Source organism: Mesoplodon mirus, assembly GCF_964341445.2.
Source record: "Mesoplodon mirus genome assembly, chromosome: X".
NCBI lineage: Eukaryota > Metazoa > Chordata > Mammalia > Artiodactyla > Ziphiidae > Mesoplodon > Mesoplodon mirus.
Window position 1 is genome coordinate 65,585,297 of NC_138981.1, and position 72,089 is coordinate 65,657,385.

Genomic DNA, 72,089 nt, shown 5'->3' on the forward strand with positions numbered 1-72,089 from the left:
CAAAGTGTTCCCTCCTATTTAACTTTCTCAAAGAGTTTGTGAAGAATTTTATTTTTAAACTAATATCTCCTTTTATTTTTTTAAACACATCTATTGGAGTATAACTGCTTTAAAATGTTGTGTTAGTTGCTGCTGTATAACAAAGTGAATCAGCTATACATATACATACATCCCCATATCTCCTCCCTCTTATGTCTCCTTCCCACCCTCCCTACTAACAAATGTAATATAGATAGTTAGTGGGAAACAGCCGCATATCACGGAGATCAGTTCAGTGATTCATGTATCTTTTTTTTTTTTTTTTTTCCTTGCGGTTTGCAGGCCTCTCACTGTTTTGGCCTCTCCCGTTGCAGAGCACAGACTCTGGATGTGCAGGCTCAGCAGCCATGGCTCACGGGCCTAGCCACTCCTTGGCATGTGGGATCTTCCCGGACCAGGGCACGAACCCGTGTCCCCTGCATCGGCAGGTGGACTCTCAACCACTGCGTCACCAGGGAAGCCCCATGTATCTTTTTGATTTATGGTTTTCTCTGGATATATGCCCAGGGGTGGGATTGTTGGATCATATGGTAGCTCTATTTTTAGTTTTTTAAAGAACCTCCATACTGTTCTCCATAGTGGCTTTATCAATTTACATTCCCACCAACAGTGTTCCCTTTTCTCCATACCCTCTCCAGCATTTATTGTTTGTAGATTTTTTGATTATGGCCATTCTGACTGATGTGAGGTGATACCTCATTGTAGTTTTGATTTGCATTTATCCCTATTCTCTCTCTCTCTCTCTCTCTCTCTCTCTCTCTCTCTCTCGCCAGCTGTTAACCTTCTGGGGGTTCCCTTGTATGTTATTTGTTGTTTTTCCCCTGCTGCTTTTAATATGTTTTCTTTGTATTTAATTTTTGATAGGCTGATTAATGTGTGTCTTTGCATGTTTATTCTTATATTTATCCTGTATGGGACTCTCTGAGTTTCCTGGACTTGATTGACTATTTCCTTTCCCATGTTAGGGAAGTTTTCAACTATAATCTGTTCAAATATTTTCTCAGGCCCTTTCTTTTTCTCTTCTTCTGGGACCCCTATAATTCGAATGCTGGTGCATTTAATGTTGTCCCAGAAGTCTCTGAGTTTGTCTCCTCAATTCTTTTCATTCTTTTTTTTTTTTTTAAAATTCTGCTCTGTGGTAGTTACTTCCAGTGTTTTATCTTCCAGGGCACTTATCTGTTTTTCTGTGTCACTTATTCTGCTATTGTTTCTTCTAGAGAATTTTTATTTCATTTATTTTGTTGTTCATCATTGTTTGTTTGCTCTTTATTTCTTCTAGGTCCTTGTTAAACATTTCTTGTATTTTCTCCATTCTATTTCCAAGATTTTGGATCATCTTTACTATCATTACTCTGAATTCTTTTTCAGGTAGACTGTCTATTTTCTCTTCATTTTCTTGGTCTGGTGAGTTTTTACCTTGCTCCTTCATCTGCTGCATATTTCTCTGTCTTCTCTTTTGATTTAACTTACTTTGTATGGGGTCCCCTTTTCGCAGGCTGCAGTTTCATAGTTCCCGTTGTTTTTGGTGTCTGTCTTCAATGGGTGTGCTGGTTCAGTGGGTTGGGTAGGCTTCCTAGTGGAGTGGAATGGTGCCTGTGTTCTGGTGGGTGGGGTTAGATCTTGTCCTTCTGGTGGGCAAGGCTGCATATGGTAGTATGTTTTGGGGTGCCTGTGACCTTATTATGATTTTAGGCAGCCTCTCTGCTAATGGGTGGGATTGTCTTCCTGCCTTGCTAGTTGTTTGGCATGGGTCAGCCAGCACTGGAGCTTGCTGGCTGTTGGGTGGAGCTGAGTCTTAGCATTGAAACTGAGATCTCTTGGAGAGCTCTAGCTGATTTATATTAAGTGGGGCCAGGAGGTCTCTGGTGGTCTAATGTCCTGAACTCAGTTCTCCCACATCAGAGGCTCAGGCCTGACACCCAGCCAGAGCACCAAGACTCTGTCAGCCACACAACTCAGAAGAAAAGGGAAAAATAAAAAAGAAAATATATATTAAATTAACAAAATAATAATAATAAAAAATAAGAGGGCAACAAAACCAATAAACAAACCCACCAATGATAACAAGTTAAAAACTATACTAAAATAAACATAAAAATCAGAAACAAATCAGTTGCAGACAGCATTCCCCAAGTCTACAGTTTCTCCCATAGTCCACTGCCTCAATTTTGCGAGGATTTGTTGTCTATTCAGGTATTCCACAGATGCAATGTACATCAAGTTGATTGTGGGGATTTAATCTGATGCTTCTGAGGCTGCACACAGAATTTCCCTTTCTCTCCTTTGTTCACACAACTCCTGGGGTTCATCTTTGGTTTTCGCCCCACCTCTGCATGTAGGTCGCCCTCAAGCATCTGTTCCTGCCCAGACAGGTCGGGGTTAAATCAGCAGCTGACTAAGGGGCTCTTTGCTCACTCATGCTGGGGGGAGGGAGTGGCACAGTAGTTTAATTAGAATGCAGGGTGAACCTGCTTTTGAAGAGGTCAGCATGACATTTCAACAGCCTGGGGTGCACCATGTGTTCTCCTGGGGAACTTATCCCTAGATCACAGGACCCTGGCAGTGGCATACAGCACAGGCTCCCAGCGGGGTGTGGATAGTGACCTGTGCTTAGACACAGGATTCTTGGTGGCTGCAGCAACAACGTTAGCATTTCATGCCCGTCTCTGGGGTCTGAGCTGATAGCCGTGGCTTGTGCCCATCACTGGAGCTCATTTAGGTGGTGGTCTGTCTTTTGTGGCCAGAGAGGGAAGGAATCCCCTCTCCTCATGCACCCCCCAAAAAATTGTCTCTTGCCTCTTAGGCAGGGCCAGCCTTTTTCCCAGACTCCCTCTCAGTTAGCTGTGGCACACTAGTCCCCTTCAGGCTGTGTTCACGAAGCCAACCCCAGTCCTCTCCCTGGGATATGACTTCTGAAGCCCAAGCCTCAGCTCCCAGCTCCCACCCACTCCAGCAGGTGAGCAGGCAAGCCTCTCAGGGTGGTGAGTGCTGGTCAGCACTGATCCTCTGTGAGGAAATCTCTCCGCTTTGCCCTCTGCACCCTTATTGCTACACTCTCCTCCATGGCTCCAAAGCTTCCCCCCACCCACCTCCTGTCTTCACCAGTGAAGGGTCTTCCTAGTGTATGGAAACTTTTCCGCCTTCACAGCTCCCTCCCAGAGATGCAGGTCCCATCCCTATTCTTTTGTCTCTGTTTTTTTTCTTTTTTCTTTTGCCCTACCCAGGTATGTGGGGAGATTTTTGCCTTTTGGGAAATCTGAGGTCTTCTGTCAGTGTTCCGTAGGTGTTCTGTAGGAGTTGTTCCACATGTAGATGTATTTTTGATGTATTTTTAACATATTTGTGGGGAGGAAGGTGATCTCCACATCTTACTCCTCTGCCATCTTGAAGGTTCCTCTAAAACCGAGTATCTTTAATCAGCCATAATCATAGGACAAATGTAAAGGCCTTATGTTGAAGCTCTACTTCTCTCCTTAGTTATCTTGTTTATATTAACTCAGGGACATAAGTTTAACTTTGGGCCCTCCTTTCTCAGCTGCAATGTGATTAGCTCTCAAGCTCTCGCAATGAAGGACCTACTAAAGCAACTTGTTTAGCCATAGAACCAGGTAAAGGAGGTAGGTGAAGTACTTGTTTTAGTCTTTCTATTTATATATCTCTTTAAATAGCTATAATCAGACCACACTAGGTAGAGTTTTCTTGAAGGAAAAGATCTGGGTTTCCTGAAGCCAGCAGTGTAGAACTATACTGCCACAACCTTTATGGCTGAACTTTATGTTGTCTCTTGTGTAATACTGTTGTCTGACACAGTTAAAGAAAGTTTACAAAATGAGATTGTAGGCTTTGGCCCCACAGACTGAAATTCCTTCCATTCAGTATTCTACTACATTAACTTGATGTTTGGTTTATTAAGATGCTTCTTGGGGAGTGACATAACCAAGATTTTGACACAGGTTATTTCTGAATTTATTCCCTCTCACAAGAAGAACAACTAATAACTCCTCATAAATAAGACAACACTGAGAAAATTCTACAACATGGGAGTAAGCCTGAAGAACCCACACACACACTGAAACACAGAGACTGAGACAGACTACATGAGAAAATTAAGAGGGTTCATCAACAGATAAATGGGTAAAGAGGATGTGGTATATATATACACACACACATATATGTGTGTATATATACACACATATACATACAGTGGAATATTACTCAGCCATTAAAAAGAATGAAATAATGCCTTTTGCAGCAACTTAGATGGACCTAGAGATGATCATACTAAGAGAAGTAAGTCAGAAAGAGAAAAACAAATACCATATGATATCACTTATGTGTAGAATCTAAAATACAACACAAATGAACATATCTATGAAACAAAAACAGGCTCACAGATATAGAGAACCAACTCGTAGTTGCCAAGAGAGGGGGATGGGGATGGAAGAATTAGGAATTTGGGATTAGCAGATGCAAACTATTATATATAGGATGGATAAATAACAAGGTCCTACTGTATAGTAAAGGGAACTATATTCAGTATCCTGTGACAAACCGTAATGGAAAAGAATGTGAGAAAGAATACATATATGTATAACTGAGTCATTTGCTGCACAGTAGAAATTAAACATAACATTGTAAATCAACTATATTTCAATAAAATTAAAAAGAAAAGTAAGATGAGTGGCTACTCACTGACCACACTGCTCCTCTCCTATGCTGGCACAGCACCACACCTAGGGGTCTCTTCTGAGCCTATGGTTTCCCCAGTGGGAAAAGAGAGCCCAGGGTGGATATCCAGCTCCACAATTATTTTTGTGGGTCAATCATTGGGAGCCCTACTAAGGTCTAGCCTCACGGGGATCATTGTGGAATCTTCGTGGCCTGAACAGTGGGAATCAGATGCAACAGAGAAGGAGGTAGAGACTTGCAACAACCAGTGCTTGGATCTCAGCAGTCAAAATATTTAATTAGCATGCAAGCATTAGTCCCAACCAGTGGCATTGCTCATCTGCAGAGCCAAGATGGTGGCATGGTCCAACCAGGAAACTTAGCAGGACACAGTTCTACCTCATTTGATAACTTGGACAAAGAGCCTTAGTGACCATGGAGCCTGGTCTGCTCCTCCTCCTAAGCAGGGAAACTAAGTCATAACCCTGCTCAGTGCTGAGTGTAAGTCCCAGGTTTGCCCAACTAAAAACCCTTGCTTAAACACTGGGAAGCTGCATAGCTCAGAAATACTTGAGTGGAGGACCTGACAGGCAGAGCTGACCATCTGTAGATCAAAGACAGTGGCCCCATTTGGCTAGGGAACATAGGACATGGGTTGGCTTGAGTCAAGACCACAAACTAAGAGCCTTGTCAGCCTTGCATCCAGTTTTCCACTCCACTCAGTCATGAGAGCTAATTTATAGGCCCACCCACTGCTGATTATAGCTCCTGGCCCCACCTAACCAGAAAGCCCTGCCATCTGCTATTTGCAGCAGCATGGATGAAATTAGAGAATATTATGCTTAGTAAAATAAATCAGACAGAGAAAGACAAATACTGTATGATATCTCTTATATGTGGAATCTAAAAAATAATACAAATGAATGTATATGCAAAACAGAAGCAGATTCACACATATGGAAAACAAAGTAGTCATTACCAAAGAAGAGAGGGAAGTGGGAGGAGCAAGATAGGGGTATGGGAGTAAAAAAACTATTATGCATAAAATAGACAAGCAACCAGGATATATTGTATAGCACAGGGAATTATAGCCACTAACTTATAATAACTTTTAATGGAGCATAAGGTGTAAAAATACTGAATCACTTGCTGTATACATGAAACTAATATAATATTGTGAATCAACTATGGTTAAATTTAAAAAAATGAAGAAAGCCTTGCCATAACACCTGTTAAGCTGCTTACAGCTGACTCTCCTCTTCCACCCAGGCAGGGGAGGTAATTCATAGCCCTGACCACTGCTGAGTGCAGCTCCTGGCACTGTCCAACCACGAAGCCTTCCCTGAGCGTGTAGGAAGGTGCGTAGCACAGCAACACATGAGTGGAGGCCTTGGCTGGCAGCACTGCCCATTTATAGAGCAAAACTGGTGGCTCTGTCTGGCCAAAAAATTCAGTGCACAGTCTTGCAATATTTGGGTCAGCAGATAATGAACAGTGCAGACTTTGGGGTACTTTCTGCTGCCCTGCCAGGGAAGGAAAGTTAATCCTCAGAACCAAACTACTTCTGAGTACAGTACCTAGTCCCAACAATATAGGAAGCCTAACCAGAAAACCCAGTACCTTTGAGGCCCATCCTCTGCCTTTCTTGGGCAGAGAACTTAGCCAGCATTCATTTACAGCTGTTCTCAGGAAGTGGCAACAACCACCTCCAACCTCAGAGTGCAGACAGTGGACTTGCCCCAAAATAGACCCCGTAAAAAGCCCCATCTGCCCAAGAACACTACCAGCTGACACATTGAGAACTCCAAGGCGGGTTGACTGGTGAAGAACGGTCTTTGCCAAAGTGAACCTGTAAAGGCTGGAAAAGGAGACTACGTACTCAATGCACACATACCAATGTAAGGAATCAAGAATCATAAAAATTCAGTTAGACATGATGCACACCACCAAAGGAAACTAATAAAGCTCCAAAAGATCCTAGAGAAATGGAGATCTATGAACTGTTAGACAAAGAATTCAGAATAATCTTCTTCAAGGAGTAACTATAAAAACACACAGGCACATAAATCAAATTAGAAAACAATGCATAAACAAAACAAGAAGTTCAACAAAGAAATAAAAATCATCAAAAAAACTCACAATGAAAACACCTAGAGCTGGAAAATGAAATGATTGAACTGAAGAATTCAATAAAGAGCTTTAACAGCAGGCACAACCATGTAGAAGAAAGAGTCAGTGACCTAGAACACAGGACATTTGAAATTATCCAATCAGAGGAGTAAAAATAAGAAATAATAATAATAAAAAACTGAAGAAAGCTTAAGGGACTTATAGGATACAATCACAAGAAACAATAGCCACATTACAGGAATCCAACAAAGAGAGAAAAAGTAGGACATAAAGTATATTTAAAACAATAATGGCTGAAAACTTCCCAAACTTGGGGAGAGAAATGGATAACCAAATCTGAGGCCTAAAACACCCAAAATAGGTTGAAACCAAATAGGGCTATACTAAGACATATTATAGCTAATTTTTCAAAAGTTAAATAAAAAGAAAGAACTTTGAAAGTGGGAAGAGAAAAGAATAAAAAAGTTACTTGCAAGGGAACCACCATAGACTATAGGCAGATTTCTCAAAAGAAACTCTTCAGTCCAAGAGATAATGGGATATTATATTTTAAATATTGAAACAAACAAATAAACCTGTCTATCATGAATTCTATACCTGGAAAAGCTGTCCTTCAGAAAGGAAGGGAATATATAGACTTTCCCAGACAAACAAAAGCTAAGGAAGTTCATCATCATTAGACTTGCTTCACAAGAAATGCTAAGGGGAGTTCTTTGAAAATAAAAGGATTCTGATTTTTATTATAAAAACATATGAAGGTAGCATAAAACTCCCTGGTAATGGTAAATATATAGTCAAAATTAGATTATGTAATATGAAAATGGTGGTATGTAATATACTTACTACTATAATTTAAAAGTTAAAAAATTATTAAAAGTTATCATAACTACAATAATCAGTTATTGGATATACCACATAAAAATATATAAACCGTAACATCAGTTACATAAAATGTGAGGAAGAGGAAAAGTATAAAAGTTTAGTAATGCTATCAAAGTTAAGTTGTTATAAGTTTAAAATAGAATGCTATACTTTTAATATAGTTATCTAAGCCTCATAGAAACCAAAGGGAAAAACGTATAGTAATTACACAAAAGAGCATGATAAAGAAATCAAAGCATACTGATACCAAAATACATTAAAGGGAGCATGATTCCTCCAGCTTCGTTTTTCTTTTTCAGTATTGCTTTGGCTATCTCGTGTTTCCATACTAAATTTAAAATAATTTTCTCTAATTCTGTGAAAAATGCCTTTGTCATTTTGACAGGGATTGCACTGAATCTGTAGATTGCCTTGGGTAGTACGTTCATTTTAACAATATTGATTCTTCCAAGAGAAGAACATGGTATCTCTTTGTGTTGTCTTCAATTTCTTTTATCAGCATCTTATAGTTTTTGGAGCACAGTTCTTTTGCCTCCTTAGTTAGGTTTACTCCTAGGTATTTTATCTTTGTTGAGGCAATGGTAAATGGGATCATTTCCTTAATTTCTCTTTCTGATATTTTGTTGTTAGTGTTGTTAGTGTGTAGAGATGCAACAGATTTCTGTTTAATAATTTTGTATCCTGCACCTTTACTGAATTTCTTGATGAACTCTAGTAGTTTTATGGTGGTGTTTTTAGGATTTTCTATGTATAGTATCACATCATCTGCAAACAGTGACAGTTTTACTTCTTTTCCAGTTTGGATTCACTTTATTTCATTTTCTTCTCTGATTTCTGTGGCTAGAACATTCAAAACTATTTTAAATAAAAGTGGAAGACGTGAGCATCCTTGTCTTGTTCTTGACTGTAGAGGAAATGCTTTCAGCTTTTCAGCCTTGAGTACAATCTTAGCTGTAGGTTTGTCATATAGGCCTTTATTATGTTGAGGTAGTTTTCCTCTATGCCCACTTTCTGGAGAGATTTTATCACAAATGGATGTAGAATTTTATCAAAAGCTTTTTCTGCATCTATTTATATGATCATATGGTTTTTATTCTTCAATTTGTTAATGTGGTGTATCTCTTTGGTTGATTTGTGGATATTGAAAAATCCTTGCAAGCCTGAGATAAATTCCACTTGATCATGGTGTATGATCTTTTTAATGTGTTGTTAGCTTTGGTTTGCTAGTATTTTGTTGAGGATTTTTGCATCGATATTCAACAGTGATATTGGCCTGTGATTTCTTTTTTGGTGTAATATCTTTGTCTGGTTTTGGTATCAGGGTGATGGTGGCTTCATAGAATAAGTTTGGAAGCATTCCTTCCTCTGCAATGTTTTTGGAATAGCTTGAGAAGGATAGGTGCTAACTCTTTAAGTGTTTGGTAAAATTCACCTGTGAAGCCATCTGGCCTGGACTTTTGTTTGTTAGGAGTTTTAAAATTACTAATTCAATTTCATTTCTGGTAATTTTTCATATTTCTTATTTCTTTTTGATTCAATTTTGGGATATTTTGTCTTTCTAAGAATTCATCAATTTCTTCTAGGCTGTCTATTTTATTAGCACATGGGTTTTCATACAGCTCAACATCAAGAAAACAACTTGATTTAAACATGTGCAGAATAACTGAATAAACATATTTCCAAAGAAGAAATGCAGATGGCCAAAAGGCACATGCAAACATGCTCAACGTCACTAATCATCAGGAAATGCAAATTAAAACCACAATGAGATGTCACTTCACACCTGTCAGAATGTCTGTCATCAAAAAGAACACAAATAATAAATGCTGGCAAGAATGTGGAAAAAAAAGGGAACACTGTACATTATTGGTGGGAATGTAAATTGGTGCATCCACTTTGGAAAACAGTATGGAGGTTTCTCAAAAAACTAAAAATATAACTACCATATGACATAATAATTCCACTCCTGGGTATATATCTGAAAAAAAAAGTAATTCAAAAACATATGTGCACCCTAATGCTCATTGCCACATTATTTACAATTGCCAAGATATAGAAGAAACCTAAGTGTCCTTTGACAGATGAATGGATAAAGAAGTTGTCACATGTGTATACAATGGAATACTACTCAGCTATAAAAAAGAATGAAATTTGCAACAATATCGATGAAATTGGAGGGCATTATGCTATGTGAAGTAGGCAAGAAACAGAAAGCCAAATGCTGTATAATATCACTGATATATGGAATCTAAAAAACACAATAAGCTAGTGAATATGACAAAAAAATAGCCAACTCACAAATATAGAGAACAAACTAGTGGTTACCAGTGAGAAGAGACAAGGAGGAGAGGAGTAAGGGATACGAACTATTAGGTATAAAATAAGTTACAAGGATATATTGTACAGCATGGGGAATATATTGAATATTCAGAAATAACTATATATGGAGCATAATTGTTAAAATTTGCAAATCACTATATTGGCCATATGTAGCATACAATATTGCACATTGACTATCCTTAAATTTAAAAAAAACCAGCTTACCTTAAGAAACCAGAAATATGTTGAATAAAGAATCTAACTCTTCACCACAGGAACTAGAAAAAGAAGAAAAAAATAAGCCCACAGTTAGCAAAAGAAATAAAATAATAAAGACTAGAGCAGAAATAAATGATATAGAGAACAGGTGAGCAATAGAAAAGACTTTTTAATAAAAAGTAAGAGTTGGTGTTTTGTAAACATAAACAAAATGTACAGACTTTAGCTAGACTAACCAAGGAAAAGGGAGCGTGATCCCAATGGAATAAATATAAATTAAAGAAGAGACATTACAACTGATACCACAGAAATACAAAAGATCATAAGAGGCTACTATGAATGATTATATGCCAACAGAGTGGATGACTTAGAAGAAATGGAAAAATTCTTAGAAACATACAACCTACCAAGCCTGAATCAAGAAAAATAGAAAATACAGATAAACTACTAATAAGGAGATAGAATCAATAATCAAAAATCTCACAGTGCAGAAAAGCACTGGACCAGAAATCTTCACTAGTGAATTTTACCAAATATTTAAAGAAATTTATCTGCAATCCTTCTCAAACACTTCCAAAAAATAGAAGCAGAGGGAACACTCCCAAACACACTTTACAAGGCTAGCATTACCCTGATATCAAAACTGGAAAAGGACACTACAAGAAAATAAAACTACAGAGCAATATTCTTGATGAATATAGATGGAAATTTTCTCAATAACATACTAGCAAACCCATTTCAGCAGTACATTAAAGTACCATTCACCATTATCAAGTGAGATTTATCCCAGATGGTTCAACATATGCAAATAAGTAAATGTGATACATTACATTAATTGAATGAATTAAAAATCATATGATCATCTCAGTAGATGCAGAAAATGAATTTAAGAAAATTGAGCACACTTTCATCATAAAATCTCTTAACAAATTAAATACAGAAGGAATGTATTTCAACACAATAAAGGCCTTATTAGCCAAGCCCACAGCTAACAATACTCATTGGTGAAACTTTGAAAGTTTTTCCCTTCGAGATTGGGAACAAGACAAGGGGACCCATTCTCACTACTCCTATTCAATATATTACTGGTAATCTTAGCTAGAGCAATCAGACAAGAAAAAAGAAATAAAAGGTATCAGAATTGGAAAGGAAGAAGTAAAATTTTCTCTATTTACTGATGACACGATTTTATATATAGAAAATCCTAAAGACTTCACCAAAAACTGATCTAATCCACAAATTCAATATAGTTGCAGGATACAATATTAACATAAAAAATCAGTATTGCTTCTATACAGTAACAAGAAATTATGTGAAAAACAAATAAAGAAAATGATCTAATTTACAATAGCATCAAATAAAATAAAATAAATAGGAATAAATTTAACTAAGGAGGTGAAAGATTTCTGCACTGCTAACTACAAAACATTGGTGAAAGAAAGCAAAAGGACACAAATAAATAGAAAGGCATCCTGTGTTCATAGGTTGGAAAATTAATATTGTTAAAATAGTAAATATTAAATAGTAAATTAGTAATAAAAACTGCATAGTACTGGCATAAAAACAGACACATAGACCAATGTAAGAGAATCCAGAGCCCAAAAATAAAGCAATGCATATATGGTAAACTAACATTTGGCAAGGGATCCAAGAATAGTCAATGGGGAAAATATAGTCTCAATAAATGGAGCTGAGATAATTCTATATTCACATTAGAAGTATGAAACTAGATCCCTATCTTATATCAGTCACAAAAATTAACTTGAAATGGATTAAAGACTTAAATGTAAGATGTGAAACCAGAAAATTCTTAAAAAAAATAGGACGCCCCCCCTTGACATGTGTCTTGGCAAAGATTTTTTGGATTTGGTGTGTAAAGCAAAAGCAACAAAATTAAATAGAACCACATGAGACTATATCAAACTAAAAAGCTTCTGCACAGCATCAAAAACACTCAACAAAATGAAAAGGCAAACTGCAAAATGAAAGAAAATATTTGTAAATCATATACATGATAAGGGATGACCATCCAAAACATATATGGAAATCATATAACTGAATAGCGAAAAACAGAATAATCCAATTAAAAATGGTGAAAGGACCTGAATAGACTTTTTCCAAAGATGATACACAAATAGAAAAGAGTTACATGAAAAGGTTTTCAGTATCTCTGATCATTAGGGAAATACAACTTGAAACCATAATGAGATATCACCTCACAACTGTTAGAATGGCTATCATCAAAACGACAAGAGATAACAAATGCTGGTGAGAATGTGGAGACAAGGGAATCCTTTTGCACTGTTAGTGGGATTCTAAATTGGTATAGCCACATGGAAAACAGTATAGAGTTTCCTCAAAAATTTATAGAAAATTCCTTGGTGGTCCAGTGGTTAGGACTTGGCGCTTTCACTGCCGAGGCCCAGGTTCGATCCCTGGTCAGGGAACTAAGATCCTACAAGCTGCATGGCCAAAAAAATTTATTTATTTATTGTGTTGTTCATCACTGCTTGTTACATCTTTAGTTCTTCTGGGTCCTTGTTAAATGTTTCTTGTATTTTCTGTATTCTATTTCTAAGATTTTGGATCATCTTTACTATCATTATTCTGAACTCTTTTTTAGGTAGACTGCCTACTTCCTCTTCATTTGTTAGGTCTAGTGGGTTTTTATCTTGCTCCTTCATCTGCTGTGTGTTTTTCTGTCTTCTTTTTTTGCTTATGTTACTGTGTTTGGGGTCTCCTTTTTGCAGGCTGCAGGTTCGTAGTTCCCATTGTTTTTGGTGTCTGTCCCCAGTGGCTAAATTTGGTTCAATGGGTTGTGTATGCTTCCTGTTGGAGGGGACTAGTGCCTGTGTTCTGTTGGATGAGCCTGGATCTTGTCATTTTGGTGGGCAAGTCCACGTCTGGTGGTGTGTTTTGGGGTGTCTGTGGACGTATTATGATTTTAGGCAGCCTCTCTGCTAATGGGTGGGGTTGTGTTTCTGTCTTGCTAGTTGTTTAGCATAGGGTGTCCAGCACTGTAGCTTGCTGGTCATTGAGTGAAGCTGGGTTCTGTTGTTGAGATGGAGATCTCTGGGAGATTTTTGCCATTTGATATTATGTGGAGCTGGGAGGTGTCTTCTGGACCAGTGTCCTGAAGTTAGCTCTCCCACCTCAGAGGCACAGCATTGACTCCTGGCTGCTGCACCAAGAACCTTTCATCCACATGGTTCAGAATCAAGCGGAGAAAAAGTAGAAAAAAGAAAGGATGAAAGAAAGAAAGAAAGAAAGAAAGAAAGAAAGAGGGTAAAATAAAATAAAATAAAGATAAAATAAAAAAGTTATTAAAATAAAAAAAATTATTAAGCAGAAATTTTTTTAAAAAAGTAAAACAAAACAAAACAAAACAATAAACAACAACAAAAACAAAAAAAAACCCGGACAGATAGAACCCTAGGACAAATGGTGAAAGCAAAGCAATACAGACAATATCTCATACAGAAACATACACATACACACTCACAAAAAGAGGGAAAGGGGAAAAATAATAAATCTTGCTCTCAAAGTCCACCTCCTCAATTTGGGATGATTCATTGTGTATTCATGTATTCCACAGATGCAGGGTACATCAAGTTGATTGTGGAGATTGAATCCACTGATCCTGAATCTGCTGGGAGAGATTTCCCTTTCTCTTATTTGTTCGCACAGCTCCCGGGTTTCAGCTTTGGATTTGGCCCTGCCTCTGCGTGTATGTCGGCAGAGGGTGTCTGTTCTTCGCTCAGACAGGACGGGGTTAAAGGAGCAGCTGATTCGGGGGCTCTTGCTCTCTCAGGCCTGGGGGAGGGAGGGGTGCGGATGCGGGGCAAGCCTGTGGCGGCAGAGGCCGGCGTGACGTTGCACCAGCCTTAGGCGTGCCATGCATTACCCTGCGGAAGTTGTCCCTGGATCACGGGACCCTGGCAGGGGCGGGCTGCACATGCTCCCAAGAAGGGAGGTGTGGATAGTGACCTGTGCTCGCACACAGGCTTCTTGGTGCCGGCAGCAGCAGCCTTAGCGTGTCATATCCGTCTCTGTGGTCTGTGCTGTTAGCCGCAGCTCACGCCTGTCTCTGGAGCTCCTTTAAGCAGCACTCTTAATCCCTTCTCCTCACGCACCAGGAAACAAAGAGGGAAGAAAAAGTCTCTTGCCTCTTCGGCAGATCCAGACTTTTTCCCGGACTCCCTCCCGGCTAGCTGTGGCACGCTAATCCCCTGCAGGCTGTGTACACGCTGCTAACCCCAGTTCTCTCCCTGCGCTCCGACCAAACCCTGAGCCTCAGCTCCCAGCCCTGCCCTCCATGGCGGGTGAGTAGACATGCCTCTCGGGCTGGTGAGTGCTGGTCAGCACCGATCCTCTGTGCGGGAATCTCTCCGCTTTTCTCTCCGCACCCGTGTTGCTACGCTGTCCTCCACGGCTCTGAAGCTTCCCCCCTCCTCCACCTGGAGTCTCCGCCCACGAAGGGGTTTCCTAGTGTGTGGAAACCTTTCCTCCTTTACAACTCCCTTCCACTGGTGCAGGTCCCGTCCCTATTCTTTTGTCTCTGTTTATTCTTGTTTCTTTTCCCTACCCAGGTATGTGGGGAGTTTCTTGCCTTTTGGGAGGTCTGAGGTCTTCTGCCAGCGTTCAGTATGTGTTCTGTAGGAGTTGTTCCACGTGTAGATGTATTTCTGGTGTATCTTTGGGGAGGAAGGTGATCTCCGCATCTTACTCTTCTGCCATCTTCCTCCTCTCGTCAATAATACTTTTTAATTAATTAATTTATTTATTTGGCAAAAGCTACATCTATAAAGCCCCTGGTAAAGTTAAAAGTTTGAAGGGAAAACAGAAATAAAAATCTCTGCTCAACTGGTTTTAGGAGGAATTGGTTCTATACCTTTCAAGACAGATGAAATGCATTCTGTCATCCTACCTGGATGACTGTCTAAAGATGTTCCTCTACTGTTGGAAGGCCCACATCTGAACTGAAAGTGACTTCTCTTTAGAGATCTATAGCTTAATGTTGACCAAAGATTAGAGAAGCTTCCCTGAAAGAAATGGGATTATGAGGAAATGGTAGAAATATAGGGCACCTAGGGGAGAGACAGATTGCCTTATTCTGATAGAGAAATATTCTCCTCTGGCACAGCCAGTTCAGAAAGAAATGCACAAAATCCCTTTGGCCTGAATCAAGGGGAAGGAAGAGGCAGTTTGAATCTATCTGCCATAAATTTGCCAGTTGATCACTCAAAATTAACAGTTTCTTTTGTGCCTATATGCATTTTTAAATAAGTTTTTCCACCCTTAAACAGTTATACCCACAATTCATGCCTGCTAGATCAAAAGCAAAGGTGGGTAGAGGATATCCTTTTATTCTGAGATTTTTTTTTTTGAGGAGATGATGAATAAATGCATTTTTTTGGCCTTGAACTGGAAATCTATCAGCTTTACATTAGGTTCTGACTCCATAAATTGAAGTTAATTTATTCATTAATTCAACAACTATTTATCAAGTGTCCATTATGTATCAGACTGGGTGCTGGGGATATCAAGACTGATATGGTTCTTCCTCTTATGCAGCTGCATATTCTACTGGGAAACATAGAGCAGTGAACAGATATTGGCAAAATAGTAGCATAAGTGCTGTGCTAGGGAAGATTCAAGCTGACAGAGGGGCATAGAGATACATGCAATACAACTTAAGAGCTGGAAATAGAGGCTCTATTATAGCTGGAGATGAGTATATGAGATGAGAATTCATAAGAGATGAAACTGAACAGGTAAGATGGGTCTAAGTCATGTAGAACCTTACAAGGAAGGAAATATGGATTTATCCTAAAAACAACTGGAAAACATTGAATGGTCAGAAGCAGGGGAGGGAGTGAAAGAATAAGACTTCTGTGTTGGACTCTCTCTGGAGACAGTTAAGATTGCTGTAATCCAGGCTGAATGATGGTGACCTGCAGTAGAGTAGTGTTAGCTGGGATGGAGAAAAGTAGATGAATTTAAAAGACTTTTGGAGATATAATTATTAAAAAAAATGATTATTAATCGGACACTGTGGACAAAAGAGAGAGAATAATCAAGGTTCAGGTTTCTGGTTTAAATAACCATGGTAGTGCCATTGATCACAGGGAGAAAAGAGGGTTTGGGTGATAAAATATATATGTTAGTGTTCTCAGCACAGTCAGAGTGCATTGTGGAAAGTGGGGAGAGAAGTTAACCAAGTCTTTCATGAATTCACATGGACAAATTACAACTCTCTGGGTATCTGTTTCTTTATCAGTAAAATAGGAAAGCATAAAAGAAAAGGCAGCTATTTCTACTTGATCTTCCCACACGATCTGGTAGCTTCTAGGCTCATATGTATTAATAGATGTAAAGAGCTTCAACAGTTGCAGGTGCTATGCCTCTAGTTTTGTTAAATTACAGTCCCCTTAGTTTACATTCTGCCATAATTTAAAGTGGCAGCAGTTGTCACAGAATTGTTTTGCAACAATGAAGGACCATCTTATTGGATATCTTCTCGTTCCTATACTCATGAACACTTGAGTGAGCATTTTCTAAAAGTGGAATTGTTGAGTCAATGGGTTTATGCATTTAAAATGTTACTTGATGTTGCCAAACTGCCTCCCAAAACACTGTTTGACTATAGCTGATTCCCTATATCTTCACCAACACTGGGTATTAACAAGATGATCTTTGATAATCTTCTGTTTTCCCTATATATTAAAATTTTCATTAAATTCACCAATTTTGTAAAATAGATAGCTAGTGGGAAGCAGACACATAGCACAGGGAGATCAGCTCAGTGCTTTGTGTACACCTAGAAGGGTGGGATAGGGAGGGTGGGAGGGAGATGCAAGACGGAGGAGATATGGGGATATATGTATATGTATATTTGATTCACATTGTTATACATCAGAAACTAACACACCATTGTAAAGCAATTGTACTCCAATAAAGATGTTAAAAAAATTCACCAATTTCTCTGAGAATGAGAATAAAATTCTGTTGAAGACTTCGGAAGACAGTAGGCAGTGATGATCCTTTTTTAAGAATGTGACTGGATAAATCTTCCATTCTGGAACATGAGTAGACCATATATTTGAAGTGGCTGCTGTGGGATATATTGAATATTTTAGTGTTAGCAAACTCCTATCCTGAATAACACTTAAGTACCTTGAAATAACTTCCACATATAATCAATATGAACTGGCAGCATCCTTGCCTTCTCTGTGACTTTCAAAGGTTCTAAATAAATGTGAAATCTCTACATTTGGTGCACCAAGCCTAATTCACATAAGGGTGATGAGATAATGATTGAATTACTGGAAAACAATCGAAGCTGCCAGATTCAACAGTAATTTCTTGAGTCAGTAAGCATTTTTTCCCCATGAGAATCTGGTACAAGTTACCCCACAGCTGTAAGAGATCTGATCAAGGAAACGAACCAAAGATGACCTCAGCATAAACATTACTGGCTTCCTGTTTCAGTGTACTCTAAAATATTATTAGACTGAAATTCAAAGAACTAGAGAATATACTTGGAAAAAACTGGATTTAGCTTTACAAGCTAGACTGATTTTTGGCAGGTTAATCACTTTGTAATTGAATTGTTTATTCTTGTTTATTTTTTGGTTGCTAAGATCACTTGATCAGATCAACTGTTCTGGGAGCTATACATTCTTCTTCAACCAAGGCAGAAAATAACAATTTTATATTACTTAATCTAAGTATGCCCTTTAATGGATTTTAATGATCTAATATTTTCATTGAAGATCAGTGTTTAGCAATAGCTGATTTCAATGTCTTGTTTTGTTGTATTTCAAAACCATTTTTTCACATGTGTTCCTTCCTTTGATTCTTACAACAATTCTCTGAGGCAGGGATTATTTTTTATTTTTAATTTTTTAAATAAATTCATTTATTTTATTTATTTTTATTTTTGGCTGCATTGTGTCTTTCTTGCTGTGTGCAGGCTTTCTCTAGTTGTGGCGAGTGGGGGCTACTCTTGGTTGCAGTGTGCGGGCTTCTCATTGCAGTGGCTTCTCTTATTGGGGAGCACAGGCTCTAGGCACACGGGCTTCAGTAGTTGTGGCACGCAGGCTCAGTAGTTGTGGCTCGCGGACTCTAGAGTGCAGGCTCAGTAGTTGTGGTGCATGGGCTTAGTTGCTGTGTGGCATGTGGGATCTTCCCAGAACAGGGCTTGAACCCGTGTCCTCTGCATTGGCAGGCAGATTCTTAACCACTGGGCCACCAAGGAAGCCCTGAGGCAAAGATTATTATCTGCATTTTACCACAGAGCCAGAACTAGAGCCCAGTTCACTTATCTCATGTCCTTTCCCCTAGACAGATAGGAGAAAACTTTGGTGAATACACTTATGGCAGTCACTTTATAAATATAAAAATAGGCTTTGTATAATTTGACTACAAAATAGGAAAGTATCACAGGATATGTAGAAAACAGTAACTCAGAACATTTACCTTCAGACTCCAATTGACACCAAAAGTGTTTTCTAAGTTTTGAATAATACAATAAAATAGTGAGTATTTACTTCTATAAGTAAATGTACCCTTAATAGAGACAAAGATTCCAGATGTTTTGTGTTTACATCTTCTTATATAATAGTGAAATGAATATAGAACTTTCCCAGTGCCACACATATATGGATCCTGACTTGATGGTCACCAGATTCAATTCAATTCAATAAAAATATTGAGCACTTATCATATATATATGACAGAAAATTGAAATCTAGTGGGAGGTACAGTAGTTAAGTCAAGTACACCCAAAACTAAAATGTCAAACATAATATAAATGCCTAAATGTAGGCAAAGTTCTGAGAATGGAAAGTCCTATCCAATAAGATAAGTAAAAGAGAATAGAGAGGGTGTCATGAGAGAGATGGAGGTCATGAAAGAGGTGGAGTTTGGGCAAAGCCTCGACAGATGGGTAGAATATTAACTGGAAGAAGAGAGGACAAAGGGCTCCAGGAAGATGGATTGATTCATATGAAGGCTTGGAGATAAGAAAGTCTAACACGTGTTTAGGGAATAGTGATAATCCAGTTTGTTTGAGACAGAGTGTACCTTTAAGAGTGTAAGGAGAGAGGAGAATAGAAGAGTAGAGTGAAGTCATATTCAGAGGGCTTTGAGATCCAAGTAAAGGAGTTTAAAAAGGAATTGGTAAACAGTGATAAATCATTAAAGGTTTCTGAGCAAGGAAAAAGACATGATTAGGGATGAACTTGAAGCAAATGAAACTGATAACTCTGGGTAAGACATATGGCAGAATGCAGTGTGAAAAATTGGGAGACAATTGAAGTAGATGAGCTGAGAGATGAAAAGGGTCATTAGGTGAGATAGTGGCACAGAACAGATATAAGAATGTAGAAAACTTGGCAACTGGTCAGGTGGAAGTTGCAGAGGTTAAGATTTGGAGAATGGTAAATATACAAAGCTGATGACAATATTTTCAGCCTTAAATATTGTGAAACCAGTAGCAAAAATAGAGAAGCTTGGTAAAAGATCAGGTTTTGAGAGAAAGGTGATCAGTTTGAAGGCAACTTTGGGAATCTTATACTTTGGCTAGATCTGAGAGAAAATTACTCCAAAGAATAGACAAATTTTATTCTAACAGAGGAATAAGCACTGTAATACTGGTGATAGTAGTGATGCTATCATTGAAATAAAAGTCCCCACTTTGGTAACTTACAACGGTTGTAGGGATAATGCTTCTATCTGGGAACACTGAACTAATGCTACAGAGACAAGGTAGAAATAGCAGGTCAAAACATCAGAGTCTAAAAGAGTTTAGAGAAGGAAAAATGAGTCAGGAAGAACATTTCCAAACAGAAGCATAAAGATGCATTCTGAGAACTGAGACCCCCATCCTCCTTATTTGGGTCAGTTAGGCATTGCATAGAGTTTAATGAATGGTTTTGCTATTTAGTAACTTATACTTTAAAAAAGGAGTTAGCAAACTATGGCCTGTAAACCAAATATGGCCCATGACCTGTTTTTGTACGGCTTACAAGATAAGAATGTTCTTTACATTTTTAAATGGTTGGGAAAAAAATCAAAAGAAGAAAATTTCATGGTACATAAAAATGATAAGAAATGCAAATTTCAGTGTCCACACATAAAGTTTAATTGGAACACAGCTATATGCCTAGTTTTAGGTACTGACTATGGTTGCTTTTGTGCTACAGAGGCAGAGCTGAGGAGCTGTGACAGAGACCATGTGACCTACAAAGTCCAAAATATTTACTACCTGGATCATTAAGAAAACTTTGTTGACCTGATATTGAAGGAACACACTTATATTACTGTCATAGGTCGTAATCAATAAAGGTTTCACTGAATGTTTGTTTGGGGACTGTCTTTACTCCTTACATTTTCCTTCCCACAAGCTCACATTGCTTTGTGGGCTGGAGAGTGATGTGTGAATAATTGATAATCAAGTTCTTGTTCTCCCTTCCTCAGCCTCAAGCTGTTGCCTTTACTTATGACCAGACTAATGAACAGAAATTTTATTCATATATTCTCATCTATCACAGTAAAAAGCATCAATTTTAATCAGGTCTACTCTGGAATTAGCAAATACTTGAACATCAAGTCATAGTAACCTGAACTGACAAAGAGGTTAGAGTAGGCATGATTTTCAGAAAGAGAAAAGCATCCCCTGACATCCTGGAGTTGGCCTGATACTATCTGCTAGGCTTTAATGTTGCTAGTTGGTGATCTGATACCTCCAGCTAGGCCATATCTTCCTGTTGAATATAAACAATGTCAGAGAACCCAAACACAGATAAGGCCACTCTGTGACCATAATGGATCAAGTAAAAAACAAGGTCACTCCATAATGATGTCTGTATGCAGACAAAACATGAACATTGTCCAAGCCACAAAATACCAAACATTCCCTTCTCCCAGTGAATGTCAGTGATTGCTGCTTCTTTACCTATTTTAGCTTTAGCTTCATCCTTGTCTCCTCTCACTCCAGATGATATTTAAGATACTCAATCATAGAAATAATTGAGCCCCCCTTCCTGACAGCATCTAATCCAAAATAAGCACTGTTGTCTTAAAATTTCACCAAAATCTTCTAACACAATCCCAAATCCTATATGTCATTTCTAATAGCCTCTTACTGAGATGCCATGCAGTTCTCCATGATGTGTGTTTTCCTTTGCTTTATGTAGTAATAAACCCAGCTTTTCAACTACAGGTGTGTTCCTAGGGTGTTTGACTGGAGGACATTTACAGAAATGGAAGATGTACTGAGTTTCAGTTAAAACCCTCACTGACTTAGACTAGGACCCTCAAATCAGTAATAGTGCACACATCTGAAACCCATTGTGTCTCTACCTATTCAAGATACAACCAGCCCTTAGCTGAGACATAAGTTCACACTGAATCAGGTTCTGATATTTCCTGGAGTTCTTTCAGCATTTGGTTTACATTATTTTCTTAAGAATAAGGTCCCTTGAAGTGTTTTTGGTTTTCTGATCATATTTGTATTGTTTCTTAGTGAAATTATTTTCTAGCTTTCTGGCATCTGCTTCCATGATCTGTATAGTTGTCTCATGCCTTGAGAGTTGTCTCTAAGTGGAAAAGTCTATATAGAAAGTATAAGCATAGGCCCTGTAAGTTCATCCTCGAGCTGGCCACAGGAACTAAAGAGTTCAGAATGTCTCCTCAAACTGATAATCTTTGGACTAATTTTGACTCAAGTCTCTGTGTTAGTTTTTTATGCTATGTAACAAACTATGACAAACTTAGCAGATTAAAACAATGCTCCTTTTTTATCTCTCAGTTTCTATAGGCCAGAAGTGTGGAAACATCTTAGCTGAGTTCTGTGCTTCAAAGTTTCATCAGGCTGCAATTCAGGTGTCAGCTGTATCTGTGGTCTCATCAGAGGCTCATCTGGGGAAAGACTGCTTCCAACATTGCTCAGGTTGTTGGCAGAATTCATCTCCTCACAGTTGGAGAACTGATGTCCTTGTTTTCTTTCTGGCTGTTGACTCAAAGTTCTTAGAATCAACTTGCAGAGACCACCTTGTTATGTGTTTTTTTTCCAACATGGTTTCTTAATTCATCTAGTCTGAAAGGTGAGGCCCTCCCTTGAGGGAGGGCCCAGATGGTCTTTTAAGGTCTTTTATCTAATTAAGTCAAGCCTAGCCAGAGTAATCTTTTGGTTTAATGCAAAACCAACTGATTGGGGACTTTAAGAACATCTTTAAAATCCCTTTAGTTTTACCACATTCTGCTGACTAGTAACAGGAGGAAGTTCCACTAACACTCAAGAGGAGAACATTGGGTATCATCTTAGGTTCTGTGCACTATAGTCACCATTTAAAAAACCTTATATGGGCTTCTTTGTCAGTCTTGTCTTTGTGTCCCTAAGAACCACTTTGCTGAGTTTCATCAGTTCAGAATCAGGAAGATTTGTCTGGTCATTTAGCAAAGCTTTGGAGACATGCAATTACCCAAGCACCATCTTTATAGACCATCCAGTTCTCATGGGGTCCTGTTAATCTACAACTTTGCCTCTTGCAGACTAAATACCTGAATCCATTATGTTTTCTAACAATAATGGTAATGTGCTAATGTGTAAGTTTACCTCTCTACTTTAACCAGTTTCACCGGGGACAGTTTGGAATGTGGGGGAACTTTGACATGAACAGGATTGCTCATGTGAGAGGTAACTTAGGACAACAAGTATAGAAACCCTCATGAAGTTGTTAGTCTTGTCTGTCTAAACAATGGCTCATTTTGTTCAATGTAGGAAACACCCCCTCCTTCATTTCTGTACCAAATCCAACCCATCACCTGTTTATTGTATGGCTTTCAAGCTAAGCTTGGTTTTTACATTTTACATTTTCACATATACAAGAGTTGAAGATGTCAAAAGAAGAAGAATATTTTGTTAGATAGTAAAATTATATGAAATCCAAATTTCAGTATTCATAAATAAAGTTTTATTAGGAAACACCACACCCATTTGTTTAAGTATTGTCTATGGCTGTTATCATGGTACAACAGCATATTGGAGAAGTTGTGACAGTAGTTGTGATCAATAGTGACCTGCAGAACCTAAAATAGCTACTATTTTGCCTTTTATAGAAAAAGTTTGTCATCCCAATCTAAAATAGTGGTTTTCAAAATATTTAAAGTCATTAAAGTTTTTAGTGAAATGAAATCCTTATTTACACTCCAATAATAAAAAGATGAAACTAGAGCTATCTCTGGTTCTTTGTCAGTAGCTACTGAAACACTACAGTTAAACCCTAGGGCTTTGCGGACAATTTGCAATTCACTGATATAAAGCAAGCACCAAGTAAACTGACTCATAGATATCCCTTTCAACCTGCTTCCCCAACATGCAGGGACACAAACACAAAGAGTATCACCATATTTCAATTTCATGTATTTTTTCTAATATATGCATTCAAGGGTATACATTTCCAAGTGCTCCTTTTGCTGAATATCACATATCTTCATGTTTTATTTTCACTTTTATTTAGTTCAAAATATAAAGAAAAATTCTCTTGAGATTACAGGCATACCGTGTTTTATTGTGCTTCAATTAATTGAGATTTTAAGAAATTACAATTTAGAAAATTAAAGGTTTGTGGAAACCCGGCCATAGCAAGCCTATCAGTTCCATTTTTTCCAACAGCATTTGTTCACTTTGGGTCTCTGTATCACATTTTGGTAATTCTCACAGTATTTCAATTTTTTTCATTCTTATTATATTTCTTATAGTGATCTGTGATCAGTGATCCTTGACATTATATTGTATTATTTTGGGGACACCATTAAATACACCCATAGAAAGTGAACTTAGTAAATGTTGTGTGTGTTCTGACTGCTCCATCAACTGGATGTTCCCCCATCTCTCTCCCTCTCCTCAGGCCTCTCTATTCCTTGAGACACAGCAATATTAAAATTAGGCCACTTAATAACCTTACAATGGCTTCTAAGGGCTCAAGTGAAAGGAAGATCACATGTCTCTCACTTTAAATCAAAAGTTAGAAATGATTAAACTTAATGAGGAAGACATGACAAAAGCCAAGATAGGCTGAAATCTAGGCCTTTTGTGCAAAACCATTAGCCAAGTTGCGAATGCAAGGGAAAGTTCTTGAAGAAAATTAAAAGTGCTGCATTAGGGAACACACAAATAATAAGAAAGCAAAATAGGTTTATTGCTGATATGGAGAAAGTTTTAGCTGTCTGGATAAAATATCAAACCAACCACAACATTGCCTTAAGCCAACGCCTAATACAAAGCATGATTTTCTGTCTTCATTTCTATAAAGGGAGACAGAGGTAAGGAAGCTGCAGGAGTAAAGTTTGAAGCAAGCAGAAGTCGATTTGTAAGGTTTAAGGAAAGAAGCCGTCTCTATAACATAAAATTGCAAGGTGAAGCAACAAGTGCTGATATAGAAGCTGCAGCCAACTATCCAGCAGATCTAGCTAAGATAAGTAATAAAGGTGGGTATGCCAAACAATAGCCTTTCAAAACAGTCTCATACTGGAAGAAGATGCAATCGAGGACTTTCATAGCCAGCGAGGAGAAAGCAAATGCCTGGCTTCAAAGCCACAAAGGACAGGCTGATTCATGTTGGGGGCTAATGCATCTGGTGACTTGAAGTTGAAGCCAATGCTTATTTACCATTCTGAAAATCCTATGGCCCTTAGGAATTATGCTAAATCTACTTCCCCTGAGCTTTATAAATGAAACAACAAAGCCTGGATGACAGCATATCCATTTACAACATGGTTTACTGAATATTTTTTTAACATCCTTATTAGAATATAATTGCTTTACAGTGGTGTGTTAGTTTCTGCTTTATAACAAACTGAATCAGCTATACATATACATATATCCCCATATCTCCTCCATCTTGCGTCTCCCCACCACTGTCCTTATCCCACCCCTCTAGGTGTTCACAAAGAATCGAGCTGATCTCCCTGTGCTATGCAGCTGCTTCCCACTAGTTATCTATTCTACATTTAGTAGTACTAATAAGTCTATGCCACTCTCTCACTTCATCCCAGTTTACCCTTCCCCCTCCCCGTGTCCTCAAGTCCATTCTCTATGTCTGCGTCTTTATTCCTGTCCTGCCCCTAGGTTCTACAGACCCATTCTTTTTTTTTCTTCTTTTGTAGATTCCAAATATATGTGTTAGCATACAGTATTTTTCTTTTTCTGACTTACTCACTCTGTATGACAGAGACTACGTCCATCCACTTCACTACAAATAATTCAGTTTCATTTCTTTTTATTGCTAATATTCCATTCTATATACGTGCCACATCTTCTTTATCCATTCATCTGTCAATGGACACTTAGGTTGCTTCCATGTCCTGGCTAAATAGAGCTGCAATGAACATTGTGGTACGTCTCTTTTTGAATTACGGTTTTCTCAGGGTATATGCCCAGTAGTGGGATGGCTGGGTCGTATGGTAGCTCTATTTTTAGTTTTTTAAGGAGCCTCCTTACTGTTCTCCAAAGTGTCTGAATCAATGTAGATTCCAATCAACAGGGCAAGATGGGTCCTTTTTATCCACACCCTCTCCAACATTTATTGTTTGTAGATTTTTTAATGATGACCATTCTGACCGGTGTGAGGTGATACCTCATTGTAGTTTTGATTTGCATTTCTCTAATTATTAGTCATGTTGGGCATCCTTTCATGTGTTTGTTGGCAATCTGTATATCTTCTTTGGAGAAATGTATATTTCGGTCTTCTGCCCATTTTTGGGTTGGGTTGTTTGTTTTATCTGATTTTGAGCTGCATGAGCTGCTTGTATGTTTTGGAGATTAATCCTGTTAGTTGTTTCATTTGCAAATATTTGCTCCCATTCTGAGGGTTGTCTTTTCGTCTTGTTTATGGTATCCTATGCTGTGCAAAAGCTTTTAAGTTTCCTTATGTCCCATTTATTTATTTTTATTTCCATTTCTCTAGGAGGTGGGTCAAAGAATATCTTGCTGTGATTTGTTATAGAGTGTTCTGCCTGTTATGCTCTAAGAGTTTTATAGTGTCTGGCCTTACATTTAGGTTTTTAATCCATTTTGAGTTTTTTTTTTGTGTGTATGGTGTTGGGGACTGTTCTAATTTCATTCTTTTACATGTAGCTATCCAGTTTTCCCAGCACCACTTATTGAAGAGGCTGTATTTTCTCCATTGCATATTCTTGCCTCCTTTATCAAAGATAAGGTGACCGTATGGCATGGGTTTACCTCTGGGCTTTCTATCCTGTTCCAAAGATCTATATCTATTTTTTTTTGCTTCAGAACCATAGTGTCTTGATTATTGTAGATTTGTAGTATAGTCTGAAGTAAGGGAGCCTGGTTCCTCCAGCTCCCTTTTTCTTTCTCAAGATTGCTTTAGCTATTTGGGGTCTTTTGTGTGTCCATACAAATTGTGAAATATTTTGTTCTAGTTCTGTGAAAAATGCCACTGGTAGTTTGTTAGTGATTGCATTTAATCTGTAGATTGCTTTGTGTAATATAGTCATTTTCACAATGTTGATCCTTCCAATCCAATAACACGGTATATCTCTCCATCTGTTTGTATCATCTTTAGTTTCTTTCATCAGTATCTTATAGTTTTCTGCATACAGGTCTTTTGTCTCCTTAGGTAGGTTTATTCCTAGGTATTTTATTCATTTTGTTGCAATGGTAAATGGGAGTGTTTCCTTAAATTCTCTTTCAGATTTTTCATCATTAGAGTATAGGAATGCAAGAGATTTCTCTTCATTAATTTTGTATCCTTCTACTATTCTCAATTAATTGATTAGCCCTAGTAGTTTTTTGGTAGATTCTTCAGGATTCTCTATGTATAGTATCATGTCATCTGCAAACAATGACAGCTTTACTTCTTTTTTCCTATTTGGTTTCCTTTTATTTCTTTTCTTCTCTGATTGCTGTGGCTAAAACTTCAAAAACTATGTTGAATAATAGTGGTGAGAGTGGGCAACCTTGTCTTGTTCCTGATCTTAGTGAAAATAGTTTCTGTCTTTCTCCATTGAGAATGATGTTGCCTGCGGGTTTGTCATATATGGTCTTTATTATGTTGAGGTATGTACCGTCTATGCCTACTTCCTGGTGGGTTCTTATCATAAACTGGTGTTGAATTTTTTGAAAGTTTTTTCTGCATCTATTGTGATGATCATATGGTTTTTCTCCTTCAAATATTAATATGGTGTATCACACTGATTGATTTGTGGATATTGGAGAATCCTTGCATTCCTTAGATAGACCCCACTTGACCATGTTGTGTGATCCTTTTAACATGCTGTTGGATTCTGTTTGTTAGTATTTTGTTGAGGATTTTTGCATCCATGTTCATTAGTGATATTGGCTTATAGTTTTCTTTCTTTGTGACATCTTTGTCTGGTTTTGGCATCAGGGTGATGGTGGCCTCGCAGAATGAGTTTGGGAGTGTTCCTCCCTCTGATATATTTTGGAAGAATTTGAGAAGGATAGGTGTTAGCTCTTCTCTACATGTTTCATAGAATTCGCCTGTGAAGCCATCTCGTCCTTGGCTTGGTTTTTTGGAAGATTTTTATTCACAGTTTCACTTTCAGTGTTCGTGATTGCTCCGTTTATGTTTGCTATTTTTTCCTGGTTCACTCTTGGATGTTGCGCTCCTCTAAGAATTTGTCACTTTCTTCCAGGTTGTCCATTTTATTGGCATATAGTTGCTTGTAGTAACCTCTCCTGATCCTTTGTATTTCTGCATTGTCAGTTGTTACTTCTCCTTTTTCATTTCTAGTTCTATTGATTTGAGTCTTCTCCCTTTTTTTCTTGACAAGTCTGGTTAATTGTTAATCAATTTTGTTTTTCTTCTCAAAGAACTAGGTGTTAGTTTTATTGATCTTTGCTATTGCTTCCTTCATTTTTTTTTCATTTTTTTCTGATCTGATCTTTATGGTTTCTTTCCTTCTTCTAACTTTGGGCTATTTTTGTTCTTCTTTCTCTAATTGCTTTAGGTGTAAGGTTAAGGTGTTTATTTGAGATGTTTCTTATTTCTTGAGGTAGGATTGTATTGCGAACACTTTTGCTACCTCCTGTAGGTTTTGGGTCGTCTTGTGTTCATTGTCATTTGTCTCTAGGTATTTCTTTGATTTCCTCTTTGAATTCTTCAGTGATCTCTTGTTTACTAAGTAGTGTACTGTTTAGATTCCATGTGTTTCTCTTTTTTACATACTTTTTTCCTGTAATTGATATCTAGGTCATAGCTCTGTGGCCGGAAAAGATACTTGATATAATTTCAAATTTCTTAAGTTTACCAAAGCTTGATTTGTGACCCAGTATATGATCTATCCTGGAGAATGTTCCATGAGGACTTAAGAGTAAAGTGTATTGTGTTGTTTTTGGATGGAATATCCTGTAAATATCAATTAAGTCCATCTTCTTTAATGTATCATTTAAAGCTTGTGTTTCCTTATGTACTTTCATTTTGGTTGATCTGTCCATTGGTGAACGTGGGGTGTTAAAATCCCCTACTACGCTTGTGTTACTGTCGATTTCCCCTTTTATGGCTGTTAGCATTTGCCTTAAGTATTGATGGGCTCCTATGCTTGGTGCATAAATATTTACAATTGTTATATCTTCTTTGATTTTTCCCTTGATCATTATGTAATGTCCTTCTTTGTCTCTTCTAATAGTCTTTATTTAAAACTTTATTTTGTCTGATATGAGAATTGCTACTCCAGCTTTCTTTTGATTTCCATTTGCATGGAATATCTTTTTACATCCCCTCACTTTCAGTCTGTATGTGTCCCTAAGTCTGAAGTAGGTCTCTCTCTCTTTTTTTTTTTAATTATTTATTTATTTTTGCTGCGTTGGCTCTTCGTTTCTGTGCGAGGGCTTTCTCCAGTTGTGGCAAGTGGGGGCCACTCTTCATCGCGGTGCGCGGGCCTCTCACTATCGAGACCTCTCCCGTTGCGGAGCACAGGGTCCAGACGCGCAGGCTCAGTAGCTGTGGCTCACGGGCCTAGCCGCTCCACAGCATGTGGGATCCTCCCAGACCAGGGCTCGAACCCGTGTCCCCTGCATTAGCAGGCAGATTTTCAACCACTGCGCCACCAGGGAAGCCCCTGAAGTAGGTCTCTTGTAGACAGCATATATACAGGTCTTGTTTTTGTATCCATTTGCCCAGTCTGTGTCTTTTGGTTCGAGCATTTAATCCATTTATATTTAACATAATTATCGATATATATGTTACTATTACCATTTTCTTAATTGATTGGGATTATTCTAGGTCATTTCCTTCTCTTCTGTTTCCTGCCTAGAGAAGTTCCTTTAGCATTTGTTGTAAAGCAGGTTTGGTGGTGCTGAATTCTCTTAGCTTTTGCTTTTCTGTAAAAGTTTTAATTTCTGCATCAAATCTGAATGAAATCCTTGCTGCATAGAGTAATCTTGGTTGTAAGTTTTTCCCTTCATCACTTTAAATATATCCTGTCACTCCCTTCTGGCTTGCAGAGTTTCTGCTGAAAGAACAGCTTTTAACCTTATGGGGGTTCCCTTGTATGTTATTTGTTGTTTTTCCCTTGCTTCTTTTAAAATGTTTCATTGTATTTAATTTTTGAAAGTTTGATTAATATGCATCTTGCCATGTTTCTCCTTGGATATATGCTGTATGGTACTCTTTACGCTTCCTGGACTTGATTGACTAGTTCCTTTCCCATGTTAGAGAAGTTTTCAACTATAATATGTTCAAATATTTTTTCAGACCCTTTCTTTTTCTCTTCTTCTTCTGGGAACCTGATAACTCAAATGCTGGTGCATTTAATGTTGTCCCAGAAGTCTCTGAGACTGTCCTAAGTTCTCTTCATTCTTTTTTCTTTATTCTGCTCTGTGGTAGTTATTTCCACTATTTTATCTTCCAGGTCCCTTATGTGTTCTTCTGACTCAGTTTTTCTGCTATTGATTCCTTCTAGAGAATTTTTCATTTCATTTATTTTGTTGTTCATCATTGTTTGTTTCTCTTTAGTTCATCTAGGTCCTTGTTAACCATTTCTTTTATTTTCTCCATTCTATTTCCAAGATTTTGGATCAGCGTTACTATCATTACTCTGAATTCTTTTTCAGGTAGACTGCCTATTTCCTCTTCATTTTTTTTGGTGTGGTGGGTTTTTACCTTGCTCCTCCATCTGCTGTCTGTTTCTCTGTTTTCTCATTTTGTTTAAATTATTTTGTTTGTGGTCTCCTTTTCCCAGGCTGCAGGTTTGTAGTTCCCTTTGTTTTTGGTGTCTCTTCTCAGTGGGTGGGTTGGTTCAGTGGTTTGTGTTGACTTCCTGGTGGAGGGAACTAGTGCCTGTGTTCTGGTGTTTGGGGCTGGATCTTGTCTCTCTGCTTGGCAGGGCTGCATCTGGCAGTGTGTTTTGGGGTGTCTGAGCTTTGTATGGTTTGAAGCAGCCACTCGTTAATTGGGGGGCTTGTATTCTTGTGTTGCTAGTTGTTTGTAATGGGGTATCCAGCACTGGAGATTGCTGGCCACTGGTTGGAGCTGGGTCTTAGCCTTGAGATGGAGATCTCTGTGAGAGCTCTCACTGATTGATATTATGTGGGGCCAGGAGGTCTCTGGTGGTCCAGTGTCCTGAACTCAGCTCTCACCCTCAGATGCCCATGCCTGATACCAGGTTGAAGCACCAGGATCCTGTCAGCTACATGGCTCAGAAGTAAAGAGAGAAAATAAATAAAGTAAAAATAAATTATTAAAATAAATAAATAGTAACATAAAAGAATAGAGCAACCAAATTAATAAACTAATCCACCAATGATAACAAGTGCTAAAATCTAAACTAAGACAAACATAAAAATCAGAAAATATTCAGTTGCAGACAGCAGACCTCAAGTCTACAGCTTGCCCCCAAATATACTGCTTCAATTTTGGAATGATTTGTTGTCTATTCAGTTATTCCACAGAGGCAGGGTACATCAAGTTGATTCTGTGGATTTAATCCACTGCTCCTGAGGCTTCAAGGAGAAATTTCTTTTTCATTCTTTGTTTGCACAGCTCCTGGAGTTCAGCTGTTTTTTTTTCCCCACCTCCGTGTGTAGGTCACATTCAGGCATCTTTTTCCCACTCAGGCAGGAGGGGGTTACATCCATGGCTCTGTAGGTTGTTCTTGCTCACTCATGCCAGGGGCAGGAATGGGTATGGTAGTCATAACTGGAATGCTGGGCAAGCCTGTGATGGCAAAGGCTGCCGTCATGTTGCAACAACCTGAAGTATGCTCTGTGTTCTCTTGGGGATGTTGTCCCTGGATCATGGGACACTGGCAGTGACATGCTGCACAGGCTCCCAGGGGGGGTGTGGGCAGTGACCTGCACTTGCACACAGGAGTTTTGGTGGCAGCAGCAGCAGCGTTATCATTTCATGCCCGTGTCTGAGGTCCGAGCTGATACCTGCAGCTTGTGCTCATCTCTGGAACTTGCTTAGGTGTTGCTCTGCCTTCTGTGGGCACACAGGGAAGGAATCCTCTCTTCTCGCATACCCCAAAACGATGGTCTCTTGCCTCTTTGGCAGGTCCAGACATTTTCTCGGACACCCTCCTGGCTAGCTGTGGCTCATTAGCCCCCTCAGGCTTTCTTCATGCAGCCAGCCCCAGTCCTCTCCCTGGGATCTGACCTCTGAAGTTCTTCTGCTCCCAGACCCCACTCGCTCTGGTGTGTGAGCAGGCAAGCCTCTCAGTCTGGTGAGTGCTGGTCAGCACCGATCTTCTATGAGGGAATCTCTCCACTTTGCCCTCTGCACCCGTGTTGCTGCACTCTCCTCCGTGGATCCAAAGCTTTCCCCTACCCACCCTGTCTCCACCTGTGTAGGGGTTTTCTAGAGTGTGGAAACTTTTCTTCCTTCACAGCTTCCTCCCAGAGGTACAGGTCACATCTCTATTCTTCGGTTTCTGTTTTTTCTTTTTACTTTTGCTCTACCCAGGTACGTGGGGATTTTCTTGCCTTTTGGGAAGTCTAACATCTTCTGCCAGTGTTCAGTAGGTATTCTGTAGGATTTGTTACACATATAGGTGTATTTTTGATGTATTTGTGGGGAGAAAGGTGATCTCTACGTCTTATTCCTCTGCCATCTTAACCATAGTCCTTGGTTATCCATTTTAAATATAGCAGTGTATACATGTCAATCCCATGCTCCCTAACTATCCCTCCCCCCCATCCTTCCCACCAGTGACCATAAGTTTGTTCTCTAAGTCTGTGAGTCTGTTTCTGTTTTATAAATAACTTCATTTGTAACAGTTCTTTTTAGATTCCACATATAAGTGATGTCATACGATATTTCTCTTTGTCTGACTTATGCCACTCAGTATAACAATACCTAAGTCCATCCATGTTGCTGCAAATGGCATTATTTCATTCTTTTTAATGGCTGAGTAGTATTCCATTGTATATCTGTACCATATTTTTTTAATCTATTCCTCTGTTGATGGACATTTATGTTGCTTCCATATCTTGGATAATGTAAACAGTGCTGCAATGAACATTGGGGTGCATGTATCCTTTTGGACCATGTTTTTCTCTGACTATATGCCCAGGAGTGTGATTGCAAAATCATTCAGTAGCTCTATTTTTAGTTTTTCAATGAACCTCCATACTGTTCTCCATAGTAACTGTACCAATTTACTTACCAACAACAATGTATGAGGGTTCCCTTCACTCCATACCCTCTCCAGCATTTGTTGTTTGTGGATATTTTGATGATAGCCATTTTGAATGTGTGAGGTGATATCTCATTGCAGTTTTGATTTGCATTTCTCTAATACTTATAGATGTTAAACCTTTTTGCATGTGCCTCTTGTCCATCTGTATGTTCTTCAGAGAAATGCCTGTTTAGGACTTTTGACATTTTTTGATTGGGCTGTTTTTTTTTGATGATATAAAGCTGCATATGCTATTTGTAAATTTTGGAGACTAATCTTTATTTCAGTCACATGACTTGAAAATATTTTCTCCCATTCTGCAAGTTGTGTTTTTGTTGGGCTTATGGTTTCCTTTGCTGTGCAAAAGCTTTTGAGTTTAATTAGGGCCAATTTGTTTCTTTTTGTTTTTATTTCCATTACCCTGAGAGGTGGATCAAAACAGATATTGCTGAGATTTATGTCAGAGAGTGTTCTGCCTGTGTTCTCTTCTAAGCGTTTTATGGGGTCAGGTCTCACATTTAGGACTTCAATCTATTTTGATTTTATTTTTGTGTATGGTGTTAGGGAGTGTTCTACTTTCATTCTTTTACATGTAGCTGTCCACTTTTCCCAACACCACTTATTGAAGAGACTGTCTTTTCTCCTTTGTATATTCTTGCCACCTCTGTCATAGATTAAGGAAACCATAAACATGACCAAAAGACAACACTAAGAATGGGAGAAAATATTTGCAAATGAAGGAACTGACAAAGGATTAATCTCCAAAATTTACAAGCAGCTCATGCAGCTCAATAACAAAAAAACAAACAACCCAATCCAAAAATGGGCAGAAGATCTAAATAGACATTTCTCCAAAGAAGATATACAGATTGACAACAAACACATGAAAGAATGCTCAACATCATTAATCATTAGAGAAATGTAAGTCAAAACTACAATGAGATATCTTCTCACACCAATCAGAATGGCCATCATCAAAAAATCTAGAAACAATAAATGCTGGAGAGGGTGTGGAGAAAAGGGAAAACTCTTGCACTGTTGGTGGGAATGTAAATTGATACAGCCACTATGGAAAACAGTATGGAGGTTCCTTAAAAATCTACAAATAGAACTACCACATGACCCAGCAATCCCACTCCTGGGCATATTCCCTGAGAAAACCATAATTCAAAAAGAGTCATGTACCAAAATATTCATTGCAGCTCTATTTACAATAGCCAGGACATGGAAGCAACCTAAGTGTCCATCATCAGATGAATGTATAAAGAAGATGTGGCACATATATACAATGGAATATTACTCAGCCATAAAAAGAAACGAAATTGAGTTATTTGTAGTGAGGTAGATGGACGTAGAGTCTGTCATACAGAATGAAGTAAGTCAGAAAGAGAAAAACAAATACTGTATGCTAACACACACATATATATATATATATGGAATCTAAGAAGAAAAAAAAGATCATGAAGAACCTAGGGGTAAGATGGAAATAAAGACACAGACCTACTAGAGAATGGACTTGAGGATATGGAGGGGGGAACGGTAAGCTGTGACAAAGTGAGAGAGTGGCATGGACATATATACACTACCAAACGTGAAATAGATAGCTAGTGGGAAGCAGCCGCATAGCACAGGGAGATCAGCTTGGTGCTTTGTGACCACCTAGAGGGGTGGAGTAGGGAGGGTGGGCAGCAGGGAGATGCAAGAGGGAACAGATATGGGAACATATGTATATGTATGACTGATTCACTTTGTTATAAAGCACAAACTAACACACCATTGTAAAGCAATTATACTTCAATAAAGATGTTTAAAAAATGACCTTAAGTACATTAGTTTATCTCTGGGCTTTCTCTCCTGTTCCACTGATTTATATTTCTATTTTTGTGCCAATGCCATACTGTTTTGATGACATAGCTTTATAGTATAGTCTTAAGTCAGGGAGGCTGATTCTTCCATCTCCATTTTTCATTCTCAGGATTGCTCTGGCTATTCGGGGTCTTTTCTGTCTCCACCGAAATTTTAAGATTTTTTTTGTAGTTCTGTGAAAAATGCCATTGGTAATGTGATAGGGATTTCATTGAATCTGTAGGCTGCCTTGTGTAGTATAGTCATTTTGACAATATTGATTCTTCCAGTCCAAAACATGGTGTATCTTTCCATATCTTTGTGTCATCTCCAATTTGTTTCAGCAGCATCTTAAAGTTTTTGGAGTACTGGTTTTTGTCTCCTCAGGTTGGTTTATTCCTAGGTATTTTATTATTTTTGATGTAATGGTAAATTGGATTGTTTCTTGAATTTCTCTTTCTTATATTTTTTGTTAGTGTATAGAAATGCAACAGATTTCTCTTTATTAATTTTGTAACATGCAACTTTACCAAATGCATTGGGACTTAATTTGTATTTATTGAGCATTCCACCCAAAAGCAGCAGAATGCACATTCTTCTCAGGTGCACTTGGAACATTCTCCAGGATTGACCACATGCTGGGCCACAAAGTGAGCCTTGGTGAATTTAAGAAAATTGAAATCATATTGAGCAACTTTTCCAACCACAGCACTATGAGATTAGAAATAAGCTACAAGTAAAACTAAAAACAGGGCTTCCCTGGTGGTGCAGTGGTTGGGATTCCACCTGCCAATGCAGGGGACATGGGTTCATGCCCCAGTCTGGGAGGATCCCACATGCCATGGAGTGGCTGGGCCCATGAGCCATGGCTGCTGAGCCTGTGCGTCCGGAGCCTGTGCTCTGCAACGGGAGAGGCCACAACAGTGAGAGGCCCATGCACTGCAAAAACAAAGTAAAACAAAACAAAAAAACAAAAAACTGTAAAATCACAGACACATGCAGGCTAAACAATATGCTACTAAACAACCAATGGATCAATGAAGAAATCAAAGAGGAAAACAAAAAATACCTAGAGACAAATGAAAATGATAGCACAATGACCCAAAACCTATGGGATTCAGTAAAAGCAGTTCTAAGAGGGAAGTTTATAGCAATACAATCCTACCTCAAGAAACAAGAAAAATTCTCAAATAAACAACCTAACCTTACACTTAATGCAATTAGAGAAAGAAGAGCAAAGAAAACTTAAAGTTAGTAGAAGGAAGAAATCATAAAGATCAGAGCAGAAATAAATGAAATAGAGACAAAGAAAACAGTAGCAAAGATCAGTGAAACTAAAAGCTGGTTCTTTGAGAAGATAAACAAAATTGATAAACCTTTAGCCAGACTCATCAAGGAAAGGAGGGAGAGGACTCAAATTAATAAAATTAGAAATGAAAAATAAGTTACAACAGACACCACAGAAATACAAAGGATCATGAGAGACTACTAAAAGCAACAGTATGCCAATAAAATGGACAACCTGGAATTAATGGACAAATTCTTAGAAAGGTACAACCTGCCAAGACTGAACAAGGAAGAAATAGAAAATATGAACAGACCAATCACAAGTACTGAAGCTGAAACTGACTTAAATCTCCCAACAAAGTCCAGGACATGATGGCTTCACAGGTGAATTCTATCAAATACTTAACATATATTTTAATTGTGTTTTTTCTTTTCTTGCTGTTGAGTTGTAGGAGTGGTACATATATTCTAGATATGAACCCCTTATCAGACATATTCTTTCCAAATATTTTTTCCCATCCTGTGGATTGCGTTTTCACTGCTCACTTATCCTTTGTTGGACAGAAGTTTTTCTTATTTTGATATCGATCAATTCATTGATTTTCTTGTTGTTGACTGTTATTTTGGTGCCATATACAATAAATCATTGCCAAATCCAAGTTTATGAAGATTTTCCACTATGTTTCCTTCTAAGAGCTTTACAGCTTTAGCTCAAATATTTATGTCTTTGATCTAGTTTGAGTCAATTTTTTATACGGTATAAGGTAAGAGTCCAACTATAATCCTTTGTATGTGGATATCTAGTTTTCCAAAAACATTTGTTCAAAAGACTGTCTTTTCCCCATTGTGTGGTCTTGGCACACTCATCAAAATTTATTTTACCATGTACATGAAGGCTTTTTTTCTGGGTATGCATTCTGTTTCATTGTTCTGTATTCCTTTCTTTATGCCAGTAGTCCACCATTTTTTATTTCCCAATTTTATTAAGATATATTTGACATATAACATTGTGTACGTTTATGGTGTACAATGTGATGATTTAATGATTCTATATGTTATGAATTGATTGCTATAATTAAGATAGTTGACACATCCATCATCTTACATCATTACAATTTTTTGTGTGTAGTGAGAACATTTGATTTCTACTCTCTTAGTGACTTTTAAGTATACAATAGAGTTTTGTTAACTGTAGTCACCGTGCTGTATATTAGATCCCTAGAACTGATGCACCTTATAACTGGAAGTTTATACCCTTTCTTCACTATTGTAAATAATGCTGCAATGAACATGGCAATGCAGGTATCTCTTTGAGGTAATGAATTCAGTTCCTTCAGATATGTACCCAGAACTAGGTAAATTTTAAAATTTTACTCCATTTTTAATTTTGCAAAGAACTTCCATCTGTTTCCCACAGTTGCTGTACAAATCTGTATTCCAATGAACAGAACACAAGAGTTAGTTTTCTCTGTATCATTCCCAGAAGTTGGTATATCTTGTCTTTTGGATAATTGCCATCCTAACAGGAGTGAGGTGACATTTCATTGTGATTTTGATTTGCATTTCTGGCATGATTAGTGATGTTGAGCATCTCTTCCTTTGGCCATTTGTCTTCTTTGGAAAAAATTCTGCTAAGTTCCTTTGCCCATTTTTAAATCAACATATTATATATATATATATATATATATATATATATTTATATATATATATATGCTATTTAGTTGTATGTGTTCGTTATACACTTTCAATATTAACTTCTTATTCAGTATATGCTGTGCAAATATTTTCTCCTACTCTGTAGGCTGAGTTTTCATTTTGTTGGTTGATTGTTTCTTTTTCTGTGCAGAAGCTGTTTAGCATCATATAGTCCAACTTGTTTATTTTTATATTTTTGCTTCACTTTCCATGTCATATCCAAAATAACATTGCCTAGACAAATGTCAAGGAGATTTCCCCCTATGTTTTCTTTCAGAACTTTTACTGCTTCAGATCTTACATTCAAGTCTTTAATCTACTTTGAGATAATTTTTGTGAATGGTGTAAGATAAGGGTGTAATTTCTTTTTTCTTTCATTTTTTTGCATGTGAATAATCAGTTTTTTCTACAATATTTATTGAAGTGACAGCCTTTTCTGTTGATCATTCTTGGCTCCCTTTTCAAATATTACTTAAGTATAAATAATTGGGTTTATTTCTCAGATCTCAATTTTGTTCCATTAGTCTTTGTGTCTATCTTTATGTTAGTATCATACTGTCTGACTAGTATAGCTTTGTAATATAGTTTGAAAAAAGAATTGTGATGTCTCAAATTGTGTCTCTCATTCTCAGATTAATTTGACTATTTAGGGATTTTAGTGTTTTTCTTTCATATTTTATTTTATTTTTTAACATCGTGTTGGAGTATAACTGCTTTAAAATGGTGTTTTAGTTTCTGCAGTATAACAAAGTGAATCAGCTATAAGTATATATATATATCCCCATATCTCCTCCCTCATGCACTTCCCTCTCATGCTCCTTATCCCACCCCTCTAGGTGGACACAAAGCACCAAGCTGATCTCCCTGTTCTATGTGGCTGCTTCCCACTAGCTATGTATTTTACATTTGGTGTTGTATATATGTCCACGCCACTTTTTCATATCATCCCAACTTAACCTTCCTGCTTCCTCAAGTCCATTCTCTATGTCAGCATCTTTATTCCTGTCCTGCCCCAAAGCTCTTAACAACCTTTTTTTTTTTTTTTTTTTTTTTAGATTCCATATATATGTGTTAGGATACGTTGTTTTTCTCTTTCTGACAAACTTCACGCTGTATGACGGTCTCTAGGCCCATCCAAGTCACTACAAATAACTCAATTTCATTTCTTTTTATGGCTGAGTAATATTCCATTGTATATATATGCCACATCTTCTTTATCCATTCATCTGTCGATGGACACTGAGGCTGCTTCCATGTCCTGGCTATTGTAAATAGAGCTGCAATGAACATTGTGGTACATGACTCATTTTGAGTTATGGTTTTCTCAGGGTATAAGCCCAGTAGTGGGACTGCTGGGTCATGTGGTAGTTCTATTTTTAGCTTTTTAAGGAACCTCCATACTGTTCTCCATAGTGGCTGTATCAATTTACATTCCCACTAACAGTGCAAGAGGGTTCCCTTTTCTCCACACCCTCTCCAGCATTTATTGTTTCTAGATTTTTTGATGATAGCCATTCTGACTGGTGTGAGGTGATACCTCATTGTAGTTTTGATTTTTATTTCTCTAATGATTAGAGATCTTGAGCATCCTTTCATGTGTTTGTGGGCAATCTGTATATTTTGTTTAGAGAAATGTCTATTTAAGTGTGCTGCCCATTTTTGGATTGGGTTCTTTTTTCTTTGGATATTTAGGTGCATGTGTTGCTTGTATATTTTGGAGATTAATCCTTTGACAGTTTCTTGATTGGAAAATATTTGCTCCCATTCTAAGGGTTGTGTTTTCGTATTGTTTATGGTTTCTTTTGCTGTGCCAACTTTTAATTTTCATTAGTTCCCATTTGTTTATTTATTTTTTATTTACATATCTGTAGGAGGTGGGTCAAAGAGGATCTTGCTGTGATTTATGTCATAGAGTGTTCTGCCTATGTTTTCTTCTAAGAGTTTTATATTGTCTGGCCTTACATTTAGGTTTTTAATCCATTTTGAGTTTATTTTTGTGTATGGGGTAAGGGAATGTTCTAATTTCATTCTTTTACATGAGGGTTTCCAGTTTTCCCAGCACCATTTGTTGAAGAGGCTGTCTTTTCTCCCTTGTATATTCTTGCCTACTTTATCAAATATAAGTTGACCACACGTGCATGGGTTTATCTCTGGGATTTCTGTCCTCTTCCATTGATCTATATTTTTGTTTTTCTGCAATTTCCATTCTGTCCTGATTACTGTAGCTTTGTAGTATAGTCTAAATTCTGGAAGCTGGATTCCTCCAGCTCTGTTTTCCTTTCTCAAGGTTGCTTTGGGTATTGGGGGTCTTTTGTTTTTCCACACAGACTGTGAATCTTTTTGTTCTAGTTCTGTGAAAAATGCCATTGGTATTTTGACAGAGATTGCATTGAATCTGTAGATTGCTTTGGGTAGTATAGTCTTTTCACAATGTTGATTCTTCCAATACAAGAACATGGTACATCTCTCCATCTGTTTGTACAGTCTAATTTCTTTCACCAGTGTCTTATAATTTTCTGCACACAGGTCTTTTGTCTCCTTAGGTACGTTTACTACTAGCTATTTTATTCTTTTTCTTGCAGTGTAAATGGGAGTGTTTCTTTAATTTCTCATTCAGATTTTTCATCATTAGTGTATAGGAATGCAAGAGATTCCTGTGCATTAATTTTGTATTCTGCTACTTTCCCAAATTCCTTGAATAGCTTTGGTAGTTTTATAGTAAGATCTTTAGGATTCTCTATGTATAGTACCATGCCATCTGCAAACAGTGACATCTTTAATTCTTCTTTTCTGATTTGGATTTTTTTTCTTTTTCTTTTCTGATTGCTGTGGTGAAAACTTCCAAAACTATGTTGAATAATAGTGGTGAGAGTGGGCAACCTTGTCTTGTTCCTAATCTTAGTGAAAAAGGTTTCAGTCTTTCTCCATTGAGAACGATGTTGACTCTGGGTTTGTCATATATGGTCTTTATTATGTTGAGGAAAGTTCCCTCTATGCCTATTTCCTGGAGAGTTTTTATTATAAATGGGTTTTGAATTTTGTCAAACGCTTTTTCTTCATTTGTTAAGATGATCATATGTTTTTTCCCCTTCAATTTTTTAATATGGTATATCACATTGTTTGATTTTTGGGTATTGAAGAATCCTTGCATTCCTGGGATACACCCCATTTGATCATGGTGTATGATGCATTTAATGTGCTGTTGGATTCTGTTTGCCAGTGTTTTGTTGAGGATTTCTACATCTATGTTCTTCAGTGCTATTGACCTGTAGTTTTATTTTTTTGTGACATCTTCGTCTACTTTTGGTTTCAGGGTGTTGGTGGCTTCATAGAATGTGTTTGGGAGTGTTCCTTGCTCTGCTATATTTTGGAAGAATTTGAGAAGGATTGGTGTTAGCTGCTCTCTAAATATTTGATAGAATTTGCCTGTTAATCCATCTGGTCCTGGGCTTTTGTTTGTTGAAAGGTTTTTAAACACAGTTTCAATTTCGTTGCTTGTAATTGCTCTATTTATATTATTTATATTTATAATATTTATATTTCTTCCTGTTTCAGTCTTGGATGGTTGTGCTTTTCTAAGAATTTGTCCATTTCTTCCAGGTTGTTCATTTGATTGGCATACAGTTGCTTGTATTAATCTCTCATGATCCTTTGTATTTCTGCACTGTCAGTTGTTACTTCTCCTTTTTCATTTCTAATTATATTGATTTGAGTCTTCTCTCTTTTTCTCTTGATGAGTCTGGCTAATAGTTTATCAATTTTGTTTATCTTCTCAAAGAACCGGCTTTTAGTTTTATTGATCTTTGCTATCATTTCCTTCATTTCTTTTTCATTTATTTCTGATCTGATCTGTATGATTTCTTTCCTTCTGCTAACGTTGGTTTTGTTTGTTTGTTTGTTTGTTCTTCTTCTTCTTTCTCTAATTGCTTTAGGAGTAAAGTTAGGTTGCTTATTTGAGATGTGTCTTGTTTCTTGAGGTAGGATTGTATTGGTATACATTTCCCTATAAGAACTGCTTTTGCTGTATACCATAAGATTTGGGTCATTGTGTATTCATTGTCTTTTGTTTCTCTGTATTTTTAAATTTCCACTTTGATTTCTTCAGTGATTTCTTGGTTATTTATTAGTGTATTATTTAGCCACCATGTGTTTGTATTTATTACCAATTTTTTTCCTGTAATTGATATCTAGTCTCATAGGGTGGTGGTTGGAAAAGATACTTGATACGATTTCAATTCTCTGAAATTTACCAAGGCTTGATTTGTGACCCAAGATATGATCTATCCTATGAGCCCTTGACAAGAAAGTGTATTGTGTTGTTTTTGGATGGTGTGTCCTATAAATAGCAATTGTCCATATTGTTTAATGTATCATTTAAAGCTTGTTTCCATATTTATTTTCATTTTTGATGATTTGTCCATTGGTGAAAGTGGAGATTTAAGCTTCTTATTTATGATTGTGTTACTGTTGATTTCCCCTTTTATCACTGTTAGCATTTGCCTTATGTATTGAGGTATTTGTATGTGGGGTGCATAAATATTTACAACTGTTATGTCTTTTTCTTGGATTGATCCCTTGATCATTATGTAGTGTCCTTCTGTGTCTCTTGTAATAGTCTTTATTTTAAAGTCTATTTTGTCTTGTATGAGAGTTGTTACTCCAGCTTTCTTTTGATTTCCATTTGCATTGAATATCTTTTTCCATCCCCTCACTTTCAGTCTGTATGGGTCCCGAGGTCTGAAGTGGGTCTCTTGTAGACAGCATATAAATGGTTCTTGTTTTTGTAGTCATTTAGTTAGTCTATGTCTTTTGATTGGAGCATTTAATACATTTACATTTAATGCAGTTATCGATATGTATGTTCCTATTACCATTTTCTTAATTGTTTGGGGTTTGTTATTGTAGGTATTTTCCTTCTCTTGTGTTTCCTGCCTAGAAAAGTTCCTTTAGTATTTTTTGTAAACCTGGTTTGGTGGTGCTGAATTCTCTTAGCTTTTGCTTTTCTGTAAAGTTTTTAATTTCTGCATCGAATCTGAATGAGATCCTTGCTGGGCTGGGTAGAGTAGTCTTGGTTGTATGTTTTTCCCTTTCATCACTTTAAATATGTCCTGCCACACCCTTTTGGCTCGTGGAGTTTCTGCTGATAAATCAGTTGTTAACGTTATGTGGATTCCCTTGTATGCTATTTGTTGCTTTTTCCTTGCTGCTTTTAATATTTTTTCTTTGTATTTATTTTTGATAGTTTGATTAGTATGTGTCTTGCCCTGTTTCTCCTTGGATTTATCCTGTATGGGTCTCTCTGCCCTTTCTCAACTTGATTGACTATTTCCTTTCCCATATTAAGGAAGTTTTCAACTATAATCTCTTCAAATATTTTCTCAGTCCCTTTCTTTTTCTCTTCTTCTTCTTCTGGGACTCCTATAATTCGAATGTTGGTGCATTTAATATTATCTCAGAGTTCTTTGAGACTGTCCTCAATTCTTTTCATTCTTTTTCTTTATTCTGCCCTGTGGTAATTATTTCCACTATTTTATCTTCCAGGTCACTTATCTGTTCTTCTGCCTCAGTTATTCTGCTATTGATTACTTCTTGAGAATTTTTAATTTCATATATTGTGTTGTTCAATATGGTTTGCTCTTTATTTCTTCTAGGTGCTTTTAAACTTTTATTTTAATTTCTCCATTCTATTTCCAAGATTTTGTCTCATCATTACTATCATTAGTCTGAATTCATTTTCAGTTCCACTGCCTATTTCCTCTTCATTTGTTTGGTCTGGTGGGTTCTTAGTTTGCTCCTTCTTCTGCTGTGTATTTCTATGTCTTCTCATTTTGCTTTACTTACTGCATTTGAGGTCTGCTTTTTGTAGGCTGCAGGTTCATAGTTCCCATTGTTTTTGGTGTCTGCCTCCAGTGGGTATGGTTGATTCAGTGACATGTGTAGTCTTCCTGCTGGAGGGTATTGGTGTCTTTGTTCTTGTGAATGAGGCTGGATCTTTTGTTCCTGGTGGGCAGGATCGTGTCCAGTGGTGTGTTTTGTGGTGTCTGTTACCTTATTATGATCTTAGGCAGCCTCTCTGCTAATGGGTGGGGTTGGATTCCTGTCTTGTTAGTTGTTTTGTATGGAGTGTCCAGTACTGTAGCTCACTATTCATTGTGTGGAGCTGGGTCTTAGCATTGAGTCGGAGATCCCCGGGACAGCTTTCACTGCTTTGTATTACATAGGGCCAGGAGGTTTCTGGTGGTCCAATGTCCTGAAGTCAGGTCTCCCCGCTACGAGACTCAGAGCTGACACCCAGCAGGAGCACTAAGACCTTTTCAGCCACATGGCTCAGAAGAAAAGGGAGAAAATAAAATAAAATAAAAAGTTATTAAAATAAAAATATTAAAAAATTAAAAAAATAGAAAACTATTACAAAAAAAGAAGGAAAGAAGAGAGCCACCAAACCAATAAAGAAACCCACCAGTGATAACTAGTGCTAAAAACTATACTAAAAAAAATTAGAAAAAAATAGATAGAACCCTAGGACAAATGGTAAAATCAAAGCCATATGGAGAAAATCACACAAAGAATCATACACATATACATACACACTCACAAAAAGAGAAAAAGGAAAATAATATGTATATATATATATATATATATATATATATATATATATAAAATGAAGGAAGAGAGCAACCAAATCAATAAACAAATCTACCAATGGTAATGAGCTCTAAATACTAAACTAAGATAAACATAAAACCAGAAACAAATTAGATGCAGAAAGCAAACCCCATATCTACAGTTGCTCCCAACATCCACCACCTCAATTTTGGGATGAATTTTTTCTATTCAGGTATTCCACAGATGTGGGATACATCAAGTTGATTGTAGAGATTTAATCCAGTGCTCCTGAGGCTGCTGGGAGAAATTTCCCTTTGTCTTCTTTGTTTGCACAGCTCCTGGAGTTCAGCTTTGGATTTCGCCCTGCCTCTGCAAGTAGGTCGCCTGAAGGCATCTGTTCTTCACTCAGACAAGATGGGGTTAAAGTAGCAGCTGATTAGGTGGCTCTGGCTCACTCAGATCAGGGGTAGGGATGGGTATGGAATGCAGGGTGAGCCTGCATTGGCAGAGGCCAGCGTGACATTGCAATAGCCTGAGGCATGCTGTGTGTTCTCCCAGGGAAGTTGTCCCTGGATCACAGGACCCTGGCAGTGGAGGGCTGCACAGCATCCCAGAAGGAGAGATGTGGATAGTGACCTGTGCTTGCACACAGGCTTCTTGGTGGCTGAAGCAACAGCCTTAATGTTTCATGCCCGTCTCTGGTATCTGTGCTGATAGCCACATCTCGCGCTAGTCTCTGGAGCTCATTTAGGCAGTGCTCTGAATCCCTTCTCCTCGCACACCCCAAAACAATGGTCTCATGCCTCTTAGGCAGTTCCAGACATTTTCCTGGACTCCCCCGTGGCTAGCTGTGGTGCACTAGCCCCCTTCAGGCTGAGTTCATGCATCCAACCCCAGTCCTCTCCCTGGGATCTGAACTCTGAAGCTCAAGACTTAGCTCCCAGCCCCCACCCTCTCTGGCAGGTGAGCAGACAAGCCTCTTAGTCTGGTGAGTGCTGGTCTGCACCAATCCTCTGTATGCGTATCTCTCCGCTTTGCCCTCTGCACCTCTGTTGCTGCACTCTCCTCCACAGTGCCCACCCCCATCTCCATCAGTGAAGTGGCTTCCTAGTGTGTGTAAATTTTCCTCCTTCACAGCTCCCTCCCAGAGGTACAGGTCTGGTCCCTATTCTTTTGTCTCTGTTTTTTTCTTTTTCCTTTTGCCCTACCCAGGTACATGGGGAGTTTCTTGCCTTTTGGAAGTCTGAGGTCTTTTGCCAGTGTTCAGTAGGTGTTCTGTAGGAGCTGTTCCACATGTAGATGTATTTTTGATGTATTTGTGGGGAGGAAGTTGATCTCCCTGTCTTCTCCACCGTCTTGAAGGTCCTCACCCTTTTTCACATGTTTCAGGTTTGTTTTTCTATTTCTATAAAAAATGCTGATTCACTTTGTTTTAAAGCAGAAACTAACACACCATTGTAAAGCAATGAAATTTCAATAAAAATGTTTTAAAAAAAGAGTGCAAAAATAATAAAATTTAAAATAAAATAAAATAAAATGTAAAAAAAAATGCAATTTGATTTTAATACGAATTGCATTGAATCCCTGATTGCTTTGTGTAGTATGGACATTTTAACAATATTATATCTTCCAGTTAATGAATATGAGATATTTTCCAGTCATTTCTATCTTCAATTGCTTTCATCAATATTTTATAATTTACAGTGTATGGTTCTTTCACCTATTGGGTTAAATTTGTTTATAAGTGTGCTATTGTTTTACTTCTTAGGATTCTAAACATTTGTTAAGCCAATATTCTTTTTCATGGAATACATAATATTTCTTATAAATTTTTAAAAGATTACTATTCATTTATAGTTATTACAAAATATTGGTTGTATTCCCCATGTTATACAATACATCCTTGAGCTTCTCTTATACCTGGTAGTTTGTATCTCTCACTCCCCTCCCTCCCCCATCCCCACTGGTAACCATAAGTTTGTCCTGTATATCTGTGTGTCTGCTTCTTTTTTGTTACATTCATTACTTTGCTTCATTTTGTAGATTCCACATATCACTTATATCATATAGTATTTGTCTTCCTCTGTATGACATATTATGCTTAGCATAAGGCCCTCCAAGTCCATCCATGTTGCTGCAAATAGCAAAATTTCATTCCTTTTTATGGCTGAGTACTATTCCACTGTGTGTGTGTGTGTGTGTGTGTGTGTGTTTCACAACTTTTTTTTATTGGGGTATAGTTGTTTTACAATGTTGCGTTACTTTCTACTGTACAGTGGAATTCCCTGTGCTATACATCAGGTTCTCATTGGTTATCTATTTTATACATATTAGTGTATATATGTCAATTGCAATCTCCCAGTTCTTCCCACTGCCCCCTTTCCCTGCTTGGTGTCCATATGTTTCTTCTTTATAATCTGTGTCTCTATTTCTGCCTTACAAACTGGTTCATCTGTACCTTTTTCCTAGATTCCACATATATGCGTTAATATACAATATTTGTTTTTCTCTCTCTGACATACTTCACTCTGTATGACAGTCTCTAGGTCCATACATATCTCTACAAATGACCCAATTTCGTTCCTTTTTATGGCTGAGTAATATTACATTGTATATAGTTACCACATATTCTTTAGCCATTTGTCTGTCGATGGACATTTTGGTTGCTTCCATAACCTCCCTATAGTAAGTAGTGCTGCAGTGAATATTGGGGTGCATGTGTGTTTTGGAATTATGGTTTTCTCTGGGTATATGCCCAGTAGTGGGATTACTGAGTCATATGGTAATTCTACTTTTAGTTTTTTTGGGAAACTCCATACTCTTCTCCATAGTAGATATATCAATTTACATTCCTACCAACAGTGCAAGAGGGTTCCCTTTTCTCCACCCCCTCGTCAGCATTTATTGTTTGTAGATTTTCTGATGATGCCCATTCTAACTGATGTGAGGTGATAACTCATTGTAGTTTTGATTTGCATTTCTCTAATAATTAATGACGTTGAGCTTCTTTTCATGTGTGTATTGGCCATCTGTATGTATTTCATTGGAGAAATGTCTATTTAGATCTTCTGACAATTTTTTTATTTAGTCATTTGTTTTTATGATATTGAGCTGCATAAGCTGTTTATACATTTTGGAGATTAATCCCTTGTCTACTGATTCATTTGCAAATATTTTCTCCCATTCTAAGAGTGGTCTTTTCATTTTGTTTATGGTTTCCTTTGCTGTGCAAAAGCTTTTAAGTTTCATTAGGTCCCATTTGTTTACTTTTGTTTTTACTTTCATTACTCTAGGAGGTGGGTCAGAAAAGATCTTGCTGTGATTTATGTCAAAGAGTGTTCTTCTTATGTTTTCCTCTAAGAGTTTTACATTGTCCAGTATTACATTTAGGTCTTTAATCCATTTTGAGTTTATTTTTGTGTATGGTGTTAGGAAGTGTTCTAATTTCTTTCTTTTATATGTAGGTGTCCAGTTTTCTCAGCACTACTTATTGAACAGACTTCCTTTTCTCCATTGTATATCCTTGCCCCCTTTGTCATAGATTAGGTGACCATAGGTGTGTGGGTTTATCTCTGGGCATTCTATACTATTCCATTGAACTATATTTTTCTTTTGTGTAAGTACCATATGGTCATGATTACTGTACCTTTGTAGTATAGTCAGGGAGTCTGAGTCCTCCAGCTTCGTTTTTTTTTTTTTTTCTTTCCTCAAGGTCACTTTGGCTATTCAGGGTCTTTTGTGTCTCCATACAAATATTAAGATTTTTTGTTCTAGTACTGTGAAAAATGCGATTGGTAATTTGATAGGAATTGCATTGAATTTGTAGATTGCTTAGGGTAGTATAGTCATTTTCACAATATTCATTCTTCCAATCCAAGAACATGGTGTTTCTCTCCATCTGTTTGTGTCATTTTTGATTTCTTTCATCAGTATCTTATAGTTTTCTGCATACACGTCTTTTATCTCCTTAGGTTGATTTATTCCTAGGTATTTTATTCTTTTTGTTGCAATGGTGAATGGGATTGTTTCCTTCTTTTTCTAATCTTTTGTTGTTAGTGTATAAGAATGCAAGTGATTTCTGTGCATTAACTTTGTATCCTACAAATTTGCCAAATTCATTGATTAGCTCTAGTAGTTTTCTGGTTGCATCTTAAGATTTTCTATGTATAGATTCATGTCATCTGCAAACAGTGACATATTAGCTACTTCTTTTCCAATTTGTATTCCTTTTATTTATTTATTTCTCTGATTGCCATGTCTAGGACTTCCAAAACTATGTTGAATAGTAGCAGTGAAAGTGGAGTTCCTTGTCTTTTTCTTTATCTTAGAGGAACTGCTTCCAGTTTTTCACCATTGAGAATGATGTTGGCTGTGGGTGTGTCATATATTGCTTTTATTATGTTGAAATATGTTCCCTCTATGCCCAATTTCTGGAGAGTTTTTATCATAAATGGGTGTCAAATTTTGTCAAAAGATTTTTTGCCTCTACTGAGATGATCATATAGTTTTTATTTTTCAATTTGTTAATATGGTGTTTTACATTCTTTGATTTGCATTTATTAGAGATTCCTTCTATCCCTGGGATAAATCCCCTTGATCATTGTTTATGATCCTTTTAATGTGCTGTCAGATTCTGTTTGTTAGTATTTTGTTGAGAATTTTTGCATCTGTATTCATCAGTGATATTGGTCTGTAATTTTCTTTTTTTTGTAATATCTTTGTCTGGTTTTGGTATCTGGGTGATTTTTACATCATAGAATCAGCTTGGATTTGTTCCTTCCTCTGCAAATTTTTGGCAGAGTTGAGAACGATATGTGTTAGCTCTTCTCCAAATGTTTGATAGAATTCATCTGTGAAGCCATCAGGTCCTGGAATTTTGTTTTTTGGAATATTTTAAATCACAGTTTCAATTTCATTACTTGTGATTGGTCTGTTCATATTTTCTGTTTCTTCCTGGTTCAGTCTTGGAAGTTTATACCTTTCTAAGAATTTGTCTATAACCTCCATGTTATCCATTTTATTGTCATGTAGTTGCTTGTATTAGTCTCTTTTGATGCTTTGTATTTCTGCGGTATCTGTTGTAACTTCTCCTTTTTCATTTCCAATTGTATTGATTTGAGTCATATCCTTTTTTTTCTTGATGAGGCTGGCTAATGGTTTATCAATTTTGTTTATCTTCTCAAAGAACTAGCTTTTAGTTTCACTGATCTTTGCTTTGTTTTCTTTGTTTATATTTCATTTAGTTCTGCTCTGATCTCTATTATTTCTTTCCTTCTTCTAACTTTGGGTTTTTTTTGTTGTTGTTGTTGTTCTTCTTCTTCTTTCTCTAGTTCATTTAGGTGTAACCTCAGACTGGCTATGTGAGGTTTTTCTTGTTTCTTGAGGTAGGATTATATTGCTATAAATTTCCCTCTTAGACTGCGTTTGCAGCATACCAAGGTTTTGGATCATTATGTTTTCATCATCATTTGTCTCTAAGTCTTTTTTGATTTCCTCTGATTTCTTCAGTGATCTCTTGTTTATTTAGTAGTGTATTGTTTACCCTCCTTGTGTTTGTGTTTTTAAAGTCTTTTCCCTGTAATTGATTACTAATCTCATAGTGTTGTGGCCTGAAAAGATGCTTGATACAATTTCAGTTTTCTTAAATGTGCTGAGGCTTGATTTGTGACCCACAATGTGATCTATCCTGGAGAATGTTCCGTGTGCATGTGAAGAAAGTGTAATCTGCTGTTTTTAGATGGAATGTTATATAAATATCAATTAATTATATCTGGTCTGTTTTATCATTTCGAGCTTGTGTTTACTTATTAATGTTCTGTCTGGATGATCTGTCCTTTGGTGTAAGTGAGGTGTTAAATTTCCCCACTATTATTTTGTTACTGTGAAGTTCCCCTGTTATAGATGTTAGCATGTGCCTTATATATTGAGGTGCTCGTATGTTGGGTGCATAAATATTTACAATTGTTATATCTTGTTCTTGGATTGACCCCTTGATCATTATGTAGTGTCCTTCTTTGTCTCTTGTAATAGGCTTTATTTTAAAGTCTATTTTGACTGATATGAGAATTGGTACACCAGCTTTCTTTTGGTTTCTATTTGCATGGAATAAGTTTTTCCATCCCCTCACTTTCAGTCTGTATGTGTCCCTAGGTCTGAAGTGGGTCTCTTGTAGACAGTACACATATGGGTCTGTTTTTTATATCCATTCAGCCAGTCTATGTCTTTTGGTTAGAACATTTAATCCATTCACATTTATGGTAATTACTGATATGTGTGTTCCTATTGCCATTTTCTTAATTGTTTTGAGTTTGAATTGTAGCTCCTTTTTTTCTCTTGTGTTTCCCACTTAGAGAATTTCCTTTAATATTTATTGTAGGGACAGATTTGTGGTTCTGAATTCTCTTAGCTTTTGCTTGTCTGTAAGGCTTTTGATTTCTCTGTTGAATCTGAATGAGTTCCTTGCTGGGTAGAGCAATCTTGGTTGTAGGTTTTTCCCTTTCATCATTTTAAATATATCCTGCCACTCACTTCTGGCCTACAGAGTTTTTGCTGAAAAATAAGTTGATAATGTTACTGGGGTTTCCCTGTATGTTATTTGTTGTATTTCCCTTGCTGCTTTTAATATTTTTCTTTGTATTTAATTTTTGATAGTTTGATTAATATGTGTCTGTGAGTGTTTCTCCTTGGGTTTATCCTGTATGGGAGTCTCTGTGCTTCCTGGTCTTGATGGACTATTTCCTTTCCCATGTTAGTGAAGTTTTTACTATAATCTCTTCAAACATTTTGTCAGACCTTTTCTTTTTCTCTTCTACTTCTGGGACCCCTATGATTTGAATGTTGCTGCATTTAATGTTGTCCCAGAGGCCTCTGAGTCTGTCCTCAATTCTTTTCTTTCTTTTTTCTTTATTCTGCTCCATGGTAGTTATTTCCACCATTCTATCTTCCAGCTCACTTATCCATTCATCTGTCTCTGTTATTCTACTATGGATTCCTTCTAGATTATTTTTAATTTCAGTTATTGCATTGTTCATCACTGTTTGTTTGCTCTTTATTTCTTCCAAGTCCTTGTTAAATGTTTCTTTTATTTTCTCGAAATTTTTCCCCTAGACTTTGGATCATCTTTACTATCATTACTCTGAATTCTTTTTCAGGTAGAGTGCCTATTTCCTCTTCATTTATTTGGTCTTATGGGTTTTTACCTAGCTTCTTCATCTGCTCCATATTTCTTCGTCTTCTCATTTTGTTTAACTTACTGTGTTTGTGGTCTCCTTTCCTCAGGCTACATGGTCATAGTTCCTCTTACTTCTGTCATCTGCTCCCAGTGGGTGAGTTGGTCCAGTGGTTTGTATAGGCTTCCTTATGGGTGGAGCCTGGTGCCTGTGTTCTGGTGTGTAGAGCTGGATCTTGTCCCTCTGGTGGTCAGGGCCACATACAGTGGTGACTTTTGGGGTGTCTGTGAGCTTAGTAGGACTTTATGCATCCCGTTTGCTAATGGGTGGGCTTGTGTTCTTGTCTTGCTAGTTTGGCATGATGCATCCAGCCCTGGGGCTTGATGGCCATTGGGTGAAGCTGGATCTTAGTGTTTAGATGGAGACTTCTCAGTGAGCTCTCACTGATTAATATTCCATGTGGCTGGGAGTTCTCTCATGGTCCCATGTCCTGGATTTGGCTCTCCCACATTGGAGGCTCAGGACAAACCCCTGGCCAGAGCACCAATACTATTTTTGGAAGTCTGAGGTACTCTCCCAGCATTCAGTAGGTTTTCTGTAGGAGTTGTTCCACATGTAGATGTATTTTTGATGTATTTGTGGGGAGGAAGGTGATCTCCATGTCTTACTTCCTGACATCTTAAAAAAACTCCTATCACATTTTCTTTATCCATTAATATGTTGGTGGATTTTTAGATGCTTCCATATCTTGTCAATTGTAAATAATGCTGCTGCTATGAACATTGGGGTGCATATATCTTTTTGAATTAGTGTTTTTGTTTCTTTTAGATATATACCCAGGAGTTGAACTGCTATGTCATATGGTAGTTCTATTTTTAGTTTCTAGAGAAACCTCCATACTGTTGTCCACAGTGACTGCACCAATTTACATACCCACCAACAGTGTAAGAGGGTTCCATTTTCTCCACATCCTCACTAACATTTACTATTTATCATTTTTAGGATGATAGCTATTCTGACAGGTGTGAGGTGAAGTCTCATTGTGTGTTTTTTTTTGTGTGTGTGTGGTATGCGGGCCTCTCACTGTTGTGGCCTCTCCCATTATGGAGCACAGGGTCCGGATGTGCAGGCTCAGTGGCCATGGCTTATGGGCCCAGCCACTCTGCGGCATGTGGGATCTTCCTGGACCAGTGCACGAACCCATGTCCCCTGCATTGGCAGGCGGACTCTCAACCACTCCACCACTAGGGAAGCCCCCTCATTGTGGTTTTGATTTCCATTTCCCTGATTATTCATGGTCCTGAGCATCTTTTCATGTGCCTGTTGGCTATGTGCATTTCGTCTTTGAAAGAAAATGTCTATACCATCCTTTTTCCTTTTCTTTTAATCGTGTTTTTTTTTTTTGATGATGAGTTGGCTGAGCTGTTTATTTATGTTGGGTATTAACCGTTTTTCAGTCTTATGATTTGCAAATATGTTCTCCCATTCAGTATGTTGTCTTTTGGTTTTGTTGATGGTGTCCTTTGCTGTGCAAACCTTTTAAGTTTACTTAGGTTTCATTTGTTTATTTTTGTTTTTATTTCCTTTACTTTAGGAAATGGACTCAAAAAATATTGCTCTGATTTTTGTCAAAGAGTGTTTTGCTCAAGTTTTCCTCTAAGAATTTTGTAGTATTCAGTCTTGCATTTAGGTGTTTAAAGCATTTTGAGTTTATTTTTGCATATGGTATTAGGAAATGGAAATTAATATACTGAAATCTGTTGCATTTTGTACACTAACACCAAAGAATCAGAAGGAGGAATTAAGGAAGCAATCCCACTTACCATTACATCAAAAAGAATAAAATACCTAGTAATAAACCTTCCTAAGGAGGTAAAAGTCTTGTACTCTAAAAACTATAAGACACTTATGAAAGAAATTGAAGGTGATGCAAACAGATGGGAAAATACACCATATTCTTAGATTAGAAAAATCAATATTGTTAAAATGACAGTACTACCCAAGGCAATGTACGGATTCAAGGCAACCCCAAAAGCATTTTTCACAGAACTAAAGCAAATAATTGTAAAATTTGTATGGAAACACAAAAGACCTCAAATAGCCAAAACAATCTTGAGAAAGAACAGAGCTGGAGGAACCAGGTTCCCTTATTTCAGACTATTTTATAAAGATACAGTAATCAAAACAGTATGGTTCTGGAGCAAAAACATACACACATCAATTGAACAGTATATACAACCCAGAAATAAACCTATGCACATATGGTCAGTTAATCTATGACAAAGGAGGCAAGAATATACAATGGGGAGAAAACCATCCCTTCATTAAATGGTGCTGGGAAATCTGGACAGCTACATCTAATTTCATTCATACATTCATATGTATATGAACACCATATACAAAAATAAACTGAAAATGGATTAAAGACCTAAATGTAAGGCAGAATATTTTAAAACAACTAGAGGAAACTATAGGCAGAACACTCTTTGACATAAACTGTAGCAATATTTTTTGAGATCTGTCTCTTAAAGCAAAGGAAACAAAAGCAAAAATAAACAAATGGCACCTAGTTAAACTTAAAAGTTTTGCACAGCAAAGGAACCATCGACAGATTGAGAAGACAACTTACTGAATGAGAGAACATATTTGCAAATGATATGACTGATAAGGGATTAATATCTAATACATATTAACAGCTCATTCAACTCAACATAAAAAAATAACCAACCCAATTAAAATATGGGCATAGGAACTGAATAGATTTCTTTTTCAAAAAGGAAATGCAGATAGGCAATACGCACATGAAAAAATGCTTAACATTGTGAATCATCAGAAAAATGTAAATAAAAACCACAATGAGGGCTTCCCTGGTGGCACAGTGGTTGAGAGTCCGCCTGCCAATGCAGGGGACATGGGTTCATGCCCAGGTCTGGGAAGATCCCACATGCCGTGGAGCGGCTGGGCCCGTGAGCCATGGCTGCTGAGCCTGCGCGTCCAGAGCCCGTGCTCTGCAATGGGAGAGGCCACAACTGTGAGAGGCCTGCATACCACAAAACAAACAAACAAACAAACAAACAAAAAACACAATAAGATATCACCTCACACTTGTCAGATGGCTATCATAATAAGCAAAAACAGAAGCAAAAACAAAACAGCAAATGTTGTCAAGGATATAGAGAAAAGGGAACCCTCCTACAGTGTTGGTGGGCATGTAAACTTGTGCAGAAGCACTGTGGAAAAGAGTGTGGAGGTTTCTCAATAAACTAAAATAGAACTACCATTTGACCCAGTAATTACACTCCTCAGTGTATATCTGAAAAAAAACAAAAACAAAAGAAAACACTAATTCCAAAAGATGAATGCACCCCAATGTTCATAGCAGCATTATTTATAAATGACAAGATATGGAAACACCTAAATGTCCATCAACAGATGAATGGATAAAAAAGATGTAGTACCTATATGTATATATACAATGGAATAGTACTCAGCCATAAAAATAGTGAAATTTTACCATTTGCAACAACATGAATGGACTTGGAGGGCAGTATGCTAAGTGAAATAAGTCACCCAGAGAAAGAGAAATACTTTGTGAAATGACTTGTATGTGACATCTAAAAAATACAACAAACTAGTGAATATAACAGAAAAGAAGCAGACTCACAGATATAGAGAACAAACTAGTGATTACCAGTGGGAGAGGGAAGAGTGAAGAGCAATGTATGTGTAGGGGATTAAGAGGTACAAACTATTAGGTATAAAATAAGCTACAATTATATATTGTACAGCATGGTGTTATTTAGCAAATATTTCATGATAACTATAAATGGGATATAAATTTTAAAAATTGTGAATCACTATTTTCTACACCTGTGACTTATATAATATTGTACATCCAGTATACTTCAATTAATAAAAAAAAGGAACTTGAAAAGGGACAAGCTAAGCCTGCAGTAAGCATAAGGAATGTAATGATAAAGATCAGAGCAGATATATAAAAAATAGTGAATAGAGAATCAACAGAAATAAAACAATGAATCTAATAGTTGGATTTGTGAAAAGACAAGCAAAATGAACAAATCTTTAGGGAAACTATGAAAAAAAAAAGAGAAGTCAGAAATTTAAAAAAAGTCAGAATACTATAGGAGACATTACAAATGATGCCACAAAAATAAAAAGCATTATAAGAAATCACTATGAATAGTTACATGCTAACAGTCCAGTTATCCTGCAAGAAATTATAAGTTTCTAGAAACATACAACTTACCAAGACTGAAACATGAAGAAATAGAAACCCTGAAAGGACCTATATTTTGTAAGGAGATTGAATCAATCATCAAAAACCTCCCAACAAAGAAAAGTCCAGCACCAAATGGCTTTATGGGTAAATTCTATAAAAAAATTATTTAAAACAGAGCTACCAAATGATACAGTAATTTCACTCCTTAGTATAAATTCAAAGGAAACACAAACACTAATGCAAAAAGATATATGCATACCAGTGTTGAAAGAAGCATTATTTATAATATCCAAGATATGAAGGCAACACGAGTGTCCATCAACAGAAGAATGGATAAATAATGTGAGGTACACATACACACACTCCCACACACAATACAATGGAATATTACTCAGCCATAAAAAGAATGAAATGTTGTCATTTGCAATGACGTGGATAGACCTGGAAGGTATTATGCTTAGTGATGTTAAGTCAGACAGAGAAAGACAAATACTGTGTGTTTTCACTTATACATGGAATCTAAAAAATAAAACATACAAATGAAGAGAACAAAACAGTAAAAGACTCTTAGATACAGAGATGAAACCAGTTGTTACCAGTTGGGGAGTGTTGGGCATAGAGGCAAGATAGGAGAATGGGACTAAACTGTACAAACTATGAGCTATAAAATAAATAAATATAATGATGTAATGTACAACACAGGGAATATAACCAATATTTTATAATAACTTTAGATGGAGTATAATCTATAAAAGTGTGGGATCACTATGTTGTACACCTGAAAAAATTGAGCATTGTAAATCAACTATACATCAATAAAAATATAAATTACAAAATTTTAGGCTTCTGACGCTGCTGTACTAGGCTGCAGGAACCCAGGCCAACCTGATCTCTGAAACCCACAGCAGCTTGCTGGGACACCAGCTTGTTCACAATGCCTGCTGTTGATGATTAAACCAGAGGAGTGGATTATACAGAAAAAAAACTCTGTGACTTATTTAAGCTTTGTCCACACTTCTATTTGCTATAATTAATGATGGAGGTTTGAGACAGGATGGCAGGTTAGAAGGACTTGAATTCATCTTCTCTCATGAAAACACGAAAATCACAACTAACTGCTGAACAATCATTGACCAAAAAAGAATAGAACCTACTGAAAAAGATATTCTACATCCAAAGACAAGTGACAACAAGATGGTAGGAGGGGCACTTTTGTGATATAATCAAATCCCATACTTATTGCTTGGGCAGCCCACAAAATAGAAAATAATTAGATTGCAGAGATTCTTCCACAAGAGTGAGAGTTCTGAGCTCCACCTCAGGCTCCTAAGTCTGGGGTCTGGCAACAGGAGGAGGAGCCCTAGAGCATTTGGCTTTGAAGGCCAGAAGGGCTTGAGTGCAGGAGATCCACAGGACTGGGGAAAGTAGAGGTTCCACTCTTGGAGGACACACACAAGTTTTCATGTGCAGTGGGAGCCAGGGCAAAGCAATGACTCCATAAGAACCTGGGCCAGACTTATCTGTGGGTCTTGGAGGGTCTCCTGGGGAGGCAGGGGTTGGCTGTGGCCCAACATGGAAACAAGGACACTGATGGTAGAGGTCCCTAGGGAATATTCCTCACCATGAACAAAGAATGCTGCCATTTTGGTACCAACACTTGCTGCCAACAAACAGCCTGCAGGCTTCAATGCTGGGATGCCTCAGACCAAACAAACAACACAGTGAGAATGCAGACCCATTAATCGACAGACCAACTTCCTAAAGTAGTCCTGAGCCCACAGCCACCTCAAGACAAGCTCCTTGACACTTCCCTGCCAACCAGAGGTACAAGATCCAGCACCACCCACCAGTGGACAGGTATCAGTCCCTGTGACCAGGAAGCCCACACAAGTCCTTGGAGCAACCTCACCCACCAGGGGCCAGACACCAGAAGCAAGAAGAACTACAATCCTGCACGCTGTGGATGAGAGCCCCAAAACACAAAATGTTAGACAATATGAGATGTCAGAGAAAGGAATAAGATAAAACCCCAGAAGAACAACTATGTGAACTGGAGAAGGCAATCTTCCTGAAAAAGAATTCAGAATAATGACATTAAAAATGATCCAAGATCTCGGAAAAATAATGGAAGCACAGACCAAGAAAATACAGGAAATATTTAACAAAGAGACAGAAGATTTAAAGAACAGAGATGAACAGCACAATAATTGAAATGAAAAATACACAAAGATGAATGAATAGCTGAATAAACTGAGGCAAAGGAACGAATAAGTGAGCTTCAAGCAGGGTGGTGGAAATCACTGCCACAGAACAGAATTTAGAAAAAGAGAGAGAATGAAAAAAAATGAGGACAGTCTCAGAGACCTGTAGGACAATAGTAAACACACAAACATTTGTATTATAGGGGTCCCAGAAGAAGAGAGAGAGAAAGGGCAGAGAAAATATTTGAAGAGATAATAGCCAAAACGTTCCCTCAAATGAGAAATGAAACACTCGGTCAAGTCAAGGAAGCTCAGAGTCCCACACAAGATACACCAAAAGAGGAACGCTCTGAGACATATATTAATCAAATTGACAAAAATTAAAGAGAAAAATAAAATATTAAAAGCAACAAGAGAAAAGCAACAAATAACATACAAGGGAATCTGCATGAGGTTATCAGCTGATTTTTCAGCAGAAACACTTCAGGCTGGAAGGGAGTGGCACAATATAATTAAAGTGATGAAAGAGAACAACCTACAACCAAGATTACTCTACACTTCCAGGTCCTTGTTCATATTCAACAGAGAAATCAGAATCTTTACAGACAAGAAAAGCTAAGAGAATTCTGTACCACCAGACCAGATTTGCAACAAATGCTAAAGGAATTTCTCTTGTCAGAAAAGAAAAGACCACAACTAGAAACAGGAAAATTGTGAATGGGAAAGCTCACCAGTAAAGGAAAACATAGAGTAAATGTAGTAAATCATCCACACACAAATATGATATCAAAACCAGAAATCATGAGAAGAGGAGAGAACCAACTCAGGATATAGGAAATGCATTTCAGATTTACACCAGCATATTAAAATAACCTGTATATATATAGACAGTTATGTCAAAATCCTATGGTAACTGCAAACCAAAAATCTACAATAGATACACACACACAAAAGAAAAAGCAGTCCAAACACAACTCTAATGATAGTCATCAAATCACAAGAAAAGAGAACAAAAGAGGAGGGGAAAAGAAAAGGCCTACAAAAACAAATACAATACAATCAACAAAATGTCAGTAAGAACACACATATTGATAATTACCTTAAATGTAAATGGATTAAATGCTCCAACCAAAAGACATATACTGGATATATGGATACCAAAACAAGACCTGTCTGTATGCTGTCTACAAGAGACCCACTTCAGATCGAGGAAAGCATACAGAATGAAAGTGAGAGTATGGAAAAAGATATTCCATGCAAACAGAAATCAAAAGAAACCTGAAATAGCAATACTTATATCAGACAAAACCAGCTTTAAAATAAAGGTGGTTATAAGAGACAAACAAGGACATTACATAATGATCAAGGGATCAAAACAGGAAGAAGATATAACAACTGTAAATATATATGCACCCAACATAGGAGCCCCTCAATATATAAGGCAAGTATATAACAGCTATAAAAGAGGAAATTGACAGTGACACAATAATAGTAGGGGACTTTAACACCCCACTTTCACCAATGGACAGATCAACCAAAATGAAAAGAAATAAGGAAACAGCAGCCTTAAATGACAAATTAGACCAGATGGACTTAATTGATATTTATACAGCATTCCATCAGAAAGCCACTGAATACCATTCTTTTCAACTGCACATGGAATATTTTCCAGAATATATTATATTATATATATATTACTGAGCCTCAAATTAAGCCTTGGTATATTTAAGAAAATTGAAATCATATCAAACATCTGTTCCAACCACAATGCCATGAGATTAGAAATCAAATACAAGAAAAAAAATATAAAGAATACAAACATGTGGAGTTTAAACAATATGTTACTAAACAACCAATAGATCACTGGAGAAATCAAAGAGGAAATCAAAAAATGCCTAGAGAAGTATAACAATGAAAACACAATGATCCAAAATCTATGGGACATGGCAAAAACAGTTTTAAGAGGGAAGTTTATAGCAATGCAATCTTACTTCAGAAAACAAGAAAAATCTCAAATAAACAACCTAACCTTACACCTAAAGCCACTAGAGAAAGAAGAACAAGAAAAACCCCAAAGTAAGTAGAAGGAAAGAAATCATGAAGATAAGAGAAAAATAAATGAAATAGCAACAAAGAAAACAATATAAAAGGTCAATGAAGCTAGAAGCTGGTACATTGAAAACGATAAACAAAATTGATAAACCTTTAGCCAAACTCATCAAGAAAAATGGGAAAGGGCTCAAATTGATAAAGTTAGAAATGAAAAAGGAGAAGTTACAACTGACACCACAGAAATAACAAGGACCATAAGAAACTTTTACAGGCAACTCTATGTCAATAAAATGGACAACCTAGAAGAAATGGACAAATTCTTAGAAAGGTACAATCTCCTAAGACTAAACCCGGAAAAGATAGAAAATATGAACAGGCAAATCATAAGTACTGGAATTGAAACTGTGTTTAAAAACTTCCAACAAACAGAAGTCCAGGACCAGATGGCTTCACATGTGAATTCTACCAAATATTTAGAGAAGACTTAACACCTATCCTTCTGAAACTATTGAAAATAATTGAAGGAGAAATACTCCTGAACACATTCTATCAGGCCACCATCACCCTGATACCAAAACAAGACAAATATCCTAGAAAAATAAAATTACAGACCAGTAATGATGATGAACACAGAAGTAAAAATCCTTAATAAAATGCTAGCAAACCAAAGGCAAAAATACATTAAAAGGATCATACATCATGATCAAGTGGGATTTATCCCAGGGCTGCAAGGATCTTTTAATATCCAGAAGTCAATCAGTGTGATACACCACATTAACAAACTGAAGAATAAAAACCATATGATCATCTCAAGAGATGCACAGAAAAGCTTTTGACAAATTCAACGCCCATTTATGATAAAAACTTTCCAGAAAGTGAGCATAGGGGGAACCTGCCTCAACATAATAAAGGACATATATGAAAAAAGTACAGTTAGCATCATACACAAAGGTGAAAAGCTGAAAATATTTCCTATAAGATCAGGAAAAATAAAGGATGTCCACTCTGGCCACCTTAATTCAACATAGTTTTGGGAGTCCTAGACATGGCAATCAGAGAAGAAAAAGAAATAAAATGAATCCACATTGGAAGAGAAGTAAAACCATTTGCAGATGACATGATACTATACATAGAAAATCCTAAAGTTGCCACCAGAAAATGCCTAGATTTCATCAATGAATTCACTAAAGTTGCAGGATACAAAATTAATACACAGAAATCGCTTGCATTTCTATACAGTAACAATAAAAGATCAGAAAGAGAAATTACCATTGCAACAAAAGAATAAAATACCTAGGAATAAAATTATCTAAGGAGGCAAAGGATCTGTACTCCAAAAACTACAAGACACTGATGAAAGAAATTTAAGAAGTCACAAACAGAAGGAAAGATGTACCGAGTTCTTGATTTGGAAGAATCAATATTGCAAAAATGACTATACTACCTAAAACAATCTACAGATTCAAGGCAATTCCTATCAAATTACCAATGGAAATTTTCAGAGAACTAGAACAAAAAATTTTACAATTTGTATGGAAACTCAGAAGACCCCGAATAGCCAAACACTTCTGAGGAAAAAAAAATGGAGCTGGAGGAATCAGGTCCCTACATAAATAGATTAATCAAAACAGCATTGTAGTGGAACAAAAACAGGCATATACATCAATGCAACAGAATAGAGAGCTTAGAAATAAACCCATGCACCTGTGGTCAATTAATCTATAACAAAGGAGACAAGAATATACAATGGAGAAAAGACAGTCTCTTCAATATGTAATGCTCCAAAAACTGGACAGCTATATGTTAAAGAATTAAATTAGAACATTCTCCAACACCACACACAAAAATAAACTCAAAATAGGTTAAAGACCTACATATATGACTGGATACCATAAAACTCTTAGAGGAAAACATAGGCAGAACACTTTATGACATAAATTGCAGCAATATCTTCTAGGATCCACCTCCTAGAATAATGAAAATAAAAACAAAAATAAACAAATGAGACCTAGTTAAACTCAAAGGCTTTTGCACAGCAAAAGAAACCATAAACAAAACCAAAAGGCAACCCACAGAACGGGAGAAAATATTTGCAAATGAAGTGACTGACAAGGGATCAATTTCCAAAATATAGGGTCAACTCATGCAGTTCTTTATAAAAAAAAAACAACCCAATCAAAAAATGAGCAGAGGATCTAAATAGACACTTCTCCATAGAAGACATACAAATGGCCAAGAAAGCACAGGAAAAGATGCTCAACATCTCTAATTATTAGAGAAATGCAAATAAAAACTACAAAGAAATATCACCTCACGCCAGTAAGAATGGTCATCATCAAAATGTCTAGAAACAATATATTCTGGAGAGGGTGTCGAGAAAAGGGAACCCTTCTACACTGTTGGTGGGAATGTAAATCAGTACAACCACTATGCAGAACAGTATGGAGGTTCCTTAGAAAACTAAAAATAGAACTACCATATGATCCAGTAATCCCACTCCTGGGCACATATCCAGACAAAACCACAATTTGAAAAGGTACATGCAACACAATGTTCATTGTAGCACTATTTACAATAGCCAAGACATGGAAGCTACCTAAATGTCCATCAACAGAGGAATGGATAGAGAAGATACAGTACATATATACAATGAAATATTACTCAGCCATAAAAAAGAGTGAAATAATGCCATTTGCAGAAACATGAATGGATCCAGAAATTATCATACTAAGTGAAACAAGTCAGACAAAGACAAATATCATATGATATCACTTATATATGGACTCAAAAAAATGATACAAATGAACTTATTTACAAAAAAGAAACAGACTTCAAAAACAAATTTATGGTTACCAAAGTGGAAAGTTGTGGGGGGGTGAGGGATAAATTAAGTTTTGGGAATTGACATATACACACTACTGTATATAAAATAGATAATCAATAAGGACCTACTGTATAGCACAGGAACTCTACTAAGTATTCTGTAATAAGCTATATGGGAAAAGTATCTGAAAATGAATGGACATATGTATAACTGAATCACTTTGCTGTACACCTGAAACTAACAGAACATTGTTAAACAACTATACTCTAATATACATTAAAAATAAATGTAAACATTTTTAAAATAGTTGATGTCAATACTTCAAAATATTTAAGATAATTGAAAAGTTTGGTTTACTTACAAACTGATTTTATGAGAGCAGCATTACCCAGATACCAAAGACAAAGACACACAAGTGAAGAAAACTGCAACTCATTAAATATATTCTGATAATTATAGATGGAGAATCCTCAAAAACAGTAGCATATCAACTTTGACAACACATTAAAATAATCATAAGCTATCATCATGTAGGATTTATACCTAGGATGTAAGAATGGCTCTACATATGCATATGAATTAATTTACTACACTATATTAATAGAATAAAGGGGAAAATCACATGATTACAGAAAAAGTATTTGATAAATTTCAACACACTTTCATGATAACATATCTCAAAAACTAGGTAAGAAGGAACATAACTTATCAAGAAAAAGTGATATATTACAACCCAACAGCTAACATAATACTCACCTGTGAAGAGCTGAAAACTTTTCCTAAAAGTAAATAAATGCACCAACATTTGAATAATAGGGGTCCCAGATGAAGAAGGGCAAAAGAAAGGTACTGAAAAAATATTTGAAGAGAGTATAGTTGAAAACTTCCCTAATATTGGAAAGGAAATAGTCAATTAAGTCAAGGAAGTGGAGAGAGTCCCATACAGGATAAATCCAAGGAAAAACATGCAAAGACACGTATTAATCAAACTACCAACAATTTAATACAGAGAAAAAATATTATGAGCAGCAAGTGACAACAACAAATAACATACAAGGGAAACCTAAAAAGGTAACAGCTGAACTTTCAGCAGGAAGTGTGCTAGCCAGAAGGGAGGGGAAAGACATATTTAAACTGATGAAAGGGGAAAACCTACAACCAAGAATACTCTACCCAGCAAGGATCTCATTCAGGTTCTACAGAGAAATTTAAAACTTTACAGACAAGCATAAGCCAAGAGAATTCAGCACCACCAAAGCAGCTTTACAAAAATGCTAAAGGAGCTTCTCTAAGCAGGAAACACAAGAGAAGGAAAAGACCTACAACAAGAAACCCCCCAAAATAAAGAAAATGGTAAGAGGAACATACATATCAATAACTACCTTAAGTGCAAATGAATTAAATCCTCCAACCAAAAGAAATAGACTGGCCGAATGGATAAAAACACAAGGCTCAAATATATGCTGTCTAAAAGAGACCCACTTCAGATCTAGGGATACATACAGACTGAAAGTGAGGGGATGTAAAAAGGTATTCCATGCAAAGGGAAATCAAAAGAAAGCTGGAGTAGCAATTCACATATCAGACAAAACAGACTTTAAAATAAAGACGATTACAAGAGACAAGGAATGACACTACATAATGATCAAGGGAACAATTCAAGAAAAGGATATAACAATTGTAAATATTTATGCACCCAACATAGGAGCACCTCAATACATAAGGCAAATGCTAACAGACATAAAGGGGGGAATCCACAGTAACAAAATCAATGTGGGATATTTAACACCCCACCTTCACCAATGGGAGGATCCTGCAAAATGAAAACTAATAGGAAAACAGAAGCTTTAAATGATACATTAAACAAGATGGACTTAATTGATATATACAGGACATTGTATCCAAAAAGAAGATGATACATATTTTTCTCAAGTTCTCATGGAATATTTTCCAGGCTAGATCATATCTTGGGTCACAAATCTAGCCTTGGTAAATTTAACAAAACTGAAATCATATTAAGTATCTTTTCTGACCACAATGCTATGAGACTAGATACCAATTACAGAAAAAGATATGTAACAAATTAAAACACATGGAGGCTAAACAATACAGTACTTAATAACGAAGTGATCACTGAAGAAATCAAAGAGGAAATCAAAAAATACCTAGAAAGAAATGACAATGGAGACATGATGACACAAAACATATGGGATGCAGCAAAAGCAGCTCCAAGAGGGAACAATATAGTAATACAATCTTACCTTAAGAAACAGGAAACATCTCAAATAAACAATCTAACCTTGAACCTAAAGCAATTAGAGAAAGAAGAACAAAAATCCCCAAAGTTAGCAGAAGGAAAGAAATCATAAAGATCAGATCAAAAATAAATGAACAAGAAATGAAGGAAATGATAGTAAAGATGAATAAAACTAAAAGCTGATTCTTTGAGAAGATAAACAAAATTTATAAACCATTAACAGACTCATGAAGAAAAAAAGGGAGAAGACTCAAATCAATAGAATTAGAAATGAAAAAGGAGAAGTAACAACTGACACTGCAGAAATACAAAAGATCATGAGACATTACTATAAGCAACTCTATGCCAAAAAAATGGACAACCTGGAAGAAATGGACAAATTCTGAGAACTGCACAACATGCTGAGACTGAACCAGGAAGAAATAGAAAATATGAACAGACCAACCAACCACAAGCACTGAAATAGCAACTGTGATTAAAAGTCCTCCAACAAACAAAACCCAAGGATCAGATGGTTTCACAGGCGAATTCTATCAAACATTTAGAGAAGAGCTAACACCTATCCTTCTCAAACTCTTCCAAAATATAGCAGAGGGTGGAGCACTCCCAAACTCATTCTACGAGGCCACCATCACCTTGATACCAAAACCAGACAAGGATGTCACAAAGAAAGAAAACTACAGGCCAATATCACTGATGAACACAGATTCAAAAATCCTCAACAAAATACTAGCAAACAGAATCCAAGAGCACATTAAAAGGATCATACATGATGATCAAGTTTGGTTTATTCCAGGAATGCCAGGATTCTTCAATATATACAAATCAATCAATGTGATACACCATATTAACAAATTGAAGGAGAAAAAGCATATGATCATCTCAGTAGATGCAGACAAAAATTTTGACAAAATTCAACACCCATTTATGATAAAAGCCCTCCAGAAAGTAGGCATAGAGGGAACTTTCCTGAACGTAATAAAGACCTTATATGACAAACCCATAGCCAACATCGTCCTCAATGGTGAAAAGCTGAAACGATTTCCACTACAATCAGGAAAAAGACAAGGTTGCCCACTCTCACACTCTCACTCAACATAGTTTTGGAAGTTTTATCCACAGCAATCAGAGAAGAAAAAGAAATAAAAGGAATCAAAATCGGAAAAGAAGAAGTAAAGCTGTCACTATTTTCATGTGACGTGGTACTCTACATAGAGAATCCTAAAGATGCTACCAGAAAACTAAGAGAGCTAATCAATGAATTCTGTAAAGTAGCAGGATACAAAATTAATGCACAGAAATCTCTGGCATTCATATACACCAATGATGAAAAATCTGAAAGTGAAATTAAGAAAACCTTCCCACTTACCATTGCAAAAAAAAAAAGCATAAAATATATTGGAATAAACCTACCTAAGGAGACAAAAGAACTGTATACAGAAAATTATAAGACACTGATGAAAGAAATTAAAGATGATACAAATAGATGGAGAGATATACCATGTTCTTGCTTTGCAAGAATCAACATTGAGAAAATGGCACTACTACCCAAAGCAATCTACAAATTCAGTGCAATCCCTATCAAACTACCACTGGCATTTTTCACAGAACTAGAACAAAAAATTTCACAATTTGTATGGAAACACAAAAGACCCCGAATAGCCAAAGCAGTCTTGAGAATGAAAAATGGAGCTGGAGGAATCAGGCTCCCTGACTTCAGACTATACTACAAAGCTACAGTAATCAAGACAGTATGGTACTGGCACCAAAACAGAAAGATAGATCAATGGAACAGGATAGAAACCCAGAGATAAACCCACGCACATATGGTCACCTTATCTTTGATAAAGGAGGCAGGAATGTACAGTGGAGAAAGGACAGCCTCTTCAATAAGTGGTGCTGGTAAAAGAGGACAGGTACATGAAAAAGTATGAAATTAGAACCCTCCCTAACACAATACCCAAAAATAAACTCAAAATGGATTAAAGACCTAAATGTAAGGCCAGACACTATCAAACGCTTAGAGGAAAACATAGGCAGAACACTCTATGACATAAATCACAGCAAGATCCTTTTTAACCCACCTCCTAGAGAAATGGAAATAAAAACAAAAATAAACAAATGGGACCTAATGAAAATTAAAAGCTTTTGTACAGCAAAGGAAACCATAAACAACATGGAAAGAGAACCCTCAGAATGGAAGAAAGTATTTGCAAATGAAGCAACTGACAAAGGATTAACCTCCAAAACTTACAAGCACCACCTCTAACTCAATATCAAGAAAACAAATAACATAATCCAAAAATGGGCAGAAGGCCTCAATAGACATTTCTCCAAAGAAGATATACAGATTGCCAACAAACACATGAAAGAATCCTCAACATCCCTAATCATTAGAGAATTGCAAATCAAAACTACAATGAGATATCCTCTCACACCAGTCAGAATGGCCAACATCAAAAAATCTAGAAACAATAAATGCTGGAGAGGGTGTGGAGAAAAGGGAACACTCTTGCACTGTTGGTAGGAATGTAAATTGATACAGCCACTGTGGAGAACAGTATGCAGGTTTCTTAAAAAACCTACAAATAGAACTACCATACGACCCAGCAATCCCTCTACTGGTCATATACCCTGAGAAAACCATAATTCAAAAGAGTCATGTACTAAAATGTTCATTGCAGCACTATTACAATAGTCAGGAAATGGAAGCAACCTAAGTGTCCATCAACAGATGAATGGAGAAAGAAGATGTGGCACATATATACAATGGAATATTACTCAGCCATAAAAAGAAATGAAACTGAGTTATTTGTAGTGAGGTGGATGGACTTAGAGTCTGTCATACAGAGTGAAGTAAGTCAGAAAGATAAAAACAAATACCATATGCTAACATATATATATATGGAATCTAAGGGGAAAAAAACGGTCCTGAAAAACCTAGTGGTAAGATGGGAATAAAGACACAGCCCTACTAGAGCATGGACTTGAGGATATGGGGAGGGGGAAGGGTAAGTTGTGACAAAATGAGAGAGTGGCATGGACATATATACACTACCAAACATAAAATAGATCGCTAGTGGGAAGTAGCCGCATAGCACAGGGATATCAGTTAGGTGGTTTGTGACCTCCTAGATGTGTGGGATAGGAAGGGTGGGAGAGGGAGATGCAAGAGGGAAGAGATATGGGCACATATGTATATGTATAACTGATTCACTTTGTTATAAAGCATAAACTAACACACCATTGTAAAGCAATTATACTACAATAAAGATGTTCCAAATAAATAAATAAATGTATAAAAAAGAATAAAATTGAAAATAAACTTATGGGACCTAATTAAATTTAAAAGATTTTGCACAACGAAGGCAACCATAAACAAAATGAAAAAAACACCTTTAGAATGTGAGTAAATATCTGCAAAGAAAGCAGTGGACAAAGGATTAATCTCCAAAATATACAAACAGCTCATGCAGTGCTGTATCAAAAAAAATCCAAACAACCAAATCAATAAATGGGTGGAACATCCAAATAGACATTTTTCCAAAGAAGACATACAGATGGCCGAAAAACACATGAACAGATGCTCAACATCACTAATAATTAGAGACATGAAAATCAAAATTACAATGTGGTATCACCTCACACCAGTCAGAATGGCCATCATCAAAAAATCTACAAACAATAAATTTTGGAGAGGATGTGGAGAAAAGGGAACCCTTCTACACTGTTGGTGGTAATGTAAATCTGTACCGCCACTATGGAGAACAGTATGGAGGTTCCTTTAAAACCTGAAAATAAAGCTGCCATATGACCCAGCAATCCCACTCCTGGGCATATATCTGGAGAAAACCTTAATTTGAAAGATGCATGCACCCCAATGTTCATGACCACCCTTTCCTGATAAAAATTCTCAACAGATTAGGAGTAGAAGGGAACTACTTCAGCATAATAAAGGCCTTATACAACCCCCGCCTCACAACTAACATCATACTCAATGGTGAAAGGCTGGCAGCTTTCCTCTAGGGTCAGGAACAAGACAAGCGTGCCTGCTATCACCACTTCTATTTAACATGTATTGGAATGCTTAGCCAGAGCAATTAGTCAAGAGAAAGAAATAAAAGGCATTCAAATTGGAAGGAAAGTAGTAAAGTTATCTTTATTCACAGACAATAAATTTTGTAGAGCACGTAAAAATTTCACACACACACACACACACACACACACACACACACTACCTCTCAGAACTAATAAATAATTTCAATAAAATTGTAGAATATTAAATCAACCACTAAAGTTAGTTGCATTTCTAGACATTAACAATGCACACTATGAAAGGAAAATTTAAAAACAATTCAATTTACAATAGCATCAAAAAGAATAAAATATCTAGGAATAAGATTAATTATTGATTTTAATAACTAGTACAATGAAAGCCACAAAATGTTGCTGAAAGAAATTAAAGAAGATACTAATAAATAAGTAGAAAAACATTCTATGTTCAAGGATTGGAAGATTTAATATTGTTGAGATGTTAGTACTACCCTATGTAGTCTACAGATTTAATTCAATCACTATCAAAATACTAATAATATTTTTGCAAAAATAGGAAAATCCATTGTAAAATTCATATGGCACCTCAAGGGACCCAACATTGCCAGAACATACTCAAAATATTTTTTAAAGTAGGAGATCTCACACTTGCTGATTAATAAATCTTACTACAAAGCCATAGTAATCAAAATAGTGTTTACTGGCATAAAGACAAACATTCAGACAAAGGGAATAGAATAGAGAGCTCACAAATCAATCCTTATATATATTGTCAAATGATTTTTTGACAAGGGAGTCAAGACCACTTAATGATGATAGATAATTATTTCAGTGATTTGTTCTGGGAAAATTGAATATTCATATACAAGAGAATTAATTTGGACCCTTATTTTGTACCATATAAAAATTTACTCAAAGTGGATCAAAGAGCTAAATAAAAGTAAAACCTAAAATTATAAAGCTCTTAGAAGAAAATTTTAGGAACAAGTTCCTGACATTGGATTTTACGATCACTTTTTGGGTAAGACACCAAAGCAAAGGCAAAAAAAAAAACTATTTAAATAGATAAGTTGAATTTCATCAAAATTAAAACCTGGAATAGACACAACAGTCAAGTGGGAGAAAAAGAACAAAATTGGAATTGGAAATTGAAAGACTCACCCTTCTCAATTTCAAACTTACCACAAAGCTACAGTAATTAAGCCTGTGTGGTGTTGATATAAGTATGAGCATATGGATCAATGGGATAGAACTTAGAACCCATAAATAAATCTATACATTCATGGTTAATTGATTTTCAACCAGAGGGCCCAAACTTTCAACAAGGGAAAGAAAGATCTTTTCAACAAATAATACCAGGACAACTGGATATCCACATGCATATGATGAAATTTGACCTCTTCCTTAAAACACACACAGAAATTAACTCTATGTGGATCATAAATATAAATGCAAGAGCTAAAATATAAAACTCCTAGAAGAAAATATAACATAAAATATTCTTGATATTGGACATTCCAATGATTACTTGGATATGACATGACAATCACAGGCAACAAGAGTAAAAATAGACTAAATGAAAATGTGAAACTTTTGTGTATCAAAGGACACAATCAATTACCTTTAGAGTAAAAAGGTAATTCACAGAATGGGAAAATATTTGCAAATCACATATCTGATAAGGGATTAAAATCCAGAATATATAATTAACTCCTCCAACTCAACTGCAAATAAACAACACAATTTTAAATATTGCAAAGCACTTGAATAAAAATTTCTCCAAATACAAGTGACCAAATAAGTACATAAAAAGATGTTCAATGTCACTAATCATTAGGGAGATGCAAATCCAAACCACAAGAAGATAGGATCTCACAACCATTATGAAGGCTACTATTGAAACAAACAGAAAAAAGTAAGTGTTGGCAAAGATGTGGAGAAACTGTAATTCTTGTGCATCAGTGATAGGACTGTAAATGGTGCAGCCAGGTTGTCAAACAATATAATGGTTCCTCAAAATATTAAAAACAATTGCCATGGGTTCCAAAGATTTCACTGCTGGGTATATACCCAAATGAATTGTGAGCAGGAACTTGAAGAAATATTTGTACATACATATTCATAGCAGCATCATTTACAATAGCCAAAAATGGAAGCAACCCAAGTGTTCATTGACAAATAAATAGGTAAACAAAGTTTGGTAATATAAATACAATAGAATGCTATGTAGTTTTAAAAAGAAGGAAATTCTGACACATGTTAACAAAGTGAATGAACTTTAAGGACATTATGCTAAGTGAAATAATCCTGCTACAAAAGGAGAAATACTCTGATTCCACTTGTATGATTATCTAGAGTAGTGAAATTCATAGAGATAGAAAGAATGGTGGTTTTCAGGGGCTGAGGGAGGGAATTACCATTTAATGTTTATAGCATTTCAGTTTTACAAGATGAAAAGCATTCTGAAGATGGATGGTATTGATAGTTGCTCAACAATATGAAGGCACTTATGTCACTGACTGAACTGTATACTTAAAAATGGTTAAGATGTTAAATTTTATGCTATATGTACTTTACCACAATATGAGAAAAACTTTCAAGGTCATGAAAAACAAAGAAATACTAGAAAATTGCCAAATAGTATGGGAGACTAAGGAAACATGATGACTAAATGCAATATGGTTCCCTGGAATGGATCCTAGAACAGAAAAGGGACATTTGTATGAATACTGGTTAAATCTGATTAATGTATGGTCTTTGGTTAATCATATGGTATGAATGTTAACCTCTTATTTTGACAAGTGTATCATGGTTATGATAACGTTAATGGAAAATGGATGTAAGTTATCTAGGAACTCTGTACTATATCTGCAACTTTGTAAATTTATTTCAAAATTAGAAGTTTGTCTACAAATTATTTAAAAAAAAAACA